General features: G+C 32.8%; 2 protein-coding genes and 1 long non-coding RNA gene across 3 annotated transcripts; 1 reads left to right on the forward strand and 2 right to left on the reverse strand.

Moving 5' to 3' along the window:
• Positions 1 to 31,688: 31,688 nt before the first annotated feature.
• Positions 31,689 to 43,309, reverse strand: LOC114329029 (uncharacterized). The gene is made up of 4 exons (XM_028278041.2): positions 43,127 to 43,309; positions 37,674 to 37,710; positions 36,339 to 36,408; positions 31,689 to 31,911 (listed from the first exon to the last, which is right to left on the reverse strand). Exons 1-4 carry the CDS (start codon positions 43,164 to 43,166, stop codon positions 31,747 to 31,749), a joined length of 312 nt encoding a protein of 103 aa, XP_028133842.2. The 5' UTR covers positions 43,167 to 43,309; the 3' UTR covers positions 31,689 to 31,746.
• A 5,057-nt stretch (positions 43,310 to 48,366) lies between these two features.
• Positions 48,367 to 60,723, reverse strand: LOC126884854 (uncharacterized). Its single transcript, XR_007698166.1, has 3 exons — positions 60,483 to 60,723; positions 59,472 to 59,508; positions 48,367 to 48,572 (listed from the first exon to the last, which is right to left on the reverse strand). It is a non-coding gene; the product is annotated as an uncharacterized LOC126884854 (long non-coding RNA).
• LOC126884851 (uncharacterized) lies at positions 51,768 to 55,102 on the forward strand. The gene is made up of 2 exons (XM_050651166.1): positions 51,768 to 52,013; positions 52,366 to 55,102. Exon 2 carries the CDS (start codon positions 52,372 to 52,374, stop codon positions 54,790 to 54,792), a length of 2,421 nt encoding a protein of 806 aa, XP_050507123.1. The 5' UTR covers positions 51,768 to 52,013; positions 52,366 to 52,371; the 3' UTR covers positions 54,793 to 55,102.
• Positions 60,724 to 60,948: the final 225 nt, after the last annotated feature.

The raw sequence follows: 60,948 nt of genomic DNA on the forward strand, positions 1-60,948 counted from the left end.
TTAACCCTTGCCAATATCAATTATTCAATAGCTTCAAATTAAACAGAATCATAACAGATCCGTGGAATAAGCCTACTGGGGAACGTTAAAAAACGCGCTAAGTACACTACCTCAAAGGTGTGCGCATATTATGACGATTACAACTTTTTAATCGTTGTGTCTCAAAAACGGTGGCACGTAGGAAAAAAAGTAATAAGACATTTACAGTCATATAAATAATTATCTAATCTACATTTTTTGTTAGAACTAATTTTATGATAAAACTTACCGTTTCGCTGAAAATCGCTGAAAACTACATTTGGTGACCCGCGTAAATTTTTTAGCTCGGGTTGGATTTATGAGGACTTTTTAGATTTCATTTATGATGGTATTTTGAACAATACTGCCAATTTTCAGCTTGATGCTAATTTTTGTAACCTCGGATGTGTAAGTTGACCGGAGTATATAAAATGCGTATCTTATGTCATAACACGTTATGCCAACCTTGCACTATCAGCAGTTTTGTATAAAACACACTTGGCCCAGTAACGTGGTAATGTGTCACGACACATAACCTTGATGTTATAAAAAGGGGAACATACGAGATTCAATACACTTAATAGTAGGGGAGGAAAGTAAGCTAAATTTGCAGTTACTCGGGCGTTATGGGGCCCTATTGGGTTGTGAAAAGTCGGTCCTAAAACCAAAAAAAGTTAAGTATAGTTTTCCATAAAGTAGGGGACTTTCCGTAATTTAATTTTCCATTTCCAACAATTATTGTTTTTCCCGATTATATCATCATCTATCCATAATTCAAAAAAATGTCTCGAAAAAAGTTGGTTATTTTTACGTAAACAATCCAAATCTACAATAAAAAGTGGATATTTAGGATTTTAAAGTAACCCCCCACTCCAACTCTGTGGGGATCGTGTTTGGTACCATTCGATATATTTTTCAAAAATATTGAATACATCATTCTTTTGCCTTATCCCTATGCGGGGTCGGCTTCCCTAATTGCATTTCTCCACACAATTCTATCTTGGGTCATATCAATGTTAATCCCCTTTACCAACATGTCCTGCCTTATCGTCTCCCTACAGGTCTTCTTTGGTCTTCTTCTCCTACTCCTTCCAGGAATCCGCACTTCAGCTATTCTTCGTATTGGGTGATTAGCGTCTCGACGTTGAACATGACCAAACCATCTCAACCTATGCTCTCTCATTTTGGCAACAATTGGTGCCACACCTAGACTTCCTCTAATATATTTCATTTCTAATTTTATCCTTCTTTGTCACTCCATTCATCCATCTAAGCATTCTCATTTCCGCCACATGCATTCGTTGTTCCTCTTTCTTTTTCACTGCCCAACATTCAGTTCCGTACATCATAGCCGGTCTTATGGTTGTTTTATAGAATTTTCCCTTCAGCTTCAGTGGAATTTTTCTGTCACACAACACACCACTCGCTTATTTCCACTTCATCCATCCAGCTCTAATTCTACTGCATGCATCTCCATTTATTTCTCCATTACTCTGTAATACCGATCCCAAGTACTTAAAACTGTTGCTTTTTACAATCAGTTCACCATCCAAAGATACCATTTTATTTGTAGTAACTCCATCTTTAAATGAACATTCCAAATACTCTGTTTTTCTCCTACTAAGTTTTAAACCTTTTTCCTCCAGAGCTTGCCTCCACTGTTCCAGTTTTTGTTCTAAGTCTCTTTCACTATTTCCTACTAACACGACATCATCAGCATACATTAAGCACCATGGAATGTTACCCTGTAGTTTCGCTGTTATCTGGTCCAAAACTAATGAGAATAAATACGGACTAAGCACAGAGCCTTGGTGTAATCCTACTTTTACATGAAATTTATCAGTCTCTCCCACACCTGTCCTAACACTAGTCGTTACTCCTTCATACATATCCCTCACAATCTTTACATATTCACCAGGGACTCCTTTCTTATTGAGTGCCCACCACAGAATCTCTCGAGGAACTCGATCATATGCTTTCTCAAGATCAATAAATACCATATGAGCGTTTGTTTCTTTACTCCTGTAGTTTTCCATCAACTGCCATATAATGAAAATTGCATCTGTTGTTGATCTGCCCTGCATAAAGCCAAATTGATTCTCGGATATTTCGGTCTCTTCACGTATCCGTCTATCAATTACTCTTTCCCATATTTTCATGGTGTGGCTAAGCAGTTTTATAGCCCTGTAGTTTGTACATTGTTGTATATCTCCCTTGTTTTTGTAAACAGGTACCAGTATACTGCTTCTCCATTCATCTGGCATTTGTCCAACTTCCATAATTCTATTAAATAGGCCTGCTAACCACCTTGTTCCTGTCTCTCCCAATGCTCTCCATACTTCCCCAGGAATTTCATCTGGTCCTACCGCTTTTCATTTCTTTATTTTTTGAAGCGCTTAAGCCACTTCCTCGTTTGTTATTTTGGTGACCATTGCTGCTACTGTCTCCGTTGACTCTACAGGCTGTCTGTCAAATTCTTCATTTAATAAGCTGTCAAAGTACTTTCTCCATCTCTTTTTGACGTCCCTTTCGTGAACTAGTATTTTATTATTTTCATCTTGGATACATCTAATCTGATTAAAATCTTTTGCTTTCTTTGCTCTCTGTTTGGCTATTTTATATAATATCTTCGTTTCGCCTTCCCTGGTATCAAGTTGATCGTATAGGTTTGAATACGCTTCTGCTTTGGCTTTTTCTACTGCTATTTTCGCTTCCTTTTTCGCCACCATATAGTTTTGAAGGTCTGTGTCGGATCTGGTTTCTTGCCACTTTTTATATAATTTTCTCTTCTCTTTTATTTTTCCTTGTACTTTATTTGACCACCACCAAGTCTCTTTATCCTCAAACTTTTTTCCTGACGTTTTCCCAAGTATTTCAATAGCAGTCTCTCTAATACTACTGGCCATTTTTCTCCAAATTGTATTAGGGCTTCCTTTCATGTTCCAACATATTTTTTCTACTATTCTTCTCCTGAATAGACCTTCTTTCTCATCTTTTAGCATCCACCACTTGATTTTTTGTGGTCCTCTCCGATATTTTTGTTTAGTTTCGCTTTTTACTTCGATGTCCAGAACAAGCAGCTTATGTTGTTGGCTTACTGTCTCACTAACTATTACCTTGCAGTCCTTGCATTCACGTATGTCTTCCTTCCTTATCATGAAGTAGTCTATTTGGGATTGATGTTGTTCACTTTTGTAGGTAATAAGTTGAGTTTCTCTCTTTTTAAAGAATGTGTTAACAATCGCCATATCCAATGCTGTTGCTAATTCAAGCATGTCATCTCCAGCTTCATTTCTAGTTCCAAAGCCTAATCGCCCATGTATTGCTTCGTATCCTGTCTTGGCTTGGCCCACGTGTGCATTGAAATCACCTCCTATTATAACTTTCTCCTCTGCTGGAATATCACTCAGTACGTCTCCTACCTGGTCATAAAAAGCTCTTCTTTCATTCTCACCCAGACCTGTTTGAGGAGCATATAAACACACAATATTCAATACCTCTTTATCAATTACAAATTTCACTGACATCATTCTATCACTCGTTCTTACAACTTCCACTACGTTATCTTTCATTTCACTATCAGCAATTATACCAACTCCATTTCTAGTGTTACTACTCCCTGCATACCACAATTTGTAGCCTTCACCTAGTTCTTTCGCCCTTTGACCTTTCCACCTAGTTTCTTGAATGAAAGCAATCTGAACTCTCCTTCGTTTGAGCGCATCCACTAACTCCAGACTCTTACCTGTAAGACTACCAAGATTCCACGACCCTATCCTGATTTTTCTAACCTGCAATGGTGTTCCCCCTGAGATAGTCCTCACCCGGAGATCCGAACGGAGGCTCATTTTACCTCCGGTACATTTTACCTCAGGAGATGCCATCATTTCAGTGTAAGTTTTTATATCTTTGGAGAAGGTCTTTTCATTTTTATGGCCTGAAAAGATTTTGTTTGGATATTTGATGCCTGAATGCCTTTTCTATCAGCACCATACCCTGCCCTGTCCTGCACGTTTAGCCAATACACCACCAATTCAACCAAAGTGCAGTATTACCCCACACCCGCCTGCATTTTTCTGTATAGGCCAGGATCCCTACTGTAAGGACTGCCCTATAAGCCAATGTATTGTTGCCCGTATCCCGCCACTAGGAGGCACGTACTTAATTCGGGATAAAATATTGAATACGTGTACATGTTTTGCAGTTTTTCGATCTGATGTTACACGAGAGCTCTGAAATAATTATCAATGTGTATCTGGAGTGACACTTTGTCAGTTTTAATTTCACGACCCGAAGGGGAGTGCATTATGACAAAGTGTGACCGGTATAACCGAAAACCGGTTTTTTTGTCAACAACCGCCATCCCTAATATACAGTGAGGTGCATCAGTGGATCAGCTTTATGTACAAAAAGTAATTTTAATTTTTCTGTATAAGGATCGTATATAGGAAGCACAATTTTTATTGATTTTCTTCATAACAAAACGACGCTCTTCCAAATTTAATTTTGAGTTTTTATTATAATATTCTAACAAACAAATTAATTACAGAATTCCAACTCTACGCATAAATCTCTAGGAGGAGTGTCTTCCACCTGGTTGTACATTTGGTCGATTGCTGGAATTAACTTGTCCTCGCACAATTTTTTCAAATCTCCTGGTAAAACTTGGCACAATTCTTTCACTTCTTTTTCAACTTCTTCCTGTAGATAAAATAAATAATTTATTAATACAATTAGAACTTATACAAATTTAAAGTTCTCATTGCTTCAAATCACCACAGGTAAACATGTTCTTTATTGACCAACTAATTTGGCTTTGCAAATAATGATATATAAGTTGTTTCAAAACGTTCTGCCATATTCCAAAGCATTTGTGTATAGATTCGTCAGCTTTCGTTGACAATTTTTTGACGTGCATCTTCTATAGACGCGGATTCTGTTATATGGTGTAGATTAGACTTTTTAAACCACAAAAAAATTTAGTGGAGAAAAATCTGGTAATCGAGAAGGCCATTCGATTCTGCCTCTCCTTCCAATCAAATTCTGAAAAATTTTGGTCTAAATATTGACAAACAGGTAAAGTATAATGAGGAGGTGCAACGTTGTGTTAAAAAATCAAATGATTTTCATCACATTTTTGATCATTTTCAATAATATCAGTCAAGGCAAAATTAATCACGTTCTTCCAGTAATTGCAAAAATATTTCGCCATTTAAATTGCCAGGTAAAGCGAATGGTCTTGGTCCCAGTATTTGCCATATTAGCTGGTGGTATTCCCTAATTGTATCAGCCTTTTTGATATAACCTTAGCATTTAAAACTTCTAATATATCGGTTTTAACCGAGTAATTAACTTTTCTATTAATCTAAAGGTAGTGACTAAATGGACGATGGTTAGTTGCAATTTGCAACAAAGAAAATGGTGAATGTTACTCAAAAAGCTTACCAATGGAATTTCTTTTCGTACGTAGTCCTGGACTACTTTTACTATTCCTACGCAGGTATCGCACAAAAAGCTGAAAAAATTAATTTTTTTTTGTAAAATTACTATCAAATTCATCATTAGTATTAGATTAAAACTATGTACATACATTTTATTTTAAACCGTTCATATGCCAACGCGCGTTTTAATGACTTAAAACGCGCGTTAGCATGTGAACGGTCTCAAGTAAAATGTATGTAGTTAAGCGCGTTAAGCGCCTGTCATGAAAACGGGGCCTTTATTTGAGGCCGTTCACATGTCAATGCGCGCTATAATGATTTAACACGCGCGTTAGCATGTGAACGGTTTCAAATAAAGACCCCGTTCTCATGACAGGCGCTTAACGCGCGTTTTGACAACGCGCGATTACAACTACATACATTTTACTTGAGACGTTCTCAAGTATAATTAGTCCAGAAAGCCACTGCGCATCCGCTAGGAAAAATATTCTAATTCGGATTTTTTGCACAATCTTACTCAAAAAGGACTCCTTTTAACAAATTTGCATGTTGCCAGGACCAAAAGGATTTCAAAAATTTTTTAAACGTTTTTTTTTTGTTTTTTTCCTAAAATTATTTTTTTTTGCATGGAACAAAATCTTTTTCCGTTTTTTGGATCATTCCAAACAGAAAAGGTCTTTAGTGACTTTTCTCTAAAGTTGATAGTTTTTGACATATAAGCGACTAAAAATTGAAAAATTTCGAAATTCTCCATTTTTAACCTTCAAAAACTATGTGAAAAACTGAAAATTTGAATGTTGCCAAGGTAGGTAAATATTCTGTAAACATCGATTGATGAAATCCCGAAGAGTTTTTGCAGTACAATATTCAAAACTCCTTTGTTTTTTAATTGCTAATCAAGCGTGCGCGACACTATTTTCCACCGTTGCATGTGTATGCAGCATGGTGCAAATGAAAGGAATAAATTCGTTATTTCGTAAACCGGCGACTATAAGGAAAAATCCCGAAACAGGTCGATTTTTATTTTTAAGTTATGATATTATGACAAATATGGTATACTAGTGACGTAATCCATCTGGGCGTGATGACGTAATCGATGATATAGGGGTCGTGTGCCAGCTCATTTGAAAGGCCATTCAATTCTCTATTCAGTAATATAAACATTTGCATAATTATTTGTACAGGGTGTCCAATAATTTAATGTTTTTGTCAATTTGCCATATGATCTAAAAATTTTTTGGACACCCTGTATAAATAATTATATAAATAATAGAGAATTGAAGAACCTGTCAAATATACCAGCACACGACCCGTATTCTCATTTAAAAAAATCATCGATTACGTCATCACGCTCAGATGGATGACGTCACTAGTATACTATATATGCCACAATATCATAACTTAAAAATAAAAACCGACCTGTTTTGTGATTTTTCCTTAAACTCACCGGTTTACGAAATAACGAATTTATTCCTTTCATTTGCACCATACTGTATACACATGCAACGGTGGAAAATAGTGTCGCGCACGCTTGATTGGCAATTAAAAAACAAAGGGGTTTTTGATATTGTATTGCAAAAAACTCTTCGGGATTTCATCAATCGATGTTTAAAGAATATCTACCTATCTTGGCAACATTCAAATTTTCAGTTTTTCACATAGTTTTTGAGGGTTAAAAATGGCCGATTTCGAAATTTTTAAATTTTTAATCGCTTATATGTCAAAAACTATCAACTTTAGAGAAAAGTCAATAAAGATCTTTTCTGTTTGGAATGATACAAAAACCCTAAAAAAATTTTGTTCCATGCAAAAAAAAATAATTTTCGGAAAAAAACAAAAAAAAACGTTTAAAAAATTTTTGACCAACTTTTGATCCTGGCAGGCAACATGCAAATTTGTTAAAAGGGGTCCTTTTTGAGTAAGATTGTGCAAAAAATCCGAATTAGAATATTTTTCCTAGCGGATGCGCAGTGGCTTTCTGGACTATATGTATGTAGTTGTAATCGTGTGTTGTCAAAACGCGCGTTAAGCGCCTGTCATGTGAACGGGTCCTAAGAGAATACATTAAATACTCTTTGCGAGACAAAAAGTGGTCGCAAATAGTTTTAGTTAAATTAATAGTAACTCATTTTTGAAAAAAAAATAAAAATTTTGAAAAAAAAAGTTTTGTTCGTGACGTAGATGCATGTTCCTTATATCAAATTAAAACTATATTTTTTTTCTAATACGATTATATAAAATGGCCGCAAGTTAGGGTTGCCAGCTGTTAAAAACGCGGAGTATTAGAGATAAAGTGAAAGAAAGCTAGCGCGCAACGCCAATGGTTTGACAATAATTGATAGTGAATGGGAGTTGTTAAAGCAGTTATATTGTCTGATGATTGATTTTAATTATTAACTAACTTACGAACGTAGGTAGGAATATTTTTTCGGGTAAATTTGTTATTTGCATTGTTATAATATTCCAATTTTATGTTTAATACAAAGTGATCTGGAACAAAAAGAAGTCTTCTTATCGTATCAGGACTTTTTTAGGTGAAAATTTACGAAAATTTTACGTAAAAATTAAAGTTCACGTTAAAGTAAAATTATTTAAAATGTTTTATTTTTTTACTTAAAATAATTAATTTAATTAACCATATCATTTGAACAAATTGAATTTTCCATTTGATAAAAAGACTGATAATTTATTTTTTTTATAAACAGTATTTTAGTCTATTTTCTTCTTTATTCTGATGAACAAGTTCTAGAATGTTTTGATTTTATTTAATATTTCAATATTTTTTATTTTACAAATATTTTATTTGTTATGTTTGATTTACTGACGATATTGAAAAAGGAATTCAATATTTTTTTTATTTAGGTAATGCTTCGACAACTAATGGACATTGGCATGGTAGGTACGGTGAATTTTTGGAGTTATGTACCTAGTGTCCTGTGTACTGTGTGTGTTAAATAAGTGTCTTGTTACTTTGCAAAGTCGACGTCATCATCTTTACAAAGAGACGCTAATTGTATCCGAACGTCTGCGGTCCCTCCGGTGATTATCGATCCCACAAGGACAGAAAATATTTTCATTTATTAATAAGGCCATCGGTACATAATTCGCAAATATTTTACGGTTATCCCTACTTTTTCTGTCTTTACACGGCAAATTACGTGTAGTAAAATTCACACTGGTATGGATATGTAAACATTACTAGAATGTCATTCTACTTGAAAATGTCATCATTAATTTAAAGAGATGGCTTTTGAATGTTCTTGGATAACTGTTATTTTTATAATTGCAAATTATTAATTCAGTTAATAAATGTGATAATTTTTTCACTAACTATGTATTCAGTGATTGTAATAATTTATATGTACAACAAAAACTAATACTCAATCGAGAAAAGAGGAAAAGTGTTAAAGTGATTTTTTAATAATATATTGTTACTAAGGAACGCTTACAATTTTGAACATCTTTAACAACAAAATTCTTGGATCACAGAATATACACTTGAGAGCAGAATAATCGACTCACTTGCTGAATAATTGTACACGTGGAATTTCCTAAACCTGTTGTCCGATCTGAGTGATTCTTTTAGTATGTTATAGCCTTATTATTTAAGAAAATCGATGTAATATTATTGTTGCTATACAGGTAAAGGTCATTTTATACCGGGTGTAACAGTCATACTGTGTTTTTTCTTAAATTTGGAAAAAACCCTGTGGAGTATTCTAGCATATAAAAAATATTTAAATTAAAATTCAATTGTAGACTTACGCTTTATTAACATTTTCTTTTTTGACTCATTTGCTTATGTTTGATAATAAAAAAGTTAGGTACCTTTAAGAAAAAAAAAACACCCTATGATTTTTACACCCGGTATAAAATGACCTTTACGCCTTTACCTGTCTAGCAATAATAATATTACACCGATTTTCTTAAATAATAAGGCTGTAACATACTAAAAAAGTCACTCGAATCGGACAACAGGTTTAGAAAATTCGAGACTTATAACGTGTACAATTCAGCAAGTGAGTCGATTATTTTGCTCTCAAGTGTATTATCCTGATGTATTCTTTGCTTGGATCTTCCACAAATAATACACAATAAATAACTTTTTATTAAGTTCACGTCTTAAATCGATTATTTATCAAATACACTATATATCAAAATTATTTAATCAACAACTCAAAATATTCCCGATGTCATGTCAAATATTTAAAATTGTTACTAATTGTCACTGTCTGACTGACACTATGCTGACAATATTCTATTCGACTGAGTGCGTTGTATGACAAAGATAGATTTGGAAATATATTGCCGCGGACATTGTGCTATTTTTTTCGAATCCTGAAAAAACCAATAAATATTTTTGAAAAATTTAAACGCAGAATGAAAGACTATATTATTACCGAGGGCTAAAAGTCCCCTAGAATAAATAAAAAGTTTATTTTGAATGAGATAGTGTAAATTAAATATCACACTAAATTTTCACTTAGTTTTTCACCCCTGTAACTTATTAAAATAAACATTATAGAAGTTCTCAGGGGCTTTCGGCCCTCGCTAATAACGTAATCTTTCATTCTGCATTTAAATTTTTCAAAAATATTTATTAATTTTCTCAGGATTCGAAAAAAATTAATCCCCATTTGAATAGCATTGCAGCCGAAAATACGTACCCATCCTCTTAAACGAAAAATTTCTGATCCTGGTGAGATTCGAACTCACGACCATTCGGACCTTTCGATCCAAAGGTAGGTGCTCTCACCACTGAGCCACTGAGGGGGTGAATATATATTTTTTTAATTATTATTATTGTTTAAAATTAAAGGTAAAAATATATTGTTTAAAAAATTATTCTATCTACATCCATCTACACTCTATCAAAGAGTTCCCTTATTTTCATTAGAAGACCAACTCTCCATGGCTACAAATTGTTACCATTGGCAATACACACATATTTTTTACTGTAAAATACTCTTTAAGGAATAATATCTACATTTAAAATAGTAGAAGTAAAGCATTATTGGCCTTTAGCAAACAAAATATTAAGCTTTATGGCGAGGAATATAATTAAAGCATATAAAAACGACCTCTAGACATATATGACATATTAGTAATTAAAATTGATATACTCAATTGACTTATTTTGAAGACAACTTAACATGTGCTCTTGAGCACTTAATGATGTAAGTGTAAACAAGTATTGTTATGCTATCTTTGAATATTAATATTCATAATTTAATCAACTGATAAACTTTTGAAGGGTGTGTTGTTACCGTTATATAGTATTTTGATTCAAAACAATATGAAGTGACTTTTAAATCTTATCAATACTTTGAAAATTAAACATAGACCTTGAGCCCACCACTTAAAAAAATATTACCTGCCACATGAGGCTTTTTTATTCAGTTGTTAATGTCGAATCGGATAACTTTTCTATTTCGAATTTTCAGAAAGGAGGCTTTTCGTAAATATAGAGGTTTCTAAACTTTGGTGCGTTCGACAAGTAGAGCAGGTGCGTAATAGGTAGTTATGACTCTCTGGTGCGCTCCCCATAGGGCACGCATCATAGAGAGTCGTAAAATTTATACCCTACAGCTGATGTTTGCTGGATTTTAAAAAAATATTTTGATAATTAACTGGTAATATTGTCCGACAAATCTTCAAGGTTACTCCAGTTGCCGGACGTACCAAACCTTAGAAACCTGTAGAAAAGTCTCATGAGAACGGGTCAATCCATGCCAAATGGTCAATATAAATTAAGTTGGTTGCTTGACTATTTGTAATATTTTTCTACCTTTTAAGCTTCAGTCTACAGAGACTACAAAATTTCATTTATTTTATTTTTAAAAAATTTAGTTTGCCGATGACGGCCATTTTTGTTAAAGCGTATCGATCATTTTCACGGAAAATATGGCTTCGCTCTTTAGCCAATATTTTCACTGAGGTCTGTCCTAGAGCAATAAATCAAAAACAAACCTTCTAAGAAAAGTATGCTCTAAAAAAACGGCCTATAGCATTATTTAATTTCAAACTACCCTTAAGGCCTTAACTGAACCTTAAAATTTGAAAAGGTACACTGATAAAATTCCATATTACCAATTTTTTTAACAGCATAAGGCAATCCGATAATGGTTTGTAATTTTTTCTGCAAAAGACATACATACATACTTTAAATAAAAAAAGTTTGAGCTTTGAGACTTGAGCAATTAAAAAAAAAAATCTCAAAAATATAATTTTTTGAAAAATCTTAAAATTTGACCCCTTATATCTCTAATGGGCACTGATGAAAAAATTTGAAATTTGGCTGAATGTTAGATCCTAGCAAGTAGAATAAGAAGTAGAAATTTGGAGTTGCAAACTTACGTCATATAGGAGCAACAGGCCTGAAAAAATGGTCAAAAATCAAAATGGTCAAAATTTGAGGGTTTGCGGGCAGGGTAATTGAAATTCAAATAAAATATCTAATGAAATAAAAATTAATGTATTTTCACCAGATTTCACAATTTATACAAATTGATACCGGGTGGGCCAAAGAAAAGAATCCACCTCGATATTTGGCAATAGTTACCTATTGGATTTTAAGGAAATGCCGAAATAGGTCGATTTTTATTTTTAAATTACAATTTTTTTATATACATTTCATACGTCCTCATGACGTGTCATCGTCAGTGACGTCATAAATTTGGGCGTGATGACATAATCCATGATTTTTTTAATGGCAATAGGAGTCGTATGTTATCTCATTTGAAAAAGTGTTCAATTCTCTGTTCAGTAGTATAAACATTAATGTAATTATTTATACAGGGTGGCCACAAAATAATTTTTGAATTAAATTAATTGACACAAAAAGAATATTGTTTGTATTTTATTTAACTTATAACACATTTTATTACCGTCATAAAATAAAAAAAAAACAAAACATTGCTTTCCGTTTAAATTAAATGTTCAAAGTGTCAGAGGTAGGTGGGAGGCTGTTTGTGATTTAATTTAAGCGAAAAGAAATGTTTATTTGTGAAATAAACATTTTTTCTCATTTTTGAGATTTTTTTTTAAATTTACTTGTCTTAAAGCTTAAAGTCGTTTTCAGAAAAAAATTACAAACCATTATTGGCTTGCCTTATGCTGTTAAAAAATGCTGAAAATGGAATTTTATCAGTTTACCTTTTTAAATTTTGAGGTTAATTTAAGGCCTTACGGGTAGTTTAAAATTAAAAATAAAATTTTTTTAGAGCATACTTTTCTAAAAATTTGGTTTTTGATTTATTGTTCTAGGACAAACCTTAGTAAAAATATTGGCTAAAGAGCGAAGCCATGTTTTCCCTGAAAATTATCAACATGCTTTAAAAAAAGTGGCCGTCATCAACAAACTAAATTTTTTAAAAATAAAATGAATGCAATTTTGTACTCTATATAGACTGAAGTTTAATAGGTAGAAAAATAAAAAATATTGAAAATTGTCAAGCAACTACCTTTGGACCACTTGACTTGGATTGACCCGGGCAGTAATATTTTTTTTAAGGGTGGGACCTAACACAATAATTCCTAAGTTCAGCATAATTTTAGAAACACTTATTTTTATTTACTGCTACTTACTCATTCTTTTGGGCGCTGACGGTAAGACCTAGAAAAAAAAATTGATTTAGTATGTTAGGAAAACCTGCTGTATTCAATAGGAATAACCTACAAATTTAATTCAAAATAATTTATACCTCTCTACCGTTTTGAATTCCACCTCAGAAACGAAAAATCGAAAATCAGGGTCTAGAAAACTAATATCAGACCTATGGTATGCTATGGATGAGAGACATTGGTGATTACAGAAACTGCAAAAAGAGAAACTGAGATTTTGCATATGATGTTACACTAAGAGCAAAAGACGGAGAAGAATTGCAGGAAATACTATTGGACCTAAATAACAAATCAGAAGAACTATTATTTAAAATAAATCTAGCAAAAACTAAATATCTAACCAATGAATCTGTAGATATAACTGGGAATATATCTCTGGACAGCAATAATATAGGAAAGGTTGAGTCGTATATATACTTAGGGCCAAAAATAGAACTGTCAAAGCTTAACAAACTGTACAAACAGTATTTAAGACAAACTTACCAAAGGCAAAAATCTCTCGATCAGTACGTGTTACCAGTTCTAACATACGAAGCTGAAACTTGAACTTTTAACTGCAGTGTACTCCACAAACTTCAAGTGACCCAGAGAGCTATGGAACGGAGAATGCTCAACGTTAAGGACAGTGATCGCAAGTCCAATGAAGGGATTAAAAACGATCAAAAGTAACCGATATGATCTAGAAGATTCCCATGTTAAAATGGAATCGGGCTGGACACATAGGAAGAATGGCAGGCCACGAATGGATGCAAAAAAAGCAAACAGATATGAATGGACACACCTAAGGGAGGCTTACATGCGCCGATGGATTGAATAGTGATTGATTGAATGATGATGTTGATGACGAGATATTTGGAAATATTAACCGAAACGGAGGTCCAGGTACAATCATAAATTATTCATAGAGGCATTGACTTCAGAATTCGTTAAACTTTAGAGACTTAATGGGCTGATCATATAGTAAGAATGGAGTCAAATATATTTACGAAAAGAGTTCTAAATAGTAAAATTCAGGACACAAGGTAAAAAAAAGGCCAAGGAAAAGATGGGAAATAGAATTGGTTCTGGACGCCTTAAATTTGCTGGACGTGAGAACCTGGAGACGATCGGTGCGGTACCGATAAGGTTGGAAGTATAGTTTATAGGAGTCAGAGGCCCTATTTGAACTGTAGGGCCTTGGGACAGAGAAAAACAGACAGGAAAAATTTTTGCTACAAATTAACATTACTTACAACACTTGTCTAACAATACTTACCGACGCAAACTAAAATGGCCAAAACAAAGGTAGTCTTCATGTTTCTAAATTAAATTCTGAAGTGATGCGGACTGGCAGTGTGGCTTTATATAATAAAATATTGGACCACTTGAATGAAATAATTATTTACTAATGATACTCCGCCGGATTTCTAAACTTACCTTGATTTACTTAGATAACATTGAATAACCTATTGTAATAAAATGAAGACATTGGAGATAAGTAAAACATTTAACATAATTATCGGTACATTAATTCGTAAAATATTTTAGATGTGATAAAAACCGAAGTCTAAAATTCTCTCTTCTAGGGCGCTACAGCCCAAGTCAGACCCTAGCCTCCTCCAGCATCATCCTCCAAGTATCTTTTTCCTTGACTGCTCTCCTACCTAGCTCTATTCACCTCTTTCTTATTCTTCCTACTGGATAATATCTCACTATAGTTCCGCTAAGCGTTCTACTAGATGTTCTGTCGAATTTGGGAAATTAAAATGTATAAATAATTGTGATATATTAGATTTAGATTATTTGTATTTAGCGCGGCATCGCAGCTCATTTTGACATCAGTGACCATCCCACTCCACTGAAATTAGTACTTATAGAAATTGGAACCTGCATCTCTCTCTTTTTTGTTACTTCAGTTTTAAAATAAAATCAGTCCGTTAAATGTCCGGATTTTATTTAAAGTAGTAACTTCTAGAGCACATGTGTGTGTAGTAGCACAATAGTTTAGGCAAATAGATCACATAATTGGCGACGAGGTATAAATTTTATTTTCGGCCAAACGTGTAAAAAATAGTGAAAAAAGTGTGAGAAATCGAGGAATCGGTATGTGGTCAGTTACGTGAGTTCAGACTAGTCCATTTTTAAAGCACGGTTAGGAAACTATTTTGCAGAAAACGGTATCAAAGTAAGTACGGACGCAGAGAAGATGAGAGTTGTTTTACTAAACGCTGTGGACGAGGACGCATATCAGCTTATTTTCGATCTGGTAAGTCCTGACACACCAGAAGAAAAAACGTACAGTCATCTTCTCGCCACATTGGATGGGTATTTCAAACCACAGAAGAGTCCGGTTGCTGGGCAATTTAAATTTTACAGTGCTCATTAAGACGCGACAAAATCGGCGAGAAAGTGTGCTGCTCGTTTAAGAAGATTAGCGGTAAGCTGTGAGTTAGGCAGCGAGCTAAAAGTATGCCTAAGAGACAGATTTTTGTTCGGTTTCGGCAAGTAATCCCTGTTGGACCGGCTTATGGAAGAAGATGTAAGCGCCGATCTCGAAAAAAATGGGCAGTTTAACAGCCTCCACGAGAAATCCACGACGTAATGTTGAAGGTGAAGACAGAACTTCTTAACCACGTCAGGTACGAAGGTACGCGAAAATACGATGCGCAGCGACGTTGGAGCAACGCGCAGACTCCGAAAAAATTGGCAACAGAAGAGACGGAGAGACGCAGAGACGCAGAGAGCAGCAAATAAGAAGCAGCAGAGACGGTACGCGTATCAATGACATATGACATTCAAACTCAACTACGAGAGCATTGTGGATGTGACGTCTAAGGAAAGTGACATCACAACAAAGACATGTGAGAAGACAATAAAGAATAATCTGATTGGACAGAATTACACACGTGATTAAAAATCTTACTACACGATTAGAAGTTAAAATCATTAGAAAATAACCGCTAAGCTTTTTCTCACAATTCCTTTAAGAACTCTTCAAAGTTGCACCAGTTTAGGGTATCTGGGTATCTCATTATATTATTATAAAATAGACTATGTTCTGTATAATTTCGTTTGTATAACTTTATTGTAGTCTGATAGACTATAACTAACCGTTTGCGTAAAATTTTTTTAACTTACCGATTGAGAGAAACTATAATCGCGAAACGCCAACAAAATCTGTGAAAATAGTGATAAAGCAAACTCCTAAAAGTTATCGCTGTAAAACACATCGCAGTTCGTCCCTCATCTATCTAAAATACAGCACCGCCACGAGTGGGGCGGGGGCGAGCGGAAAAGAGTAAAGGAAAGCAGGACAAATGCGTCTGAATAATAAAGCATTCCGAAATTTATGACGGCAATAAAGCATAATGAAGAAGCTTTGAGGTATGATGAGAATGAACATTTATGGCAGTTTTGTTCGAAATTCATCATGCCCCGCTGTTAAGTATTTGAGAAAATGCACCATTCGAGATATCTTTACGGCTTTTCTATGCTTTATTTCGCGATTTTTAGTTCGGAATGATACACAATTTTGTACTTTCTTTTGTTTGAAGAGCATTATGCAACTTCCTCTCGACTAAAGCCGCTTAGCTAGACAGGCTCCTTCGGAAAATTGTGAAATAATAATGTTTGAACTAGGAAACCCTTTGATGTTTCATGCCCAATTATCAAAGATTTAAGTGGTTAAAAGGCACTTTATTTATAAACTTTACGATGAGAGAGCTGCTGTAAAGAATTAAAATTGACATAAAATATGAGTATGATGAAAAACGAATTGTGTAAAAAATAGCTTCATATTAAAATTTATTTTTAAATACACTAGCTCTCCATGTACGGCAACAATTTTTTAAAGTTATAGTTTTTAAAATTAAAAAGGAAATCTGTTTGCTGTTGAAATGTTGAAAATTGATTTCCTATCATTTTAAGTTTTTCCTATTATGTTATTGTATGTTATTGTTATTTTCCGCATTAGTCCGATCAAAGAACAATCTGACCCCAAAAAAATAAAGGAAGGATGAAAATTTGGGGATAGGTAGATGAAATTGTCTATTATTATATAAGAAAAAGTTTACAATTCTACATCCCCTCCATTTTACAAAAATGGAGGGGAATACCCTCCTCTCGAAGATGAAAAAAATACATTCAAAATAAGACCGGAACTGGATAAAATGCCTAATTCTAAACAACTTCTCTTCTATAGACTTTTTTTACTAAGTCAATACTTTTCGAGATATTTGCGAGTGAATATGTTCATGTTTAACAAAATAAAACATGTTTTTGGACGCTTTTTCGGAGATAATTCAAAAAGTAAGTATTTTAGCGAAAAAAATATTCTTAGCAAAAATATAGCCCATCAAAAATTAAAAAAAAAATGGTGTATACATGAGGTCTGTAGACCCAGTAGAAGCAGAGTTGCAGCTAATGAAAAGTAGGTTATTCGTCAATTTCCAAATCGAATATTTCAATGTGAAATAATCCAAAAACGGAGCACTTTTAGGAAAAAATTCATTTTAACTTTTTTGAAGTGTTTAAAAGAAGGTTTAGTTTTGTTAAAAAAACTTGTAATATTAAAAGTAAGTGAATTACGCTCCAAATATTGTTGGTCCCTTTTATTTTTTGGTAAAGAAATCGCGAAAATCACCCCTGAATTAGTATCACATATACGTTTTAATATTACCACTTCACAAGCAAGTTACTTTGTCTATATATTTATTATATGATCAGGTTTCATCGGTTCAAAGTGCTTCGTTTTGAAAAAGCTGTAGTTAAAATGGCTTGAACGAGTAACTAATCACGAGTTTAGGCAATTTGGCAATAGGCATTTTGAACAGCCATAGCATAACCAATTTTTGTATAACAAGAAAATAAAAAATTAAAAATATTCAGAAAAGCAAAACGTACATTTTATTACTCTTTGAGATTTTTGGTATTCGTAATTGTTTTAAAAGTTAATTCCATAAACAATTACGATTTTTTTTCAAAGTTAAAAAAAATGTTTTATTTTAAACCTATTTTTTTTTTCAAAACTGAGCACTTTGAACCAATGAAACTTATATATAATATAAACAATACATAAGAAAATAACTTGTAAAGCGGTAACGATTAATTTTATTTGAGAAGCTATTGGCTTTTGGATGTTCTTGGATATTGAGGCTTTTGAATGTTCTTGGATAAATGCTATTTGTAAAATTGCAAATAATTAATTCAGTTAATAAATGTGATTATTTCATTCATAGGAGATTCTGACCAATATAAAGCTACAGAAATAAAAATTAAACTGATAATATTTGATAATATCCCGTCGTCAAGTATATTACGTCAGATGCCCTTCGTTTCTACGAAAAAATACATTCGGTGACATTAATGACAATTAATGTTTTAAAAATTATAATAGTGATGACTTTCAACCGTCAAATATTTATAACAACTGTGTGTTTAATTGTACTAATTTGTACTTATATATATATAGACCGGTCACTCTAGTATAGAGTATAGGTCGCTCAGGTTCATGAGCTCTTTTAATCCATTTCATGCGGTGGATTGGTCCGCATAATTCCTCTTCATTATCCTTTATAGATTTTCGTGTTTTTTTGCTTTTTCTGTAATCTGTTTCCATTCTTTCCTATTCTGTATTTTTTCTCTCCAGCCTGTAATTTCCATATTGGATATATCCTCTCGCAGTTGGTCTTCCCATCTTATTTTCGGTCTTCCTCTAGGTCTGTTTATTACTGGCGTCCAATTTGTTATCTGCCTAATTAGTGCATCTGCTTCTCTTCGTTGGATGTGGCCAAACCATTTTAACCTTTGTGCTTTAATGAATCTCACTATATCTTCTCCTTCCATTAGATTTCTTATTTCGTGATTCATCAGAATTCGTATTTCTCCTTGATCTGTTTTGATTGGGCCATGTATTCTTCTAATAATTTTTCTTTCTATTATTCTCAATTTTTCTTCATCTTTTTTTGTAAGGCACATTGCTTCTGCTCCATAAGTGATGACTGGTCTAATTGCCGCTCTATATATCTTTGTCTTTGTTTTCTTGCTTAGGTTTTTATCTTTAAGTAACTTGTGGTATTTCCAGAATGCCCTATTCCCTGCTTTAACTCTTTCATTTATCTCTATGCTTCTTCTGTTTTGACCATCTACTATCACTCCTAAGTATTTAAAGCAGTCAACCCTTTGGAATACATTATCACTTATTCTTATCTCTTTTATTCTATTTACTTGGTCTTGATTTCTCGTACTTATTAAGTATTTTGTTTTTTTCTGATTAATTATTAACCCCCTGATTTTTGCCTCTCTTGTCAATGTTAGCAGTGCATCTTCTAGACTTCTCTTGTCACGGGCTATCAACCCTAGGTCGTCTGCATACCCTATTATTTGTGTAGAACTTTGGATTATTGTCTTTTTTGTTAGTCCTGTGTTTCTAATTACTCCCTCCAAGGCTATATTAAAGAGCGTTGTCGATAGGCTGTCACCTTGTCTTACCCCGTGTTCTATGTTGATATTCTTCGTTTCACCATCCACTGTTTTGACCTTTGCTGTTGTGTCCATCATTGTCATTCTGGTCAATCTTATTAATTTTGCAGGTATATTCATATTTTTCATTTCTTTTAATAGCTGTTTTCTGTAGATGCTGTCGAAAGCCTGCTGGAAGTCAATAAACAATATGTGCAATTCTATGCCATGTTCGTAACTTTTTTCGATTGTTTGCGTTAAAACGTGGATTGCATCAATTGTTGATCTCCCTTTTCTAAACCCCTGTTGATATGGTCCTAAGTTTTTTTCTGTGTATCTGGTTAGCCGATTTCTTATAATTGTTGTCATGATCTTATATGTTGTATTTAATAGCGTAATTGCTCTATAATTGCTGCAAAGCGTTGGGTCTCCTTTTTTAAAAACTGGTATAATGAGTCCTTTCTTCCATTCTTCAGGCATGTATTCCTTTTCCCATATACTGACCATTAATTTATATATACGGTTTAGAAGGTCATCTCCTCCATTTGCAATAAGTTCATTGTTAATCTCATCTGGTCCTGGAGTTTTGTCAGATTTTAGTTGTTTTACTACTTCTATAAATTCTTGGTAGGTAGGTGCATCTTCTTCTTCATCTCGGTTATCTGTTATATCTTCTTCTTCTGTGTCGATTGCTTGGTTGCTTGTATTTATATCTTTAAAGTGATTTTCCCAATCTTTTTTGCTTATTTTGCTGGTCACTTTGTTACTATTGTATTGTTGTTTTATATATTCAAACAATTTTTTGTTGTCTCTATTATTTGTTTCAATCTCTTGCATCTGATCTGAGATCCATGTCTCTTTCTTTCTTTTATAAAGTTTGGCCGCTTCTCTCTTTTCTTTCTGGTATTGTTCTCTTTCCTCTTGTCCGCTATTTTCAAGCCATTTGTTTCGTGCCAGCGTTTTCAGTTGACTTTGGTATCGACATTCTTCGTCAAACCATTCTTTAGTTTTTTTATTTTCTTGAGGTCCTATGGTTTGCTCCGCAGCCTCTATGATGCTCATTTTTATATTTTTCCATTCCTCTTCTACGTTCGTGCCATTGTACCTCTTTAGTTTTTGTACTAATTCCTCTGAATACTCTTGTTTTGTTTGTTGCACTTTTAATTTGGTTAAGTTCCACTTCCTTCTTTTTCCTACTTTATTATTAGCTTTGATAATTTTCATCTTCATTTTGGCTATTAAGAGTATGTGGTCAGTGTCAGCGTTTGCTCCTCTAAAGGATCTCACATCTTGTATTATCTTTGTCCATTTTTTCGAAATCAAAACATGATCTATTTGGTTGCCATCTGATCTCCCTGGTAACATCCAGGTTATCTTGTGTTTCCTTTTATGAATAAATTTCGTACTGACGATGTAGGTATTTGTTGCTGCTGCCAGATTGCAAACTTTTGCCCCGTTATCGTTTGTGACATTGTGGATCGTTTCTTTACCTGCTACATTTTGGTTGTAGCTCTCTTTTCCCACTTGCGCGTTAAAATCTCCCAGTATTATTAAGATATCGTTCCTAGGAATATTTTCGCAGGTTTCTTCTAAAAGTTCATAGAATTCCATTTTATCTTGTTGGTCTGCTTCCTCGGTAGGTGCGTAGCAGTTAACTAAAGATATATTGGCTTGTTTATTTTCGATTCTGATGTAGGAGATTCTTCCATTAATAGCTTTGAAATGTATAACTTTTTCTCTCATTCTTTTGCTCACCATAAAAGCTGTTCCATTTTTCCCCTGTTTGTCTTCTCCTGAGTAATACATAGTAAAGTTTTTCTTCTTAACTGTTCCTTCATTTTTCCATCGTATCTCCTGTAGTGCTAGTATTTCTAGTTCGTATTTTTCCATTTCTAAAGCAATTTCCTGCATTTTCCCTACTTTTAGCATTGTCTGGATATTCCATGATCCAATTTTAATGGGTTTAGCTCTTTTATTCATGTTAATTTTATTCCTCTTTTTCTTGTACATTGTTTTATTATTATCATTATCCATTTCCTTAGCCGGGTCTGTTTCCACTATCCTTCGGTTTGATTCTTTCAGTTTTTTGGATTTTCTCTGTTGTTTCCAGTACACTTCAGCTTTAAGTCTTTTATAATGTTATTCCATTCCCAAAGTTGATCGTCTATCCATAATTTTTTGAAGCCCATCTTCACTTTCTTCCCTGCTTCCTTTTCCACCTCTGCTCTCTTCTTTACTTGCCTGTGTATTCTTCGTTCTTCATAGGTTCTTTGTTCGTCGATAAATATTTTTGTACCTTTGAGGATTTTCTTTTGTTCCATTATTTTCTTTTTATCTTGTATATTTTCCAATTTTGCTATTATGAACGGCTGTGAATTTCTTGGTCTAATTATCTCTGTTTGTTCTATTTTAGCTTCAACGTTGAGTTTTATTTTTAGTAAATTTTCTAGATCTTCTTTTACATTTTCTTCTCCTATTTTAATTCCCCTGACTATTACGTTTTTCTCAATTTTCTTTTTCTCCTCTCTTTCTGTTCTATCCTCTAGGTCGCTTAGTCTTTTTGGCACTGCCTCATTAAATTTTAGTTTGCTTAGCGTTTCCATTTCTTCTCGCACTTCTTTAATTTCAGCTTTCATTTGTTTATTTTCTGCTCTTATTTCACTCATTTCTTGATTTAGTAGCATATTTTCTCTTTTCAGCTCCTGGTTTTGATTTCTTAATTCTTTAAGCTCTTCTTGGATTCCATCCAATTTTTGCTCTATCCTCGTATCTCTTGTTTCCATTCTGTCCAATTTTTCTCGCAAATCTTTTATGAATTCTTCCATGTTGTTACTATTCGATTGTTACTATTTGATATACTAAATATATTTTTTTACACACGTATAATTTGGCTGTCTGCGGTAAGTGCAAAAATCCGATTCAACCTCGCGGAGATTTTTGCCCTTCTTAGACTGGCCTATTTAAAAGGGTATTTATTTCTTTCTTCCCTATTTCTCAGTGCTTTTTTCAGATTTGGCAACACCGCCAAAAATTGTTTAGCAGTTACCTTCTTATGGAATGCAATAATTGATTGTTTTGTTTATTTATAGCTAACCTTGTTTTTTTGACCAGCACTGGCTCTGCAGGTTTTATTTACTTAAAAATGTTTGTTTCACTCCGAATTTTGATCGTACACTTCGCTGTTGTCCTTAGATACGAATTGTTGTGTTGTTTAAATTTTATTTTCACCTCAGTTTTAAGAATTTTCGCGATTTATTCACAGTAAATTTCCGAACTTGTTTATCTAGCCAAGCAACGTTGCCAACTCCCAATTTGTACTTACATAAATAAAATACAATAAAATTTTGGTTTTGAACAGTTTTATTCATGAAATAATCGCAACAAATTGCACTCGATCTCTAAAATTTTTATCGAATTTTTGCCCTCGTGACACTTTGACATAATTTCACTCCCCTTCGGGTCGTGAAATTAAAACTGTCAAAGTGTCACTCGGAAAAAATTCGATAATTTTAGAGCTCTTGTGCAATTACTATTGATAAATTTTTTCACTAAATATGTATTCAGTGATTTTAATAAATTATATGTACAACAAAAACTAATACTCAATCAAGTGATTTTTTAATAATATAGGTATTGTTACTATGGAAGGCTTACAATTTTGAACATCTTTAACAACAAAATACTTGGATCAGAGAATATATTATCCTAATGTATTCTCTGTTTGGATCTTTCACAAATAATACACAACAAATAACTTTTTATTAAGTTCAAGTCTTAAATCAATTATTTATCAAATACACTATACCCCAGGCAACCAAGTGACGTCAATAACGTCGGGGAAACGTCAGCTTTTGTTAAATATATACACGTATTTGTACATTACGTCGTATAAACGTCTTTTGTAGGTGATTTTAAACACGTAAGATTAATGACGTTAAAATACGTTTAAAAATACGTTTTCATTTCAGACAGCCCAACTCTGACGTCACAAAAATGAGAGGAGCTTAACGGGTTAATGCTTATAATGTAACAATGTTACCAGGTCTACTGATTTTTCAGTCGACCTACTGATTTTAACTCCAATTATTGACCTACTGAAATCTATCAACATAAAACTGACCTGGCAACCCTGATTGATAATATTGTAATTGACGTTTATAAGCTTAAATTATAAGAAATTTTTAATTTATTGTTTACGTGATTTGTGTGGTAAAAAAGAACTTTTTATTTAGATATTTAGTTGAAGAAACGTGTTAATTAAGAGATGTTTATTCGGTTTTCTCAAGTGAGTAGTGAGTTGGTTTAATGCAATAGTTCTTCTTGAAGACGGTTTGAGGTTATGTGCTTTGTTTTGGTAAATATTTTCTGTTAATGAACTAATTATGTGTTATCGAGTTTATTTAAATTAATTTGTTAATAAATTATTTGTTAGTTTATATGCTGTTTCAGTTTTGACACAGTAATAAGTATACGTTAGTCTATAAGCTAAATTTTAAACAGTTAAGTGAAAAATTGCAATACCAACAATACCCTTAGGAATAAATATTATTGTGTATTTTTAAAGCCATAAAATGAAAAATAATCTAAAAAAAACGACATAAAAACTACGTTTTTTTTATATCACCTATTTAAAACGTGACAAACTGACGTGGTTTGGTGATAATTATGACCTCTTCTCAACGTTTTGTAAACGTTATTTGGTTGCCTGAGACAGTGATGAGCGCTCTAATAACCGGCAAAATAGCATAAAAGATGGAAAACGTATTAAGTGTTGAGATAAAAAGAAATAAAACTAGTCGAGCTGGGAAATTTAGCGATATTAACCTATTAATTTACATCATATTGATTGTTTCCCACCTTTAGACGTATCGGACGAGTTTGGCAAATACCACTATCACAATGACAGTTTTAGTTGACATACTCCTCTGATACGTGTAAAGCTGGGAAACAATCAATATAATGTAAATAAAAAGGTTAATATCGCTAAATTTCCCAGCTCGACTAGTTTCATTTCATTTTATCTCAAAACTTAATACGTTTTCCATCTTTTGTGCTATTTTGCCGGTTATAGGCGCGCTCATCACTGTATATCAACATTATTTAACCAAAAACTCAAAACATTCCCGATGCCATGTCAAATATTTAAAATTGTCACTGATTGTCACTGTCTGACTGACAATATGCTGACAATATTCTATTCGACTGAGTGCGTTGTAAGACAAAGATAGATTTGGAAAATTTACCACGGACATTGTGTTCATTTTTTTCGAATCCTGAAAAACCCAATAAATATTTTTGAAAAATTTAAACGCAGAATGAAAAACTAAATTATTACCGAGGGCCGAAAGTCCCTTAGAAAGTTTATTTTGAATGAGATATTTGAAATTAAAAAGCACACTAAATTTTCTCTTAGTTTTTCACCCCTGTAACTTATTAAAGTAAACATTATAGAAGTTCTCAGGGACTTTCGGCCCTCGTTAATAACGTAATCTTTCATTCTGCGTTTAAATTTTTCAAAAATACTTATTAGTTTTCTCAGGATTCGAAAAAATGAATCCCCATTTGAATAGCATTGCAGCCGAAAATACGTACCCATCCCCTTAAGTTTTAGTCGCTTGATATTTGTGAATGACTGGACCCAGTGATAAAGTGAACTATAAGTCAATAAAAATTAACGTTAAGCTCAACAAATGGTAAATAAACATATTTTATGTGTTTTATTTTCATAAAACAAAGCCTGAGTTTATTTGGCAACAACGTTGTCTTTGATAATGTCTGTCTATAACGAGATAATGACTCAAACAGAGGTTGCTGCCGCCCCGGGAGACTTTAACTGACCACGCCGTGGTCGATAGGGGCTTAATTCGACCGCCGCTGCCTCCTGAGACCCTTCGTTATATCAGATTTCTGGACTGTAATCACTAACTGCTGCTTATCATCTCTCCTCGCGTTCCCGCCCCTAATTTGTCCGAGATGGATAGAGAGATTGATTCAGTTAAACACTTTTGCGTCCTACGGCTGATTTCCTTTCCCAGAGGAGGCGCTAGAATGTTTGCCTAACGGCCGGAAGCCCTGTGGTGTTTATTTGGGAACGTGGCGTAAATCGTGTAAAACATTAGAATTACAACTGCCTCATTTACACTTTTGCCTCGAATCGATTTAATGATGTTACTACAGCCAACATTTGGGAAATATTCTAATATATGTTTATTTACTTCATAATATCATTATTCATGAAAAAATACAAAATATTTATATATAATCCGATAGAGTCCTCTATTTGTAACTGTAATGAATCTTTGTTGATAACATCAGTGTCTAAATTAAAACACGAGTCTCCGTCAACCGCATCGTCCTTTCCATCCTTAAAAAAATCATCATCATTATCATCACCATCCATCCTCAAAAGTCCACTGCTGAATATAGGCCTCTTCCTCGTGTTTTTAACTCCGTGTCTATTCTTCAGCTATCATCCAGTTTTTATTTCTTTTTCTTCTTCTGGTTACTATCCGTCTCGGATATTGGAAATCATATTGGCAATCATAACCCTGCCTGGGGTAGGGTGAGGAACGGGTGAACTGAGTAGCTCGGAAATCACCTTACTGCAGCCGGTCCCAAGCCCGGGTAAAAAAGAAGGGTTGAGCGAAGGGTTAACTACCCACCCTCGGAAAAAGAAGCTAGTTATGAAAACTGCAACTTTGCCTTGGAACTGGACGGATAAACACAAAAAACGATCAATGCAATGTAAAAAGACTATGAATATCGGAACTTGGAACGTCCAGAGTTGGTACAGACCTAGAGCTCTCACAAATGCTGTGGAACAATTGGAAAACATAAGAATGGATGTAGCAGCAGTCCAAGAAATAAGATGGCCAGACAATGGAAATATAAAAATAAGTAAATCCACCATCTCCTTCAGCGGTAACAAAAACGGAAGACATGAATTTGGAAGGGGCTTTCTGATTAGAGACGGCCTGGTACAGAATATGCTAAATTTCACACCTAGAAACGAAAGGATATGCTATATCAGAATGAAAGGAGAACGATACAATATTTCGATCATCTCAGCTCATGCGCCAATGGAAGAGAATGATGAAGATATCAAGGATGACTTCTACGACGCCCTAGAAAGAGTGATAGATACAATGCCCAAACAAGATATGCTCATACTCTGCGGAGATTTTAATGCTAAAATAAGCAAAGAGCCTAGCCTACACCCCACAATCGGTAAACATAGCCTTCACAATATATCCAACGACAACGGCTTAAGACTCACAGAAACTGCAGCAGCTAATAATATGTTAATAAAGTCAACTATGTTTCCGCATAAAGACGTTCATAAGCAAACCTGCATCTCAAACGACCATATTACGCGAAACAAAATTGACCACATCATTGTAGATGCCCGACATGGGAACAATATCATAGACGTAATTATATCATAGACGTAATGGTCTAGTAATGATGCCTAGCTTCTCATTGTACAAGAAATATGGCCATGATCTTCTTCTTCATGAGCCGTGCTCGATTATCAAGCGTTGGCTATCAAATTGGCTATAGTAATTTAGTTGACGGTAGCTCGGAAAAGGGATGCAGAGGATCTGTTAAACCATCCTCACAGGTGTCTAAGCCATGACGGTCTTCTTCGACCTGGCCCTATTCTTCTGTCTAGCTTGCCTTGTATGGCCATGATGAAAAGTCATATTTTAGTGTGTCGGCAATGCTCTCTCGTCAGAAATTTAGCGTGTTTTTGTAGTAAAAATAGTACCTATATAAATTTAACCAATCTTAGGTAAAAAAACTGCTCTGAATATTCGGTTGTGTAGCTGCGTTTTTATTGCATAAAGCTTTATATAATTAGGTTAGTATAAGCGAGCTTTACAAAAGCATAAAAAATAAAGCAGCAAACATGAGGATTTTCAAATATTTAGAAAATGTTCGTCGTCTGTCTCTGAATATGCAACTGAAATAGCTTAATCGGCAACATTGGCTTACGATATAGCAAAGAAAATCCATAGACGGAAAACGACAAAAAATTTGTTAGAATAATCAATCGAGTTACTGTTTGGTCGCCTGGAAGCAAGATTTCTGAGTTTTTGTTTTTTGCATTCTCTTTCGCTCCATTTTATACGACTTTTGTTGTATGGTAATTTTTTGTTCATTTTGTGGGATTGTAGATGAATCAATCAAATATCAGCAGCCACCAACTTTTGTTTTTATGAAAATAAAATCGTACATGATTTGGATATACAAATCAAAAATGTTAAATTGGAAAAAAGTTTATTTTTTCTTTTTCACCCACAACAGATACACAACATTCGCATTAGTCAGTATTCTAAAATAATTAATAAATCTAAATGAAATACGATATACAGTGTGGGTCTACAGCGCTGATCACTGTAATGTGTTTAACAGAGTTTTAAAAAACTTTATTAAATTTGCTATGTACACAATCTTCAATTTATTGACTGTCTGTTTATGATATACAGTATGTTAATTTAAAATTTGGTACCCTCTATAATCTAGTCCCTACAGAAAATCTAAAAATGTGCAAAATCACGTCAAATTTATTTGTGAGGGGGACATTTTTTAGACCAGTTTTCAACTAAATTACATCAACCCTCTAGCGTGAGCGGACAGAACCCTCAAAATCATTAATGGAACAGGGGGTTGATAGATACCTCATTTTAAAAGTCGTTCAATTACGTTTTCAAAAATACCACATACACTATAATGGTACCCCGTCAAAATAGCCCCGTCGAAAAACTCCGACAAAATAGCGCCGACATAATATCCCGCACACAAAAATAGCTCCGACAAAATAGCCTGCAGACAAAATAGCCGCGGAATAATAGCCCGTCGACAAAATAGCCCCGACAAAATAGCCCCGACAAAAAGCTCCCTTCAGAATTTGTGATGAAATAATTCCTTAAAAATACATTTTTTCGGAAATGATAATTATACTCTATTCAGATGTTTATCTTAACCTTAAATAAAAATGGTCTTTTCAGAGAACTCGAGTCCTGTCTTCTCTGCCTCTTGGAAGTTTGAACATTTCATTTAAGCGAAAATGTTTATTTATGATATAAACATTTTTCTCTGTGTTTGGGCAACAGTAAAATGCATTTTAAATTAAATAAATTAAATACATTCTTCCTTTTTCCAAATAATTTAAATAAAAAAAGGTTTTTGGACACCTTGTATAAATAATTATATAATTGTTTATATTACTAAATAGAGAATTAAATAACCTTTCAAATGAGCTTAAAAATAAAAATCGATCTATTTCAGGATTTTTCCTTAACGTCGCGGGTTTATGAAATAACGAATTTATTCCTTCCATTTGCACCATACTGTACGTCTGAATTGCTGATATGAATGAGTCAGTTTAAATTAAATTATTAGAAGAATTTTTTACTGAGTAATAACATTTTTCTTTAATTTATTAATATTTTGTATTTTGACAACGATGTCCGAAGTGGAGGTCGAAATGTTAATGAAATAATTTTTTTAAGGAAATTGTGGTTTATTTCCCAACTAGAATAGTAATTTAAAAGAAATGGTACTCCATTAAAAGGTAAAACTTTTTATTGGAGGTGTTTTCTAAGAGGCTCTTTTAGCCGGGGCTATTTTAGCCGGGGCTGTTTTGACCGGGGCTATTTTGTGTGCGATCTATTTTTTCGGGCCTATTTTGTTTGCCGGCTATTTTGTCGAGGCTATTTTGTGTCCAGGCTATTTTGACGGGGCTTTTTTGACGGGGCTGTTTTGACCGGGCTCTTTTGACGGGTCACGCACTATAATATGTATGTATTTATTTTCATTACATTTTGGACTCAATACTCCAAAAAATTGTAGGAGTTTTGAACTCCATACTTAATACCTTTACGCTTTTATCCGATTTTTCCAAAAATACTCCAAAAAATACCAAAAATACTCAAATAGGTACCTAAAAACAATTTTTGGAGTTCTGAACTCGATACTTAATATTCTTACGGTTTCACTTTATTTTTCAAATTCATACGGTATTTTAAAATGGTGGTTGAACGACCTTTAAATGAGGTATCATTCAACCCCCATTTCATTAATAGCCCAGTCGGGATAGCATTTGACCTTGTATTAGGAGCTGCCCCAAATTTTATTTTCTAATCTTTAGGGAGAGCCAATATTAGTATAAATTTAAAATCTCGACTGAATTCCGCCGTTGAGTTAGCCGCCATCTTGATTTTAAACGAGAACCATTTTTGCTCAATATCTCCGCCATTTTCAATTTTTTGACAAAAAGTGTAGAAACTGAAATTGTTGAAAATGCGATTTTTTATAGTTTAATTTATTATAATTTTTTTCGTGCGGTCGATATTTTCCGAGTTATGAGGGGAAAATAGTGACAGTTGTAGCATAATTATTGAATTATTGAATTATCTCGTTTATTATTAGTTTTACAACAAATATAGACCTTTAAAAAAATAAAAATTTGATGCCGTACATTTTTTTGATAAAATCAATATTTAAGGTAGTACGTATGTGGCAAAAGTGCGAGCGTAAGACCTGATTGATTTTGTAGCAATTGTTTTTGTTCAATATCTCCGCCATTTTCAACTTTTCGACAGAAAGTGTAAGAACTGAAATTGTTGCAATTACGATTTACTACAATTTTTCGAGAGAACCAGTGACGGGTCTACAAGGGGGAAATGGGAAAATTCCCTTAACAGGGTCCAAAATTAAAAAAAAATTTTTTGAAACATCACGATATATTAGCTGACATAAAACTTAAAATATCGACAGACAAATTCAACCAATCAAACCCGCTAGTTAATAAAATTAAGTGAACTTAATGCATATAATGTCTTTTTATGTCTTTTATATACTTAGTTTGGTTGATGTTTCATTGGAAGTTTCAAAAATTGTATAAAATATAATTCTCTTTATTTTTGTTTATGTACAATTATGTCGTAAAGTTAATAATAAATGAGACAATTCAATAATTATGCTTCCCCTCCGCTTCCATTATTTTCCTCCTTAACTCGGAGAATATTGATCGTATAAAAAAATTGTGCCAAAGAAATTGTAGGAAATTGCATTTCCAACAATTTTCTTTCCCACCATTTAGGTTGAAAAGTTGAAAATGGCGGAGATATTAAGCAACAACCGTTCTCATTTAAAATCAATATGGCGGCTAATGCAACCGCGGAATTCAGTCGAGATTTTAAATTTACACTACTATTGATCTCTGCTAAAGGATAGAATTATAAAATTTGGGACAGCTCGGAAACAAAATTCAATTCAATAATTATGCTTCCCCCACCATTTTTTAATATTTTCCCATGTAACTCGGAAAATATCAACCGCATTTATTTACCGAAATTTTATTTGAACAATTTTATTTGAAAATGGCGTAGATATTGAACAAAAACAATTGCTATAAAATCAATCCTGTCTTACGCTCGCGCCATTACCGCATACGTACTACCTTAAATATTAATTTTAGCAAAAAAATGAAGGAGAACAAAATTGTGTAGAATTTAATTCTCTTCATTTTTGTATAGGTACATATTTGTTGTAAAACTAATAATATACGAGATAATTCAATAATTCAATAATTATGCTCCAACTCTCACTATTTTCCCCTCATAACTCGGAAAATATCGATCGCACAAAAAAAATTATAATTTATGAAATTATAGAAAATCGCATTTTCAACAACTTCAGTTTCTACACTTTTTGTCAAAAAATTGAAAATGGCGGAGATATTGAGCAAAAACGGTTCTCGTTTAAAATCAAGATGGCGGTTAACGCAACGGTGGAATTCAGTCGAAATTTTAAATTTATACTAATATTGACCCTCCCTAAAGATTAGAAAAATAAAATTTGGGGCATCTCCTAATGCAAGGTTAGGCCTGTTATTCGTCTAACCCGACTGGACTATAATGATTTTGGCGGTTGTGTCCGTCCCGCTAGAGGGTTGATGTAATTTATTTGAATACTGGTCTACAAAATGTCCCCTTCACAAATAATTTTGACGTGTTTTTGCATATTTTTAGATTTTCTGTAGGGACCAAATTATAGAAGGTGGTACCTTTTCAAATCGACACATTGTATACTAGTTTTATGTGAGTGTTCCTACACATGCTATAGGGTAAAATGGAAAATAAAAAAACAAACGAACAAAGCTACTTCAAAATTTTTCTTATTCTATAGTTATGCATATTACAACAATTCTTTTAATTTTTTAAGCGTCACAGAATCCCAAATCTTGGCATGCTTCTTGGGGTGTTATTTTGGATACATCATTGTAGATATTCTCGACTTCTGGAAGCAAATCTTTTTCGCAGAAATCTTTCAAATCCCCCGGTAGGAGGTCACAAAGTTCTTTTGCGGCTTTTTCTACTTCTTCCTACAAGAACAGTGAATATTTATTATTTAACTTCTATCGAAAACAAAAAAATAATTAGGAAATACTATAAATTAGAAAAGGAGACAAAATATTTTGATCTATAAATAAACCAGGAAATGTATGATACTCGAAAATACAGATCAAAAAAATATGAGCAGTTTACTTTCTTATCTATTGAAGCAAGGATAATAATTTCGAGAGAGTGGTCCATTTTACCTAGCTGGGGAATATTATAGATAAAACCTATCAGGAAGAATGGTAACTGAATGCCAGATTAGCAAAGGGAAATACAAAGATGGGAGGCCTAAGTCCACTGATAAAATCCAAATATGTAATATAAAAGAAAATAAAGCTAAGCATATATAAAACGGAAATGAGCTCCACAGTGACGTATGGAAGTGAAGTATGAACAACGAAAAAAGCAAATACTTACGGAGAAATTGTAAAGATGGGAAAGGAACATGCTCAGAGCTATATAGAAATAAAAGCACAGAGAAAAGTTGTGTGCAACGAACAATCAGGGAACTAGAGAAACTGTATAACGAACCAAGAATCATTCGCTTCATTAAAACTCAGAGAGTGCGATGGATGGGTCACATGATGAGAATGGGAAAGAAAAGGATACTAAAGATAACCCTAAAACAGGGCTCAATCACTAAAAGGAGCAAAGGAAAACCCAGGAAAAGATGGTTTGATAGCGCACAGGAAGATTTCAAGAATAAGGAAATTATCGATTGCGAAGAAAAGGCAACAAACAGGGTCGAATGAAAGAGAATAATAGTAAATTAATTTAGTAGGCAAGGAGCATGAATTCACAAGAAGCTACCCACTTAATACATGTTTTGTAATACATGGTATTATATTAATTGTTGTACTTTTAGCTCTAGGCCTTCACGGCCTGTTGAGCTTTTTAACATGTTGACGAACAGTGCGTCAAATGTATAAGCAAGTGTTGTGACATTATATGTATTTTGCAAGGTAGAATAGGAAAAAATGCAACGTCTATAGACGTTCTGTCCGTCAACGTGTTAAATAAATAAAAGCTGCAAGCTCTCCTTATAAGGTAATTTATGAAAATTAAATAATAAGTTTTAGTTTTAAAGCGATAAAAAGTTAAATGGACACCAAAAAGTAAAAATCTTAATAGTCAAAGTCGCATCTGTTTTGAAATGGACGATGAGAGGTGACTCATATGTTTTTATAGAAATTGCTTGGAACTACAGGGTGTCCCGGAAAATAGTGCGTTCCTTTAAGGTATGGAGAGAATACACAATTTGGAACAAAAAAGTCCTATACCATTTTTTTCTAAAGTTAACCATTTCCAAAAAAAAGTTAACATTGTTTTCCATATACCTGTATTTTAATGTTTGGAAATTTTAATAAACTGGCAACATCGTACGCACTACGGCATAATAACATAATAAGAACTCGTTTGTGATTGTGATTAACCGTATTTAAAATAATCCAACCTAATAGTAGGTAGTACTTATGTATTTACTATTTGTTTACTAAAATTATTTTCTTTTGAAATGTATTAAAATACCTATTGCATAATTTTAAATGAATTACACATCTTTTAACATAAAAACACATCTTTTAACTGAACTAGTATTAAGGATCCCCCAAACCGACGCGAAAGTTTTGCGACGCGAATTTTCCGTAGCGGAACATTCGCAGGCGGAGCGGTAGCGGACAAGGGTTCCCCATATTGACGCGAAAGCCGACGCGACTATTCGCCATACAAATGTGAACAAATTATATTTTTAAATCGGCCAACAGGTTTAGAAAATACAAGACATCAAAAATAACCAAATTTTTAAGTGGGCGTAATCTTTATGCACGTAAATTAATAATAATATTATAATATATAATAAAAACTTATCATTTTCTCCTAATTCTGACCCTATACTATTCCAGATTTTATCCTTTTTTCTTATATTTTTATAATCTTCGTCCGTTAAATCATATAATATAGGATATTGCTTAACAATTTCAATGAGTTTTTCTGTAACAACCATTTTAAAACACGCGAAACTACAACGGTAGCGGAAAAAACCGTGCATGCAGCGTTTCATGAAAGGAACGCTGTTCTGCCGCGACCGTTGCGGATTCCGCGCAAAGTGGTCTGAACACGTTCATAATCCGCCGTGTCCATCGATTCGCCGCGATTCCGCGTAGGTTGCGGTTGCGAAAGTTTCGCGTTGGTTTGGGGGATCCTTTATGTATTTAGTAAGGTTTAAATGTGTTGAATGCTGAGTATTGCCGAGTGCTTTAACTGAATTACATAGTTTTAATAGTTTACAGTGGAACTTAAATACACCAGATAATGTCTCAGTAATTTGTTTACTTGTGAACTGAAATAACTAAGTTGTACTTACTTGAAAATAATTATTATACCGAATAGATGTTTCAAGTAACCTTTCACAAACACCATTCATAGGTAATAACATAATAGGTAATATACTCACTATTCGAAAACATTTTCGGCATTGACACTAAACAGGATTCTTTAAAACTATCTGTTTACTATCTATCTTCTATCTATTTATTTACATGGGACTGTCTATGCTTAAATTTGCGTACAGCACATAATTGTCAGATTTAAATTTGCCTACCAAAATACATTTTAATTTTTTGGTCAAACGGTTGCATTTAGAAAAAAATGTTATAAAAGTTTTTTGTTCTACATGGTGCCTTCTACCTATGCCTTTAAGGAACGCACTATTTTCCGGGACACCCTGTATAATTGCGTATAATAATAATTGAGTTATCTTCCCACTCAGAAAGGTCCGGAACATTGTTTAAATAATCAAAATGTCAAAAAATGAAGGAAAAATTTTGATTTTTTTTCTTCGTTTTTTGATTATAACTTTAAAAGTATTCGCTTCCCGGAAAATTTGCACTAACATAAAAGTTTCGTAATTAAATTTTCTACAATATAGGATTAGTTAAAAATTTAAAAAAGTGTCAGCCTTGTGGCAAAATAACAATAATTGCGAAAAAAACATAATAAAACAAGTATTCGAATTTTACGTTTTTCAACCATTTTGTGCTAGACTTAGGACTTTCATATTATACCCAGAAAAACTTTATGATTTAGTAAAACAATACTGTAAATTTCGTTAAGATCGATTCAATAGATTTTGCAAAATAAATTTTGCAATCCAGCTTTCATAAAAAGAATCCATATTTTCAAAATGTTGCAGGATTGAAAATAAAGCAGGTAGCAGGTCGTAATTTTTTTTGCATATAGAATACTGTAACTTTCATTTCCAATTTGCAAAATTAAAATTGGTTAACTACCACGGCGTCAGAAATTGTTTTAAATAAACATTAATTTTTAAGTTATGCTCTGATTGGGCACTCCAATGACCTTTGATAATGATTGATAAATTTTAATTTTTGTATATTTCGATATAAATAAATAAATTTGTTTATTGCAAAATAAAAACGCATACTCTGTCCTTTGAAATAACACTTTTTTTAGCAAAATCTTTGTTTGCTCATATATTTTAACTTAGAGAATAAAAGTTTATTATTTTTAAACATATGCAATTGTAAACAATATCTCACAAGCAGTAATCAAATTAGTTTGATTTTTGTGGAATTAAAATAATAAAATATAACAAAATATAGAGTAAGAAAATAATATATTAAATAAAGATTGGAAGAAATTTTGGTGGAAATCAACTTGTGTGAATCGAACACCGCTGTCCTGCGCGTAGCACCAAAAATTAATGTTTATTTAAAAAAGAATCATGACGCCGTGATAGTTAACCGATTTTAATTTTGAAAATCGCAAATGAAAGGTACAGTATTCTTCTATATGTAAAAAGAAACAACTTGCTACCTGCTTTATTTTCAGTCCCGCAACCTTTTGAAAAAATGAATTTTTTTTGCGAAAGCTGGATTGCAAAACTTATTTTGACTTTCCGATCTTAATGAAATTTACGGTATTGTTTTATTATATCATAAAGTTTTTCTGGGTATCATAAAGGTCCAAATTATAGCATAATTGGTTGTAAAGACGTAAAGTGCGATTACTTGTTTTTTTTATGGTTTATTCGCAATTATTGCTATTTTGCAACAATGGTGACAACTTTTAAAATTTGTAACTAATCATATGTTGAAGGAAATTTAATTACGCAATTTTTATTTTAGTACAACTTTTCTGAGAAATAAATACTTTTAAAGTTTAAATTAAAAAACGAAGAAAAAAATCGAATTTTTCCTTCATTTTTTGATATTTTGATTATTTAAACAATGTTCCCGATTTTTTTGAGAGGATAACTCAGATATTATTATATGAGTTATTTTTAAGCAATTTCTGCAAAAAAATATGAGTCACCCCTCAACATCCAAATATACTAATATTTTTACAGATTCACCCTGGTCTATAAATGTATAATATTGCTCATGAGACTTACAATTGGGAGTTCCTCGTCTACGAATTTCTTGACTGTTGATGCAAAAGTTACGCAGGTGTCGCACAAAAAGCTAAAATAATAGATTTTTTCGTTAATTTAATTTAAAAAATAGAAGATAAGCAATATATGTCCAAGGTCCAAAATAGCAAATTGATCTTTAAGTTGCTCAGCTCTAGGGATGGGACAAACCTACCGGTTTAAACCTGAAACCGGTTTCTTTACTTCGCAATAATCGGTTTTACCGGTTGTTTTTTTGCTTCGGTTATAACCGGTTTTTTTTTAAGTAAAAACCGGTTATTAGGTTTTACGGTGATTAGGATTAGGTTAGGTATTATTTTGGATCCCAATCATAATTATTATTCTCAAGTAATTATTCCAAACAAAACCATAATTCAAATTTAATTTTATTTTATAAAATACAGAAGCAAACTTAAAGTGCACTCTCACATCAGCCAGAAACAATTATTAAGTTTTATTTTATTTCCTTGAAAAGGTATTTGTAATCATAATATTTACATAAGAAGTGATCTGGTTGAATTAGACGCAAACATCATCTATTTTTCACACTTAACTCTTGACATTGAAAGTGGGTGAATGACTTTTTCTGATTACCAAAAATAATGCTCTGACTATGAATATCGAATTACTGATTACGAATACGAATCTCCAAGAATTTCGCCACGTTTTCAAAACGATACACTCATACAGGAAGTATTAAATGAGTTAAAATGTACCTATTCTACAAATATACAAACGTGTTAAAAGTAATACATGTTCTTTCGATAGTATAATACCAATTTTGATCATATTGATATCGAGTCGAATGGAGTATCGCAAACTAAAGTGTATTGTAGATGTAACTTTGTAACCTATTGGATTAGGAAAACCGAAAACCGGTTTTTCCAAAAACCGGTTTTTTGGCCGGTTATAACCGCCAGGTTAAACCGTAAGCAAAAAAACCGGTATAACCGAAAACCGGTGTTTTGTCAAAAACCGCCATCCCTACTCAGCTCGAGAATGACATGGAAACTGTGAAGCCAATGAGGACCACATGACAATTAAGCGCCGTTGAAATATTAGTTCGATGCTTAAATGTCGCTGACTTATCACTTAAACGTGCCAAATATGCTGACACATTTGGATCTTGAGCTTAGCGGCTTTGTGATCAATATACTGTTTTGGATCTTGGCGATTTCCGTTGTTAATATTCATAAGAGTTGAATTTAGAGGGCTAATGACTAATCAAATCGATGTTTCATGTGTAAATAAATACTAAATGTAGTTTTGATTAACTCTACAAATAATTATTTTTTGCTTTAATTTAGTGTTACTTACTCATTAACTTGGACGTTTTTACCGTAAGCGGTAAGAGCTAGAAAAAAAAAGAAAATAAAATAATAAAATAACTAAAAAAAAAACAAAAACAGCTTTTTACGTACAGTATTTTCAATAAAATATTAACCATAATACACTGAGCATCAAAATTAACGCACCACCTTAAAAATGGGACATTTCTGATGTCTCGTATTTCCTAAACCTGTGACTTTTTAAATATAACATAGCGTTATTCTTCAAGAATATAGATGTAATAATATTGGTGCCAAACAGATAAGTGTCCTTGTATACCCGGTGTAACAATGATAGTGTGTTTTCTCCTCAAAGTTTGGAACAACCTGTGAAATATTCTAGTGTCTATAAATATTGAAATTAAAAGTCAACTATAGCCCCAGGTTTTCTTAACATTCTGTTTTTTTATTCATTCGCTTATGTTGGATAATAAAAAAGTTAGGTACTTTAACAACTAGCAACGTTCTTCATCAATACAGGGTGTTTCTAAATAAATGCGACAAACTTCAAGGAGTAATTATGCATGAAAAAATAATGACCATTTGCTTTATAAACATATGTCCACAGATACTCCGTTCCCGAGATACGGGATGTTGATTTTTTTTCTTACACACTGACGATTTATTTATTGCTCTAAAACCGGTTGAGATATGAACATGAAAATTAGTAGGTTTTAAGAGGTAGTTATTGGGCATTTTTTGACATACAATTAAGAATCTTATATTCAACATTGGCGTGCATACGGGTCATATTACCCGGTCTCATTACCCGTATGCACGCCGATGGTGAATATAAAATTCTTAATTGTATGCCAAAAAAATGTGCAATAACTACCTCTTAAAACCTACCAAATTTCATTTTCATAGCTCGACCGGTTTTGGAGCCATAAATAAATCGTCAGTTTGTACTAAAAAATTTAACGTTGTTCTGAAGCTATTTTCTTGTGGCATTTTTATAATCAAGTATATTCAAATGGGAAATAAGCCACAATTTTACCTAAAAATGATTTTATTAACGTTTCGACGCCCAAGTCGGGTGTCGTTGTCAAAATACAAAATAATACTAAATAAACAAAAATGTTGTTGCTTAGTAAAAAATTCTTCTAATAATTTATTTAATCTGACTCATTTATATCGGTAATTCAGACCGTATTAAAGGAGGAAGTCAATAGAAAGAAAATACCACAATTAGTAAATCAGTAACATATCGAGTTAGTACATATTTAGTATTTTAGTATTATTTAAAATTTAAAATATCAAGTCAGAATTTGGTATTAGTTTTGAGAGTAAACTAAATGTAAACCCAAATACTTACGATGTCGGGATAGTATCACGAGGTTTTTTCCTGGTTTTCCCTCGTGATTTACTATGGAATCTCTAACGCGAGAATTTCAGTGCCACCGTTGCATTTGGTTGTCTTTTTAAAGACAGATCACATGCTATGATTTTTTGTGGCGGATATTCTTGAGTTGGGATTGATTTCATGTAATCGAATGAACTATCTTTTAGTAAAGTCGTCCCAGGAACGCAACTCATCAATATTGGCAATATCATTTTAAAGTCGTCTACTTTAAAATGTATAATACGTGTCTGAATTGCCGATATAAATGAGTCAGATTAAATAAATTATTAGAAGAATTTTTTACTAAGCAACAACATTTTTGTTTATTTAGTATTATTTTGTATTTTGACAACGACACCCGACTTGGGCGTCGAAACGTTAATAAAATCATTTTTAGGTAAAATTGTGGCTTATTTCCCATTTGAATATACTTGATTATAAAAAATTTAACATCCCGTATCTCAGAAACGAAGCATTTGCGGACATATGTTTATAAAACAAACGGCCATTATTTTTCATGCAGAATTACTCCTTAAAGTTTGTCGCGCTTATTTAGAAACACCCTGTATTGATGAAGAACGTTGCTAGTTGTTAAAGTACCTAACTTTTTTATTGTCCAACATAAGCGAATGAATCAAAAAGCAAAATTTTAAAAAAGCCTAAGGCTACAGTTAAGTTTTAATTTCAATATTTTGTATACGCTAGAATATTCCACAGGGTGTTCCAAACCCGGTATACAATGATACTTATCTGTTTAGCAACAATATTATTACATCGATATTCTTGAAGAATAAAGCTATAATATATTTAAAAAATCACTAAAATCCGCAATAGGTTTAGAAAATACGAGACATCAAAAATGTCCAATTTTTAAGGTGGCGCGTTAATTTTGATGCTTAGTGTATTAAACATAATACTAAAAGTGTGTGTCCTTGGTTACTAGCTAGTTCTTGGTGAAGAATCTTTTACTATCAACTAGAGAAGATGAAGGGGTATGAAGAACAGGAAAAGGAATAACTTTGGAGTGACCTTAATTAGGAAATTTTCGAGATTCCTGTAGACGAAAAGTGATTCATTGGAGGTGGTTTGAATAGACGTACTGGTAGAGACAGAGGAGAAATAGAAAAACTTCATGAAGCTTTTGGGGTGAGAATAAGAATTGATGATAGATATAGTGTAACCTACGTTGTAGTGGCTAGAGATTTGTCCATTAACACCTATTTAAGGGGCTCAGAACAACAGTGACCTAATCCCAAAAACGAAATTTTGAGATCAATGTAATCTTTGCATTCGGATTTCGTATTTAGCGCTATTTAGCCAAATCTAGAGGGAGGTTGTGTAGACCCTTGTTAATCTGAAGATTTAATGTTGCTGCTTTTATTGGTATAATAATCTAAGAATGTGCAATTTATGGGTTAAGCCACTGTTGCTCTGAGCGCGTCATTTATATTACGTGTTTTTCTAATACATTCTTTATTAAGATTTAATACCACTATGTTACCTATAATATCGCATGCAGGGAAAATCAGATAGATTGAAGAGTAAGATGAGGAGAAGGAAAGAAATGGGGAAAAAGATACGGTCAATGACTTGTGGAAATCCAACATCAAAGTTCTGGTACGAGTGGGAGAGGAAGATGTCGTGGATGCGGAATTTGAGAGAGTGGTTTGGCTGCATCACTAATGAACTTTTTAGGTCAGCTGTAAACAAAGTCAGGGTAGCCTTGATAATTTCCAATCTCCGATAGGAGTGGCACAAGAAGAAGAAGAAGAAGGGAGAGGAAGGAAAAACTACTTGTTAAGATTCTCCCAGGAACAAAAAAAATTGGTGGTGTAATGATGAAGTGCAACAGAATGCTAGAGAGAAGAAAAAGGTTAGAAAAAGGGATGACAAGTCTAAAACGTATGAAAGCGGTAAAAAGATGATGTCAGTTTAACGAGTAAGGTAAGTGCTTGAATCGGGCTGTAGAACCATGGGATGGATGGACAGTAAAACAGTTTTAAAACTATATAGTCCAGCAAATGAAGCATTTTGGCCAGCAATTTTTTCGTCCAGCATGTATTTACTTGATATTTTCACAGAAGGTAGTTAATATTCCAAGGATCATTTTCCATATCATGCCTCTGTACGCTAAAACCTTGGTGGTGGTTGCCACCACATCTCGGGGGTGGGAATTTTTTATTAAATTTTAACCAAGTAAATCGATGTAGAATGGGTTTCTAAGAAAAAAATGTTTTTTACATTTTCTTCGTAAAACTAATATTTTTCGAGTTATTCGCGGTTGAAAGTAACAGTTTTTTTACTAAAAAATCCACTTTTTTTGAAGGTTTTTTTGGGAATAACTCGAAAAATATGCATTTAATCAAGAAAATTGTTGATATAAAAATTGTGTCTTTTGGTAACTCAAACCAAATTCTTTTTCTATGATATTTTTACGACCAATGTTAAAGGTTAGCTTTTTTCGTCAAATGCATAATTTGAAATATTCAAAGCCAAGTAACGGGAAAACTTTACATTTTTCGAGGAGAACTTAGATAATCTTCTTTCAAGCATACAACTAGACCTTTCAAAAAATGATAATAAAAAGTGTCTAGCGTAAAAATTGAGCGACTTACGATCCAAAACAGATCGGTCCTGCTTTTATCCGATCCTGCGATCCTCCTAATTAAAAATTGGTCTTCACCTTTCTGTAATTACATTTATATTCGCATTACAAATACATTCAAGACGTTTGATCTATTCAAACGGCCCAATTTTAGATACATTGGAGCTTAAAGGAAAATAGTTTTTTTGCAATTTTTTTTTCTTCAAAATGTCTCCGAAAATACTGGAGATACGAAAAAAAGAGGGACTACTAAATTGTACCTTTTTTGATAACTAAAATTTTCTTGTGCATATATTTTTAATACAGTGAAGGGTTAGCAAGATATAGCTGTTTAAAACGCCTATTTACGAGCAAAAACCCCCTTTTTATAGCCCTTTAAACCCACCCCAAGTAAAAACTAAGAAACCTTATAGATATTAATTTACAGAGTCTTATAGCTCTTCAAATATCCTACAAAATCATTTTTTAATTTTAAGAAAAACCTTTTTATCGCCAACAATGAGGGAGCTATGTTTATAAAACGAATTTTTGTTTTCGAAAAATTTGAATAGTCTGAATTTTCAATATATTTAATACCACAGAACCGGTTCGTATACTGGAAGATGACCAAAAAACTATTTGTATTTGTACATTTCTGTAAATTCATATTTTGTGAAAATAAATGTTTTTGTAATTCTTTAATTCTACTTTTTTTTCTGTAAAGATCTATTAAATTACCTATTTATAAAAATTGCAATGTTATTAAGGGTGGTTTTTAAGGGCTGATATATTATGATATTATATCCTTTGGCATAAAACAATCATTATTTAACCAATCAAAACCAAATTTTAGCCATATTAAAGTTTACAATGTTTTTATATAATGTTTGAAAATAAGGAGTAGTATACACCCCTAAAAATAGTCAACGCCCTTGAGCATGATATAGAATATGAAGTAAAAGGTGAGATGATCATAATCCCAAATTTTTATGTAAATCGATGCAAGTCGAAATTATTCTTTTAGGATAAGTCATTTTTTTATAAATAGCTCCAACAAGGGTGGTTGTAAGGGTTGAAATATTATGATATTATATCTTAGAACATAAAAAAATTATTATGTAGCTCATAAAAACCAAATATTGACAATATTAAAGTTTAAAATGTTATTTTATAATTTTTTACAGTTAGGGGTAGTTTTCACCCTTATGAAACCAAAAGCGTAAAACGGCTCAAAAATTGAGAGGTTTTGACATTTTCTCAGTTTCATTTCCTCGCATAAATAATTGGTTTTCGTTTTTAGTGACACAGAATAAGAATAATACAAAATTGGATTGGTTTCTCAAAAATGTTTTTTTCGACTATGGATAGTCTTCTCAGACTCTAACCGAAGAGTAGCACTGTACTCGCACAGATAAAGAAAGAAGTACATAATAAGATATAGAGAAGAAATAATAGTTGTAACTAGTTAAACGAATAAAAAATAGATATATAACAAAAATACTGAAAAATTACTTACCGACGCAAGCCAAAACAGCCAAAACCAAAGTAGTCTTCATGTTTACGATTTGTAGTATACAGTGAGGTGCATCAGTGGATCAGCTTTATATACAAAAAGTGAACCACTTGAAAGACAATAGTTTAATGCAATACTGATATGAATCTCCCTAGTTGGTCCTCTATTTTTCAGTTCGATTTGATCATTAATTTGATAACATTGAATCGGTTATTGTAATAAATTGTATGCATTTTAAGATAAGTAAGAAACTATCAACTATTGTAAGTACTTTTTTTGATTTAAAACATATATTTTTATTCTCTTAATGGGTACGAACTTTCGGCTTCAACGCTATTTAAATGAGATTCATTTTGTTCGAATCCTGAGAGAACTAATAAGTATTTTTGAAAAATTTAAACGCAGAATAAAAAATACGTTATTACCGAGGGTCGAAAGTCCCTGAAAACTTCTATAATGTTTATTTTAATAATTTAGTAAGTTACTGGGGTGAAAAAATAAGAGAAAATTAACTGTGATTTTTAATTTCAAATATCTCATTCAAAAGAAACTTTTTATTCATTTTAAGGGACTTTCCACCCTCGGTAATAAAGTAATCTTTTATTTTGCGTTTAAATTTTTCAAAAATACTTATTAACTTTCTTATAATTCGAAAAATATGATTACATTTAAAATACATTGAAAATTTTGACAGGCGTCAAAATTTTGCATTTTGTTCCTTTCTTCTTCTTTATAAAATATTTAACTTCGGAAAGGTTAAAATTGTAAATATCTTGTAGAAAACGTAAGTTGTAAGAAGTAAAAAGAAATACAAGATAATAAAAATAAAGACTTAGTCACTAAATATGAAGCAGTCAGGTTAAGTTCCAGAAAATCCCAGAAGCATGAAACACATCAGTCATATTTACAATACACAAGTGCGGCAAAAGGGATGACAGTGACCATATTATAGAGACATCGCTATGACAAACTCAGTCAGTAGAGTATACGAAAAAGTGATTAAAGATAGAATAAAAAATGAATACAAAGATATAGAAGCCGAAGGAAAACCAGGGTTCAGGGCATGTAGATCATTAACTATTAACCATTTATTCTGCCTTACACAGATTATTGAAAATAAAGTTGGCATCAACCAATACCAGGACGTACTACAACTACCTCGGTACAATAATAAATGAAGATGTAACTTTACAAAGGTCACATCTTTGCTATTTTATTTTTAAATAATTATTTTACTTTATGTTCTTTAATATTTCATTAATAATTTTCTTCTATTTGTTTTACCTGTTTTCTTCGTTAAAAACTCGTTGGCGCTGTCTTTTATAATCCTTTTTTACTATATCTCTTTTCATTTAAATCATCAACTGAATATACTGAACGTACCCCGTATATCCTTACTCTCTTGATATGCCTTTTAATACGGAACCTGCCTGCTACTTCATACGTATTTGGTCGTCATTTCAAATGTCATTTTCAATGACAGTGACACTTCATCCCTACCCATTGACACAAACTGAAAATGGAAGGGAAGAATTTATTTATTTAAAGAGATTTAGACAAGGCCTCATTTTGTTCCAAATCAAATATTCTCTTGGGGTAAGAATATTGTCATATTTTAATTACATTTCTACATCTAACAGTATTTCTAATATTTTTTATACCTAACCTTCAATGTCAAAGCATGTGTTCTGATATTTTAGTTTAAAATATATCTCTTTAACTTACACATATGCATGTGAATAATCAAATAATTTAACTATTCCCCTCATATTAATTCAATTTAATTTATTCTTGTCACCTGCTACTCTTTTTGACGATTATTTCTTAAAATAATGGCAGACTTGGCACATATTGGTTTTCACTCTTGATGTTTGATATATGTCTTATTTTCTAGTTTTTGGGATAAAAGATAACCGTTCTCCCTCCGGGAGTTTCAACAACCCTCAATCGCCGGCGACCAACTTTATCTAGACTGCAACCAACCAAAACTTAGAGGCCATTATAAATAAAAAAAAAACGTTAATAAAATTATTTTTTGGTAAAATTGTGGCTTATTCCCATTAAAAATAGTTGATTATAAGAATTATACTCTGGGCTAATTAGCAAAATAAAAGGAAAAGTTATTTACCAGCAATTTTATTGCTCAGTGAGACTAGCGGCTGACCCGCACTTCACTTCGCCGTGAGGTACGAGAGTTCAAGCCCAGCCCAGGCCATCGGAAAACAAAAAGGCTAACGCGTCAGTATAAAATTCTAAATATGAATCTGGCGCTTAGACCTGAATATGCGGGCAGCTGATCGACCTATGAGGGAGCAGTACGGCAAGGGATAAGGGCTTGCGGTTCGGTGAAACTCCCCCATAGATCCCTACCGAAGGGCGTTGACGCCTAAGAACGGTGTATATACAATCGAATCTTATTATTGTATGTATTAATAATATAGGTATTCAAAGTCCGCAGATAGTGTGCTACTTTTTTTATAAACAACATGGCGTCCGAAAATCGTGTTTTTTTCAATTCTTGCTCTACAACTCCAAAAATTTTAACTTTACACCAAAAATACTCAAATAAAAATTCACCAAAATTAAATTTTTCATAGAGACGTGTTTTTCCCGATTCACTGCGACGAAAACTTTCCCCGGAAAAAGCGGGTTTTTCCAACAAAATCTTTAATTTTCAACTAAAATTTTAGATAAGTAATTGTTAATTAATAATTAAATAACTTGGCAATGTAAAAGCCCTTTTTGTATAGATTATAATTCCTGAAGCCGATGAAAATTTAATGAACAGTTTAGCAATATTTGAATTGTTAATTAAAAATTTTAGGTCGCTATAATAACGACAATAAGTATGATGCATGAGAATAACTATGATTTTTTCATAAAAAGACACTATGTCTATCTACTATACTTTACAGAATTGAAATTGGACTATCTAAGCGGCCTCAGGAATATTTTAAAATTATAAACAATTTTTTGGCTTAAAAACAAATAGAATATCTCGGGAAATATTAAACCAAATTAAATAGTGAAAACGGTATTCGAAACACAGCGGCAGGGTGCTTCTTGTAAAAGAAAACACGTTTAATTACGACGAGTGGTTCCTGAGATACAATCGGTGAAATTTGATCGGAATTTACGGCAAAGATATAAATAATACGATCATAATTTTTAAACCAACACCTTTTTATTTTTGTCCTATTTCTTCACACCAATTTTTATATCCTTAAAATACTCATAACATATATTATTATAATAAAAACTATCGATAATACGTGTGAAAATTGCCAAAAATAGCAAAATTCCAATCAAAAATTAGGTTGGAGAAAATGTAACCTTCAAAGTTCAAAATCGGTATAAGCTAAAAAAATGCATTTTCTCGGCTTCCCATGGAGCAATTTCCTTCATTCTTTTTTTTGTTGCCAAGTAACTCGAGTAGAGCCATCGAACTAACGCATTATTAAATGTCAAACTTGCTTTTGTTTTGTTATAATAGATTAATTTATTTATAAGAACAGAAAACTACATATTTTTTCCAGTTGTAGGCTTTTTTATAGATAAACTTACTACAAGTGTACCTTTTAAAGTTAAAAACATAAATATTCTCATTTGAAAGCTGTATAATTGTTTAAACAATTTTTATTTAAACAAATTAAAATTTTGTGTTATAATAAATAAATTATTTATTATAACAAAACAAAAACAAGTCTGACATTTAATAATGCGTTACTTCGATGGCTCTACTCGAGTTACTTGGGAACAAAAAAAATGAAGGAAATTGTTCCATTGGAAGCCGAGAAAATGCATTTTTTTAACGTATACCGATTTTGAACTTTGAAGGTTACATTTTCCCCAACCTAATTTTTGATTGGAATTTTGCTATTTTTGGCAATTTTCACACGTATTATCGATATTTTTTATTATAATAATATATGATATGAGTACTTTAAGGATATGAGAAATGGTGTGGAGAAAGAGGACAAAAATAAACAGGTGATGGTTTGAAAATTATGATCCTATTGTTTATATCTTTGCCGTAAATTCCCGTCAACTTTGACCGATTTTATCTCAGGATCTCAGGATCATAATTAAACGTTTTTTCTTTTAAAAAAAGCGTCCTGCCACTCTTTTTCGAATACTGCTTTTACAATTTAATTTAATTTAATATTTCCCGAGATATTCTATTTGTTTATAAGGCAAAAAATTCTTTATAATTTTAAAATATTTCTGAGGCCGCTTAAATAGTCCAATTTCAATTCTGTAAAGTAGATTAGATAGGTATAGTATCTTTTTATAAAAAAATCATAATTATTCTCATGCATCATAATTATTGTCTTAATTATAGCGATCGAAAATTTCTAATTAACAATTCAATTGTTGCTAAACTTTTCATTCAATTTCCATCGGCTTCTGGAATTATAATCTACATAAAAAGGGCTTTTCCATTACCAAGTTATTTAATTATTGATTAACAATTACTTATCTAAAAGTTTAGTTGAAAATTAAAGATTTTGTTGGAAAAACCCGCGTTTTCCGGGGAAAGTTTTCGTCGAAGTAAATCGGAAAAAACACGCCTCTATGAAGAATTTATTTGCGGTGAATTGTCAAATGCGGTGCGAACAACTGTCAAATAAATGTTACCAATTTAAGCCAAAATACCGCCTTCGTTCGATTATAGTTACAGTGTATTCCGAACAAATGTGCTTTATAAAGACGTTTTATAATCCGTTTATACAAATTAAATGAAACATATTATTGTGTATTTCTTTAAGTTAAAATTATTAGAAATCTTTAAATATTATCTCTACGCGTATATAATAAAATATGTCTAGTGGCTGTAATTCCAGTGTACTCAGAAAAATGATTCTAAAAAGAACACACCTACTGCCTAAATATTTCGTGTTGGTATCATGTGACGTCACGGACTATGACTCTGATGACGTGCAACAGTAAGTAAATTAAATGGACTATACAATCGTCAGATCGTTTTGTATCATAATATATAATATGTTATTAACTATAGTCTTCTTTTTCTTTTGCTGTTTTTATTTGTCATTTTCTCTGTAATCTAGGATGTATTCTTTTCTTCCTTCTGTTTGGCTTTTATTTCCAAGTGGTTCAAAGCGGTACTGCTGTCTCGTTCATCATTCGCACATGTCCATACTCAAGTAATTTTCATTTTTCTATATAAGAATATTAAATAAATTTTTGTTAATTTTCTTCGTAACAGAACAAAACTTTTCAAATTTACTATAAATTTTTTATTATAATATAATATCTAACAAAGATATTAATTACATAATTCCAACTTAACGCATAGATCTCTAGAAGGTGTGTCTTCCAACTGGTTGTACATTTGATCGATTGCTGGACTAAGATTGTCCTCGCACGATTTTTCATAATGATCTGGGAAAACATGGCACAAGTCTCTCATTTCTTCTTCAACTTCATCCTGTGGATAAAATAAATATGTATTATTATACTTAATTGGAACTTATACAAATTTAAATTTCTCATTGCTTCAAATCACAACAGTAAGTATATTTTTTATTGACCAACAAATTTGGCCTTGGAAATAATGGTATAGGTTGTTTCGAATCCCTATTCCACATTCCAAAGCATTTGTGGAGTGATTTGTATGCGTTCGTTGACAATTCTTTGACGTACATCTTCTATAGATGCGGGTTGTGTTATATGCTTTATTGCCACTGAAAATTTTTACAATTTTATGGACAAAGCTTACATACAGTCAAAAGAAAAACATAATATAAATTACAAATAACAACTACAATTTACTAAAATTAGATAAATCTTCAATAATGTACAGTATAAAATATAAAAGCCAATACAAAAACAATTTATTGCCAAATTTATATAAATTGAAAATTGAACATCAACAAATAAAATAAAATAAGTACAACATAAGGAACTGACAAATTTATGCTACTGCGTATGAAACCCAATTTTCTTAGTTATTCATTGAGAAATTCTTCTATTGAATAATATGGTCTTTTGGATAAATAGGCTTTTGTCATTTTACGGAACTTAGGGAAATATGTTGCAGATTTAAGTTGTAACGGAAGATGATTGTACAGTTTCTTTGCGGAATATAATATAGATTTCTTTACTAACTAAGTGGATGGAATCGGTAAATAAATATCAAAGATTGAATTTTTGGTGGAGTAAAGATGATTGGGCCTTGATGTAAAGACATGAAGGTGTTTACGAATTAAACAAACCGTTTCTAGAATATATAAAGATGGAAGTGTTAAAATTTCGTGATCTCTGAAGTAACTTCTGCAATGTGTAGATCTTCTGAGGTCAAACAGATATCTTATTGCCTTTTTTGCAATCTAAAAATGACATCAAATTGAGCAGCTGTACTAGAACCCCAAAACGGAAGACCATATCCAAGATGAGACTCGAACAACGAAAAATATGTTATTTTAGAAGATGCTAAATTGAGTTCCCTTGAGACAGATCGTATTGCATAGCAAGCTGAGGCGAGTTTCTTACTTAAAGAATCGATATGAAGGGACCATTTGAGGTTGCTGTCTAAAAAAATACCAAGAAATTTTACAGAATCAACGGTACTGATTATTAAGAGGCAAAGGTTGAAAAGCTCCTTTATAGGATAATACTACTGTTTTATTTACGTTAAAAGAGAGTAAATTAGAGTCAGACCAGGTCTTTATCGTCAGTAGATCCGAAGTTATAGTTTCATGAAGAGATGCAATAGTTGAGATGCTCCAAGTGATACTGGTATCATCAGCAAAAAGAAAAATTTTCCCATTGATTTTTAAATTAGTGATGTCATTTATTAAGATAAGGAACAGAAAATAATACTGAACCTTGTGGTACTCCACATACAATGTTTTTGAGACTAGAGTCAGTATCATTTGCTCTAACTAGTTGTTTCCTATTATTCAAGTAGGACTGGAACCAATTCAAAGAAATACCACGAATTCCATAGAAATTTAGTTTTGTAATCAAGATGTCGTGATTTACACAATCAAAAGCTTTGGCATAGTCGCAGAAAACAGTGGCAGTATAAAGATTATTGTTTAGTGCTTGGTAAGCCTCATGTAGTACAGAAAACATGGCATCAGTGGAGAATATGAAGAGGAATAATAATGGCTGTCTTTAGGCACTCTGGAAATTTACCTTTCTCGAAGGAATCATTAATTAGTGACAGGAGGATTTCCAACACATTTTCTGTGAGATTAGAGAAAATTTTTATAGATAGTCCATCAGTACTACAGAATGACTTGCTTTTGATACTATTGATTGTTTGGATCAGTTCAGAGTTATCGACTGGTCGTAAAAAGAATGAATTCGAGACCTTTCTTGAATTAGGAAGATAGGAAATGGGATCTTGTTGCGGCAAAATTGTTGATGTTATATTTTTACTCACATTAACGAAGCAGTCGTTTAGACTTTCAGGATTTGGAAGGGAAAATGATTGAGCTGTGTGAGTTTTATTTCGAAGATCGTTTATTACAGACCAAGTTTCTTTTGCAACACTTTTAGAGCTTCCCAGACGATTTTGATAATAGGCTTTTTTAGCAGACCTGACAAGTTTTAGATATGTTGTCCTGTACTTCAAGATATATTCAGTGACAGCAACATTGGTATTAAATTTCTTGATGTATAGTAGTGAACGCATATTCTTAGCTGATATGCGAATACCTTTCGTAACCCAAGGTTTCCGATGTTTTGGCTTAATAGGAATTAAAGGAAATGCCTTATTGAAGATGTGGAGAAGCTTATCTAGAAAAACACTGAAATTATAGTCCACGTCCATAGAAGGAAATTGCCACTCAGAAGTTAAGCGTAAATTTTGGAATTAAAAAAATTCTGGGCAGAAAAAATCCTACCTAAGCGTCGGGTTTTTGAGGAGGGTTTGCTGAAGGTGTTAAACTTCGTATACACTGCTTCATGGTCAGACAGTCCCGCATTAATAACTGTAGAGCAGACCATCAAGGGGTGAGAAATCTGAGACAATATAATCGATTGTTTTTGTAATCCTTGTAGGAGAATTAACGTGCATTGAGAGACTATACAATTCAAATATGTTTGCCAGGGACACTTGGGTAGCACTAGCAGCAGCATAATTAATGTTAAAATCACCGCATAGAATTTTGCTTTTTTGAGGCAGGTCATCTAACAAATTTAGCAGGTTCTGAAAAAATAGTTACAATACTATTGACCCCCCCCCCTAAAGATTAAAAAAATAAAATTTGGGGCAGCTCCTAATGCAAGGTTAGGCCTGTTATTCGTCTAACCCATCTGGACTAAATATGATATAGAGTAGATAAACATTTTTATAGCACTCTACATATTTCAAAATAATATTATCTACAGCTAGACTAGTTGAAGTAAAGCATTATTAGCATTTAGCCAACAAGACATTCAGCTTTAAAAGGAGGAATATTATAACGACCTCCATACTCTATTTGACACATAAATATGTAATTAAAATTAAGATAATCATTTGACATATTTCGAAGAAAACTTAACGTGTGCCCTTGAGTAACTAATGATGTAAGCGGAAAAAAGTATTGTTAAGTTATATTTCGAATATTAATATTCATAATTTAATCAACTGATAAACTTTTGGAGGGGAGTGTTTTTAGCTTATTATTATATCGATGCTTAAGATGTGATACCGCGTATCTGCAATTTTTGACAAAATGAGTTTTATTGCTTATTGCATGTAAAAAATACTCTGTCATATTGTGGTGAAAGCGCTAATTTGACCTATACAGTTTGAATGAGTAACGTGATTAGTAGTGACATCTGGTATAGGTAAGCTGAATATCTTTTAATGTGACAGCGCGTATCTGAATTAGTTGACATAGTAACGTGCTGTGGTAACATTGTGTTGATAAAGGTATGTACTTACAAAACCATAATTTATTTATAAAGAAACAAAAAGCATCATAAAATATGTTCAAAGTTGCAGACAGATGTTGTCGAATTGTGGTATTATTTAAAAACCTTTGTTATTTGCATCATAAATCAATAAACTTCGGCGTTAGAACAGGAAAACAGATACGCGATATCACAGTAACCACTTTTTTGATAAATAGGTATACCTTCAGATACCTGAAATCACTAAAGCAGTAGGTATACGAGTATAATATTTTTTATAAATAGTAAATTATTGTCCAAAGACTTCTGTTTATTTTAAATTTATTTCATTATAATTCGATTAAATATTTTAGATTACTGTTTTGTTCCAGATTAAAATGAGTACCTCTAGAGGTCGTCAAATGGTAACAAATGCAAGAAATGACGTAATAGTTCACGTTTTAAACAATAATATCAAGGACACCATTAAGTGTGCCATAAAAACAAACAATGAAGAAGCCACAGTATTGGAAAATACCGATGCGGATGAGCTGGGACTTACATTATTATCTTTGGAACAAGAGGTTGCCGCAGCCAATCTGCTTTTATTGGGGGAGTCTGCAGTAACAAACGAAACGTTTTCGACAGACATAAACAATGTTACTGATGGATTGCCAAAGGAATCTGATTTTGAAAAAGTGAGTAACTGGCTAAGGAATATTGACAATGAACGTTTAGATTGTGACGCAATATTAGAAACGGTTTCCAATGAAATTTCGACAAATGAGCTCTCCAGGGACAAAACACATCTAGAAGAATTAAGAAATGACGTTGCACTAAACCACGAAGGTATTTTAAATGAAGTGATGTCGAGCTCATCGTCTGTAATTGCTGATCAGATTGATGAATCGTGGTTGCCAGAAAACGAAAATAAGTCAGATTACTCAACTAGTTCGGAAGAAGGCAAACAACAAGAAGGGGAAGAACCAGTAGCAAGAGCCGATAATGACGGTAACAACGAAAATAAAAAAGCTCGAAAAAGAATAGCAGATATCAACGAATGGCACGATATTAAAAATAAAAGACTAAGACAACACGGAAAAAAATATATTGGCTGGACAAGGGTTGGAAAGACAGCGAAAAGAGGAACACCTAGAAATGAAAAACAAATGGGACCAGTCTGCTTATCCTCCGTATGTAAAAAATCCACAGTAAGGCAGTGTCAAGATTTAAATGAAGAGGACCGAAAAGAACTTTTCAACAACTTTTGGAACAATCTCACATGGGACCAGAAAAAAATCTATATCGCTTCACTGGTTTGCAAAAAAGAAAAAAACAGAAATACAAAGAAAGAGACTGAAGAATCAAGGAGGAAAAATACATTAACCTACACACTTAAAACATTAGATGGTAAGATTTTGACTGTTTGCAAAAAGTTATTTTTGTCAACGTTTGCTCTTACAGAACATTATGTATTTAACTGTTTGACATCAGAAACAAAGCATGGAATGATAGCAGCAACAGAGTTAAATAATGAGAGAAGAAGAGAGAAGAGAAAAATAGCAGAGATCCAAAAAGAAACTCAATGCAATAAGTCCAGTAACAGCGCCAAAGATGTATTGCGTAATTTTTTAGATTCTCTTCCGAAACTCCCTGCTCACTATTGTCGCAAATCTACAAGTAAATTATATATTGAGCCTATTTTTGGAGACAATATGAGCAAAGTATACCAGGAATATTCCAGAATGTGCCGTGAACAAAATAAGGAATTGAAACCAGTTTCAAGATACACTTTTGATTTAATGGTAAAAGAAAAACATATTTCCTTCCACATACCAAAAAAAGATCGTTGTGATACATGCTGCAGTTATGAAACAAATAATCTAGATGAGAATGTCTATAAGAAGCACATTAACAACAAAGAAAAAGCAAGGCAAGAAAAGGAGAACGACAAACAGGCAGGGCATGTAAAACAATGCATTGTCCTAACACAAGATCTTCAGGCAGTAAAAGTATGTCCCATGTTAAATGCATCGGCTTTATACTATAAAACAAAACTTTGCTGTCACAACTTTACCATATTTAATGTTAATACTCATCATGTAAGATGCTACTGGTTTACAGAAACAGAAGCTGACCTATCCGCCAATACCTTTGCAACTTGTATCACTGATTACTTGTTAGACCTCTGTCCTGTAAATATTCCTATTATTATTTGGAGCGATGGTTGCACCTATCAGAATAGGAATGCTACATTGTCAAATGCGCTTCTATCTTTTAGTGTCGAAAACAATGTTATTATCTACCAAAAGTATCTTGAGCGTGGCCACACACAAATGGAGGCCGATTCCGTTCACGCTCAAATAGAAAAGACAGTAAAATATAAGTCTATTTATCTTCCAAGTGATTATATCAGACTCACAAAGGAGTCGAGGAAACAAACACCATACCAGACAAAAGAGGTCACTTATGACTTTATCAAAAATTTTTCCGAAACTTTAGTATACCCTTCCATTAGACCAGGTCGAAAAGTGAACGATCCAACCGTAACTGATATTAAAGTCATCAAGTATACGCCTGATGGAATCATCCAAGTAAAATTAGATTATTGTGGTGAGTTTATAGATCTACCTACAAGAAAACCTAGAAGTGCAAAAACCAATGTTTCACAACTAGGCCAGTTTAAACCATTACGTAACGCTCCTATCAAAATAACCAACACAAAATATAATCACTTACAGCAACTTAAAAGTGTAATTCCTAAAGACTGCCATGGTTTCTACGACACCTTGCCTTACGAGAGTAAACAGAAGAATTAACAACGTATTTGTTGTTTTATTGATTTTTGTGTTTTCTGCATTTTTTAAATAAATATTTTAAGTCAATAAATTTCTTTCTCCCACACAAATAACAAATTGCAATATTTACATTTGGTAGTGATTACACGTAATCCTCCTCTAACCAACAATTAAACAATAGTGATTCTACGTATCTGCAGCTTTTTGTTAATGAGATTATATTAAAAGAAATGATATACAAAATATTAAAAGAAATGATATATGATGATGAAAAATATATAAAATAGTATTAAAATATTTAATTCTCACACAACAGAACGTTTTTGCGTCTCCTGTAAAAAGGGGTTTTTGCAGATACGCGGTATCACATCTTAAGCATCGATATAGTATTTTAATTCAAAACAAAATGAAGTGACTTTTAAGTCTTATCGATATTCTGATAATTATAAATTGACCTTGGACCCACACTTAAAAAATATTACTTGCCACATGAGACTTTCTTTTATTTAGTTATTGTTGCCGAGTCAGATAACTTTTCTATTTCGGAAAATTTTCTGGAGGGGAACTTTCGTAAATATAGAGGTTTCAAAACTTTGGTGCGTCCAGCAACTTGAGTACCTAGGTACCCTTTAAAATCTGTTAAACAATATTACCAGTTCATTTTAAATATTTTTATCAAACAATCCTGCAATAAACTCATTACTTATAACTACATCGTGCGACCCCCATATGGGGGTCGCACGATTAGCAGGCATTATTTAAAGTTATAATAATTATCTGGTAATATTTTACTATAAATTTTTAAGGGTACTCCAGTTATCGGATGCATCAAAGTTTAGAAAACCTCTATATTTACTATTTACGAAACGGCCATCTCGAAAATTTTACGAAATAGAAAATTTGGCCTATTCGAGATGAATAACTGAATAATTAAAATTTTTATGAGGGAGGTAATAATATATTTTAAGTGTGGGCCCAGTTTCTCAAAACAGATGGAACACGACTTCTACGGAACACAAAAGGAAATATGGAGAATGATCAGAGGACAAAGAAAAGAGATGAACGAACTAATAAGGACGAAACATATTCGGAAGGAAACTTGGGCAGACTATGTTCGATCTCTGTTTGCTAAAGATAACGATAACGAACCACCAACACCTGAAGTGACAACAAACGAAGAAACAAATATTGAAGAAGCAGAGGTAACGGAAGCATTAAGGAAATTAAAATCACCAGGAGAGGACAGAATATCGCATGAAATCCTAAAGTATTGAGGACAAAATACCTGACCAAACAATTATTAAAACTAATCCAAAAAATAATAGAGCAAAACAGAATACCACAAGAATGGAGATCAAACATCCTAATACCTCTATTCAAAAAGGGAGAAAAATCGGACCCGGAGAATTACAGAGGAATTAATTTATTAAACACAACACTAAAATAACGACCAAAGTGATAACAAACAAACTGAATAAAATTATGACATTAGCAGAAGAACAACAAGGTTTTAGGTCGGGAAGATCATGCACCGACGCTATATTTATAATGAGGCAGATTCAAGAAAAATCGTTAGAATAAAACAAACCAGCATACTTATGTTTCGTGGACCTTAAGAAGGCATTCGACAGGGTCAAATTAAAGGAAGTTATCCATTTATTGTACGCAAGAGAGGTACCTCCAGGAATAATTAAAACGATCGAAAATATCTACCAGAACAACACAATAAAAGTGTAGCGCGACTAATTTTATGAACATAAAGATATACTTAGATTTGACAAAATTCGTGCTACATAATTTTTTAGTACCTCGGCTGCTACTGACTAAGAGCTTTAAAAGGGGTGGCTTCTTATAAGGTGTTATGATAATATATACTCTTATTAGCTTAAAAGAAATTAAAAAGATAGAAAAATTTAAATAAGGATGTAGAATAAAAAGATAAAAAAATACAAAAAATAAAATATTGGGCGCCATTGGTTACCTAAGGGAAACCAAACTTTATACAAAAAAAATAGAAATAAAACAAAGAAAGATAAATCAAAATAGAACAAAGGAACATAGTCAAATAAAATGATATACATAATATACAAAATGTTATAATGTAACTTACCTCCTTTACTTTATACTCAAAATTATATGCTCAGTAAATTTTTTATTGTTCTTACCATTCAAGAGAGAAGGCAAGAAATAATAAATTTATATGTTGAAAATCAAACATTATTTATTAAAAAACAAAAAAATTAATCTCTGATCCCTCTGTGTTACAATTAGAGATCTAGATTATCAAATAAACAAAGATGGAACGAAAAAATTTTACAAGCATAAAAATTATACCTTTACAATGAATGTCCTGTTTTCTTCTGTTGGTTGGTGGGTAAGTCCAAAACGCTATTTCACTACGCGATAAAACACTTCACTGTTAATAGCTACAGCAAAGAGTACATGAGGTTATCCATTGTATATAAAAAAATTATAGAAAAATTCAGCATTCAACTCGAACAAAAATTATTTAGTTAAACTCGAACAAAATGATTAAAAGTTCAATAACTGGAACAAAAATATACTTTTACTCGAACAAAAATTATCAAAAGTTCATTAACTTTGACCAAAATAAAATATGTGAGCATACTCCATGTTTTAACTGCACTGTTAAACATAGTAATGCGAAAATTGAAACTCTTCTCTCCTACTTCTGGTTCTGACTGCTTAAAAGAAATTAGTTGATACCAAAATTGGTATGAAATTATAACGACGATTCGCTTAGAAACAGCGAGAAAATCGCCGGGGTTCACGACACATCATCACATTCGCCGGGCTGGAATCAACCTAGCCGGCTGGGAAACTGGAAAACTACATTCTAAAACACCCAATGGAACTCAACTGCACATGATGATGGCCCTAAAGGAACCAAAACTAAACTTAACTCGATAATGGCCCTGGTGGAACTGACTCTTGGGACCGCTAACTCGATCCTTCTAAACTTGGGTTCCTTTTCCAAAAAAAAAAGAAGTTACCTCCTACCTTGACCAATAGCGGCCATACCAAACATTTCTCTACCAATCAGGTGGCAAGAAAACTTACTCAGGACATCCCATAAATGTCATGATTTTTGCTTTCTACCAATACGGACTCGTTATCTTCTCAATAACAAGTTCCCTAAGTTTTCACGAAATGCGATGACTCACACTATTACAGTTAGTTTTTGTGAACTCAATATTTAATGGTTCTACTAAAAACTTCGGCTTATCTAGCTTGAGTCTTCTTGTTCCAATACACATACAATAGGTTTCTTGTCTGTAAATATCATAAACCTTTATACTCTAGTCTGCAAATGCCATAGAAACCTTTTATCTTGCAAACTACAACAATGCAGGGTTTCTTGAAAAATACTCCGTTTACAATTTTGTAGGATATAAACAATTTGGGGTACTTTCGTACACCAAATTTCAGAGAATTGTACGAACAACGAAACAAACATCCAAACCCGTGAGAAGTGAGTAACGCCATACTCTGCACAAAGACAGTACCGTTTTTCTCAGTATTGTAAACAACTGTTCAATATACAAGGCGTAGCGAAAGTATTACAAATGTAAACTAGATCGAAAACTCGAATAACTTTAGTATTCAGGATGGAGTAAAAAAATAATACTAGGGGCGTACTTAGTTATATTTATACAGTAAATTTGAGACTGTTTCAAAAGTAAAAGTAGATGATGAACTAACTGACCCAATTGAAGCTGGCAATGGGAAAAGACAGGGAGATTCCCTGAGTCCTCTGTTGTTCAACCTGATCATGGACGAAATAATAAAAAAAGTAAGAACAAAAAAAGGATACCAAATGGGAGAAAAACAACTTAAAATAATCTGCTATGCAGACGACGCAATACTAATCTCTCAAAGTGAAGATGATTTACAACGTATGCTGCACGAATTTAATATAACCGCTAGAAAATTTAACATGTTAATTTCTTCAAAAAAGACTAAATGCATGGTTATAACAGCAGATCTAATAAGGTGTAAATTAGAGCTGGAGGGTCAAATAATAGAACAAGTCATGAAGTTTAAATATCTAGGCATCACACTATGCAGCTACGGAGAGCTCGAAACAGAAGTGGAAGATCAGGTGAATAAAGCAAACAGAGCCGCAGGTTGCCTGAATGAAACAATATGGAGAAATAAAAACATCGAAAAAGAAGTGAAAGGCAGAATTTACAAAACAGTCATCAGATCAATAATGACATATGCGGCAGAAATACGACCTGATACAGAAAGGACAAAAAGAATGCTAGAAACAGCAGATATGAAAACATTGCGAAAAATCGATGGTAAGACGATGTGGGATAGAGCTAGAAGTGCAGATATACGAAGGAGATGCAAGGTAGACAACATTAATAACTGGGTGAAAAGCAGAAGAGTAGAATGGAACGACCACATAAGCCGAATGACAACAAATAGAGTAGTAAGGACGGCGAGAGAGGGTTCCCCAATAGGAAGACGATCAGTGGGAAGACCACGAAAAAGATGGAATGACAACTTACTGGAGGCACATTGAAAAACAGGCAGAGTAATGTCTATATAAAAAAAAAGAAGAAGAAGAAGAAGAGAAGAAGAAGTATGGGCCCAAGTCCTATTAATTCAACACCATTATCAGCTCAGGATAATTTTATAATATTAAAAAAAAGTTATTCACTTTTACTTACTCACTTATGTCAATCTTTTGGGCGCTGACGGTAAGACCTAGAAAAATATTGTTTTAGTAAGTTAGGAAAATCTGTTAACTGCTTTATTTAATCGGAACAGCCTACAATTTTAATTATAAATATTTTGAGTTCCACCTCAGAAACGGTAAATATAAAATAATTTTATATTTGTGGTTTTTAAGCATTTAACTAACGTGTGATCCAAAATTATTGTCACCATAAGTGGCTCTGAACGACAGAGATAGCTATACAGTGCATGTCTATTATTAATTCAGATATACTTTCCAGTTTACGTCAACTTTGACAGATACTTGTCAGTGTACGTACGTCAACTTAAAAAACACTATAATTGAACATAAAAAGTAGCAGAGAAGGCAAAATTTTAACTTGATACGAATTAGAAGGTCCTGAGATTGGGTATCTTTTCAACGTGTTTTTAATATTTATTCTTTGTTTGAAAAATTAATCATAACAACACTGAATATAGCCGCAGTTGACCGTGACGTCACACTTCGGCGGTCTTTCAGATTAAAACAAGACATACGTAATTTTTTCCACGGATAGCTTTGATCCCAATAATTGTGGATCGCTCGTTATCTTTAAGCACTATGCCTCACAAAACTAAAGACACATGGATAAAAGAGACTGGACTGAAAATAAATATTCAAAAGACAAAAAAGCTAACACATGCAAGATATCTAGAAAACAGGTGCACAGAAATAACAAATGGAACATGTAATAAAGATATTTCAAATATTCTATGTTTTTTAAGGCTCTACAAAACAAAGGGCAAGAAAAAGGTGGGAAGATGAAGTGTCAATGTTTTAGACATAGTTTGGAATAGGCCAAGGCTCGGGTTGAGCTGTAGTGCCTTTGGACAAAAAGAAAAAGAGATGTTCTGATATAAACTAACATTGTCTTAGGATATTAAAATTATACAATAAAAAGATAAATAATTATGAAAAATTCTGAAAATCAAATAAAATACTAAAATGTTCTACAAATACATACCGACGCAAACTTAAATGGCCAATACAAAGCCAGCCTTCATGTTTTCAAATTAAACTGTGAATTGATGTAAGCTGGTGGTGTGGCTTTATACAGTGCTAGTCAAAAGTCCGTACCCCCCTCGTATATTTTGAATGTTTATACCTATAATAATGAAATTTGGAGGGAGGAAATAAACAGACGAAAGCTTCTTAACTAGTCATGACAGGTGACGTAATAGTGACAGATGACGTTACAGAGCCACTGTGACCGATAATTTTAAATGGGACCTTATGGCAAGTGATACCTCGTTTGAAAAGCATTCAAAATACCTATTCAGTCATACTAATTTTGTTTGAGTTTAAGCTAATTTTGATGAATTAATGAAATAAATATAAAATTGGAGTTTCGCATTTAATTAATAAAAATTCGAAATTCCGCATATAATTACTTGTCAAAAAGGTTGACGTTGACGTAAAAGCTACTAGAG

The sequence above is a fragment of the Diabrotica virgifera genome, chromosome 5, assembly GCF_917563875.1.
Source record: "Diabrotica virgifera virgifera chromosome 5, PGI_DIABVI_V3a".
In the NCBI taxonomy this organism is placed as follows: domain Eukaryota; kingdom Metazoa; phylum Arthropoda; class Insecta; order Coleoptera; family Chrysomelidae; genus Diabrotica; species Diabrotica virgifera.

What these genes read in the sequence shown, in the direction of transcription:
- LOC126884851 (XM_050651166.1), top strand. Translation starts at nt 52,372, where the DNA reads ATGAGTACCTCTAGAGGTCGTCAAATGGTAACAAATGCAAGAAATGAC.
- LOC114329029 (XM_028278041.2), bottom strand. Translation starts at nt 43,166, where the DNA reads ATGAAGACTACTTTGGTTTTGGCTGTTTTGGCTTGCGTCG. An exon ending in GGCTGTTTTGGCTTGCGTCG is followed by an intron (nt 37,711 to 43,126) that starts GTAAGTAATTTT and finishes TTTTTTTTCTAG; the next exon opens with CTCTTACCGCTTACGGTAAA. An exon ending in AAAAACGTCCAAGTTAATGA is followed by an intron (nt 36,409 to 37,673) that starts GTAAGTAACACT and finishes CTATTATTTTAG; the next exon opens with CTTTTTGTGCGACACCTGCG.